The sequence below is a fragment of the Pipistrellus kuhlii genome, unplaced genomic scaffold (genome assembly GCF_014108245.1).
Source record: "Pipistrellus kuhlii isolate mPipKuh1 unplaced genomic scaffold, mPipKuh1.p scaffold_m20_p_8, whole genome shotgun sequence".
NCBI lineage: Eukaryota > Metazoa > Chordata > Mammalia > Chiroptera > Vespertilionidae > Pipistrellus > Pipistrellus kuhlii.
In genome coordinates this window covers 43,588,769-43,643,667 of record NW_023425584.1, presented here as the reverse complement: position 1 = coordinate 43,643,667, position 54,899 = coordinate 43,588,769, and the positions used below count along the sequence as shown (strand labels likewise).

Here is a 54,899-nt window from a genome sequence, read left to right as displayed (position 1 = left end):
TGTTGTTCATAATTTTTATCTTTATCTTCTTCCTCTTCTTAAATAACCCCCCTCATCAATTCATATAATTCTGGTTTGGAGGTGATGAACTCTTTTAGCTTTTTTTTATTAGTGAAGCTCTTTATCTGGCCTTTGATTCTGAGTGATAGCTTTGCTGGGTAGAGTATTTTTGGCTGTAGGTTCTTGCTATTCATCACCTTGAATATTTCTTGCCATTCCCTTCTGGCCTGCATGGTTTCTGTTGAGAAGTCAGCTGACAATCGTGTAGGTGCTCCTTTATAGGTAACTACCTGCTTTGCTCTTGCTGCTTTTAATATTCTCTCTTTGTCTTTTGCTCTTGGCATTTTAATTATGATGTGTCTTGGTGTGGTCCTCCTTAGATTCCTTTTGTTTGGGGTTCTGCAGGCTTCCTGGACTTGTAAGTCTATTTCTTTCCCCAGGTGGGGGAAGTTTTCTGTCACTATTTCTTCCAGTATTCTTTTGGTATCTTGCTCTCTCTCTTCTTCTGGAATCCCCATAATTCTGATGTTGGTTCGCTTGAAATTGTCCCAGAGGTTTCTTACACTATCTTCAACTTTCTGGATTCTCTTATCTTCTCGCTTCTGCAAAGGAGTGTCCTCTGGCTCTTTGTGTTCTAAATCTTGTCTTGATTCTTGCGATCTTCCAGTTTGTTTTTAGGACTTTGTATAATATTTTTTATTTCAGACAATGTTTTCTTCATTTCTAATTGATCTTTTATTATTTCTAGTTGCTCCCTTTTCATATCCTCATAGGTCTCATTTATTTTATCGGCCTTTTTTAGGATATTGTTGAATAACCTTATAACTGTAGTTTTGAACTCAATGTCCAGTCTTTTCTTTTCCTCCATCTCCTTCCTTTGTGTCCTTCCTCTTGTCTGCATTTTAGTTGTTTCCCTGATTTGATGGAATAGCTTTGTGTGCTAGGTGTTATGGTAGAGCCCAGTAGCACAGCTTTCCCAGTTACCTGCGGTGGACAGTCTTGGTGTAGCCCTTTGTGGACTGTGTGCAGTCTTGTTGTTAAGCCTTGCTTATTGTTGGTATCACTGGGATGCGTTGATCTCCAAGCCAATTAGCTGTGAGAATTAGCAGTGTCTCAGCTAGGAGGGCTTCTGTACTCCACTTGGATAGGGCGGGGTCTTGGGGTGGCACAGACAATCTTTGGTTCCCTGTCAGTCTCGCCTTAGAAAAGTCCTGTTCGCGGAGAGTTTTGGAAGATTGGTTGCAGGCACGTGCACCTCTTTGGTAAAGGCGCAGACAAGCTTTGGATTCCGGCCAGTCCCTCCTTAGAGAAAGCCAGCCTCTGAGAGAGCTTCTGTGCTCAGCCACAGATAGCGGAGTCTCGGGTTGGTGCAGACAAACTTTGTTTTCCCTTTGGCTCCTCCCCAAGTCCCGCAGTAATGGCCTCTGGCTTCACACACCTCGGAGAGATCTCTGCCCACTGCCTGACAGTCTGGCCTCTCCCTGTCTGGGGCCGTCTATCAGAGCAATAAGCTGATTCTATTTTCCTATCAAACAAGAAAGCCAGCCAAGCATTAGCTGTCTGCCCTCTCCTTGCGCCAGGAGTAAGCCAGTAGCGAACTCAGCCCGCCCGCCCTCTCTGCGCGGAAGTAATTCAGCAGCAATCTCGGTCTGGCCCTTCCTCTCCCAGCGCCGGGAGTAAGCCAGTGCCTTTTCACGCACACGGTTCTCCGTACCTTCAGAGTTCCTGAGGTTCAGCGTGCCTTCTCTCTCCTTCCCAGACTGCAGAGCCCCCTTTCAGCTAGCCGTCCAGCACTTCAGGGCAATGCCTCCCGTGTTTTCCAGTTCTAAATTCAAATTTGTTGTGTCTACCCCAGCGTTTTTCAATCGCTGTTCCGTGGCACACTAGTGTGCCGCGAGATGTTGCCTGGTGTGCCGCAGGTGCAGACAAGACAAGAATTTTATAATTTTTCACTATTTTGTTTACTTAATATTTCATAATAAAGTAATTATAAAATACTTTGTTTATTTGATTCCTATTCAAGAGAATTACTTTATATATAGTCAATATAGGCACAGAGTTAAATTTTTTAACATTTTCTAATGGTGGTGTGCCTCGTGATTTTTTTCATGAAACAAGTGTGCCTTTGCCCAAAAAAGGTTGAAAAACACTGGTCTACCCTATGTCGCCATCTTGGTTTTCTCTCGAAAACTATAATTCTTATAAAATAATCATTGGTACAATTATGCACAATTTTTTGAAAATTAAGTGCAATAAATAATTGTTGAAGAAAATGTAAAATATCCAAATTCACTAAAAAAGAAGCAGAAAACCCAAACAGGGCAATCTCATGGAAGAAACTGAGGCCATGCCAAGGTCATGGTCAGTTACATTCTTCCAGTGTCTGCTTCTGGCCTTTCCCTGGCCCTGGATCAAAGATGAATGACCTCAGGGCCCATGTCTGGTGCTGTTTGAAGTTGAAAGTGGAAGTCAAATTTGCTGGCCTTGACCCCAAACATTATGATGTGATAAAATGATCAAATTAGTTGCATTTTTTCACTAGAGGAAGAAGAGAGAAACAAATAATGTATACTAAATAGTACACATACTTTCTTCTTATGATCCCTAGCCTTGAAATATTATGCTGTTTTCTGTATTTACAAAATAGCACCTTCACCCTGGAAATGCTGGCTCAGGAGTGACGGATTTAGATTTGACAAGGACAGTGGGGTCACCAGAAAGACTGTTTGGTGCACATTCAGTGCATTCCGTTGGCTCAATCTGCTGCCACATGTGATGGCCTTTCTCTATATGCTCACCCATTCCAGAGCAGCATCAGCATTAGCCCAGAACTTGTGAAAAAAGCATGTTCTCAGGCCCCACATACCCAATCCATTCTGAAACTCTGGGGTGGGGCCCAGCAGTGCACACGTTGTAAGGAGCTGCTCCAGGTGATTCCGATGGACTGTAAATGACCTTATTCGTGTCCTCGGATTTAGCAGACCCCACTTCCTGTTGGTTGCATCAAAACTACTCAGAAGGGGAAAATTCCATTCCTTTGCACCCCCTCAGGCTATAAATAGTGAGCCCTGGCTCACCCACAGCTGGAGTTCCGGCCCATCCCTGCTGGAGCTCCAGGCTCGGTCACACCTGCTGCAGAATACCAACAGCAGGGAGAACCGGGCATTCACTTGGCAAAGGGAAAATTCCACCCTCTCTCAGGTCTTGCTCAATAAACTCAGAGAGGTTTTACAGTAGAAGATGAGGAAAGCAAAAGTTGCCCCCGCCTTTTTTTTTTAATGAGGAAAAATAAGTTGGGACTAATACACAGTTTATAGCCTCTAATCCTAACCAAATGTGGAATTTAAAGAAACAGCAAGAATTAAGGCAACAAAACTGGATGGGCTAGAAACCCACATCCTTTCCCTGTCTCCGTTACTTATTCACCATGGGCCTCAGAAACATTAGTTCAGCTTTTAATCTTTAATAGTCTGTGAAATATGAGCAATAATAACCGCTCATTCCTTCAACAAGGTATCAGACACTCCAGATCTCACCACCACCCTCCTGAGGAGTTACTACCCATATTACAGATGAGAAGACTGGGGCTCAGAGACATTAGTAACCGGCTCATTGGTGACAGCTTGAATCTGAACCCAGACCTACTTGACTTCAACAGCCATGTTCCTAACTGCTACATTCTGCATGCCCAGCCTCACTGTGGGACAGCCGCCTCACTCCACACTGCACTGGCATGAGGACAGCGTCTTCCCGTAGGTCGGCCTCTTCCTCCTCTTCCACATCCCAAACTCTTGACTCCGTGGGAAGCTGATTTCCTGCAACTTTTCTCTCTGGCCTGACCCCACTCCCTCCGATCGCTCTCCTTTTGGTGGGTAGTTTCTGATGGAAAGGTATAAATAGTTATTTATAACTATCCTTTTAGTTTTCCTCTTTTAAATTAAAAAAGAAGAAAAAATATATTTTTAACATTGAAGTATAATTCAGTGAAGTAAAAAATTATGTCAGAATAAAGAATATAAAAGACACAATCCTTAAAAGGACATGTACCAAACCTGGCAAAGCCAATGCCAATGCCAATGCCAAGCTATTACACACGTTGGGGACATCACAGACACCTCCACCTGCTGTGCCCTGGAAAAGCTCTCTGGAACCATCACATGCGGTGAGAGTCTCTGCTCCCCATGCAAACATCACCAGCATCAAAGCCCTGGCACCATCGGAGAAGAAAGCTGGAGGAGGGAAACGAGCCCTTAACTAAAAATTAGTCAACTCCTTTACTGCTGACCAACCTCAGACCAGCTGTCTGGGCCTCTGCTTCCCATCTTCCAGCGACTTCCAAATGCTGGTGCCAGGGAGACTGTACCCAAATCACCTGGAGAGCTTCTCGGAAGTCCAGCTCCACTCTGCAACATGGATGGAGTATCTTTCAGATGAAGCCTAGGAAGCCATATGTTCTCAAAGTTCCCTGGGTGGTCCCTACCAGCAGCCAGATTTGGGAACCATTGAACTTCTGGTAGATGATATCTAAACCTTCCAACTCTATGAACCTGTGAAATTTCCCTTAGTCCACTCAGGGCAGCCTGACAGCAGCCCCCCACAGTCCTGGTATTGCAAGTGCATCCCAGGTGTTGGGGAAAACAGGGACATCGATCTTTATTGCAAATGAGAGGTCACAAGGATGGATTTTGATGACCATTTAAAATCAAGACCTAATGAGGGGTGTGGCTGCCACCCAAGAGAAAAAGGGGGTTTGATTCTTGCCTGTCTGGATGGAAAGCAGTGAATACTTCCCTAGAAACAGACAATTTCTAGCACAATCTTGACAGGGTCCTGCTGCAAAGAATCTCTCCTTCTTTAAACAGAGTAAGTTTATTGACAAACAGACCAAGTTAAGAGTTTGATGTTTTCATACCTAAACATACGTGCAGAGCAAAATCTCTATAATGATAACATCTTTCTGGGAAGAGAGTTTAGACAGCAACATGTAAGACAGTAGTTCTTACTTTGGAGAATTTTTGAAAGAAAGAATTTCTATCACTGTTATGGGCTGAATTGTAGTTTTCCTTCACTACCGCCAAACCCACCCAAAAAAAAAAAAAAAAAAAAAGATATGTTGAAGTCTGAACCCCAGTACCTCACAATGTGATCTCGTTTGGAAATAGGATCTGTGCAGAGGCGATCAAGTTAAAATGAGGCCCTTCGTGTGGGCCCTAATCCAATGTGACTGGGCCCTTATGAGAAGGGGAGCTTTAGACAGAGACAGACACATATGGAGAAGATGCCATGTGACTGGAGTGAGGCATCTGTAAGCCAAGGAGTGCCAAAGACTGGTGACAAATACCAGAGCTAGGAAGAGACCAAGAGGGATTCCCCTGGACTTTTCAAGGGGAGCATGGGCCCTGCTGACACCTTGATTTAGGATTCAGCCCCCAGAACTGTGAGACGATACATTTCTGTGGTTTCAGCTCGCTCTGTTTGTGTGCTTTGTTAGGGCAGCCTTAGGATTTTATAAACATGTTCTCATTTAACCCTCTCAATAACCCAGTGAAGTAGAGTTATCATTCCCACTTTTATTTTATTATCCTCCCACATTTTAGGAAAACAGGCATGGCTAAGTAAGATTATGAAATTTGCTGAAGATCATGCCCAGTCAGTGTGGCTCAGTGATTGAGCTGTCAACCTATGAACCAGGAGGTCATGGTTCGATTCCCAGTCAGGGCACATGCCCAGGTTGTGGGCTCAATCCCCAGTGCAGGGGGAGAGGGAGGGCAGACGGCAGCCAATCAATGATTCTCTCATTGTTGATGTTTCTATTTATTTTTTTAAATAACTCTGTTGAAGATCAGACAGCTAGCAAGGGATGGCGCATGGATGTGATCTCAGGCTCTCTGACCCCCAGGCTTTCCTCCCATGTTACACAGCTGCTGATCCTGTAGAGGAGGCTCCATGGAAGAACTCGCCCTTGGCACGTCCTCAACCACGGAGGCCAATGTCTACGGCCTAGTGTCCGTTATTCTGTTTAATGTAAAATTACAGATCGGATCTGATAGGTACATACCAAGCTACATTAAATGTATAATGGTTTCAAAATAACTCATCTCAGGTGATTTGGACCCTGCTTCTTTTAGTATAAAGCAATTGATAGTTGGGTCTAATAGATCTATGTAGACTCTACATGTTTATAATAAAGACGATAAAAACAGTAATGTAAGAGGTGTGACTGCTTCCATTTCACAGTTGATGAAATTGAGCCGCTTCAGAGAGAGGGGACTTGCCCAGAACCAGAGTCTGAATAGTCTATCGCCTTACTCTTAGTCCAGTAGGCTCTGCCTCCTTTAGAAGCAAATATGTATGTGATGTTTTCCACATAGGGCTATTTACAAAGAGATGGCATATATTATGTGATTACTATCTTTCCAATGAGCTCCCCCCGCACCCCCCACCCCCACTGAATTACCTCAGCAGAATGATTAGGGTTGTAGCTGAAAGAGTCAAATGTCTGTAATATTTAATATATGAACTTGGTTTATATATATTTGAATCACACGTTCTATAAAATAATATCTTAATAAATATTGCTATTTTCAATCTCACCTGTGGTAAAACAAATTTACTCATTCTTCACAAACATCTTCAACATTCATGTCTCCAGCATCAGTAGGATCCTTTCTTTGGCCTAAGCACTTAAAATCCCACATAAAACACTATCATCAGAAATGTTACCTACCTCCTGTGTGTTTTTCCTCTAAACGTAGATAATTGTTGCTACAAGTATAGCTACTTGAATTGCTTTTTGGTGATCTTTCAGAGTCCATTTACAATGATAGATAACACTTAACTTGTGAGGTTCTCTTTCTAGGGATAGTAACTAACCAACTGTGTGTTGAATTTCTTTGCATCTTCCATTACCAATTCTACTAGGAGATCATCTCTGCAAGCTTTCAAAGTTAGAGTTGATTGGAGTTGTTTTCAGGTTAATGGATCTTTTCCAAATAGAACAGTCTTATTCAAAATAACAGAGAAATTTTAGAGCCCCCCAATAAGGAGACCCCTCTCTGTTTTGTGAGGCCTAACTTTCATGCCATAAAAGCTTTGGCCTCCAGGTAGCAGCACAAAGATCAGATATGGGAAGGAAAATACTTTGAGGTCACCTAGAGGTCATTTCAATGATGAAATGATGGGTTTCAATGATGAAAACAAAACTAAACCTTTTATTACTTTTTTTTTTTTTAGTTGTATTATTCTGCTTATACTCACATAACTCACGCGGAAATTCCCTGGGAACGCTCAGGAACGATCTGATTAGCACATACTTGGAACTTGGTTGTGTAGAAGAGCTCTCCCCTCCATCTAACCTCTAGAATCCAATGGGCGGAAGAGTCGCCTCAGCCCTCCCTCCTCTGAGAAAGATAGATCTGCAGGAATGTTCCCTTAGGCAGGCTCAGACCAGGCCACCGCCCAGGTGACTGGAGGAGGCGTGGCTTTTGTCTGTAGCCTCGGCCAATCAGACGCAGAGTTGAGGTGTGGCTTTACCAGCTGGGTTTCACCACCACCACCACCACTACCCCTTCTCAAAGCTTCCAGACTCTAAGCCCTATACCTGATCCTGTGCCTCATGGTTCTTTGTTGTGGGCTGCTTCTTCAAACATTCGTTTTCAAGATACACATTTAAATTGTATTTCTTATTCATTCTCCCTGTTCTGTTTTCTGGAATTTCAACTTTTTTCTCCTACTGAGCATGGTGGGTTAAATAGGCTTTTGTGGACTGGACATTGCTTGCAGTGAAAAACACATTCTGTGCTGGAAACAAACACCATACACAAAGAAACCTTGGGAACACGACCTCTTTGTAGAGCGGGGACTGCCTGTCCTGCCTCATGTCTGAGAGTCAAAGCCTGCAAGCACTCTCTTTTCAAATCTGGGCAGCCCTTTTTTTTTTTTTTTTTTTTTTTTTTTTTTTTTTTTTTTTTTTTTTTTTTTTAAGTCTCAGTCTGGGATGCAAAGCTATGAATCTGGCCTCATGTGGAGGATCCTGAAAAGCAGACCATTCTGATATTTTTCAAATCATCTTCTTTCTAACTGGGAGGGGTGGGTATAGAAATAGTTACTTGAGTCGAAACCGGTTTGGCTCAATGGATAGAGCGTCGGCTTGGGGACTGAAAGGTCCCGGGTTCGATTCCGGTCAAGGTCATGTACCTTGGCTGCGGGCATATCCCCGGTAGGGGATGTGCAAGAGGCAGCTGATCAATGACTCTCTCTCATCGATGTTTCTAATTCTCTTATCTCTCTCCCTTCCTCTCTGTACAAAATCAATAAAATATATTTTTTTAACAAAAAAACAAACAAACAAACAAAAAAAGAAATAGTTACTTGATTGCCCTTCTTCCTCTTTAGGGAAGCATTAGTCCGGAGAGGAGAGGTGGTAGTAAGTGATTAAACTGTTCCTTCTCTTGACAAAGATAATCTACTTGATTAATTAAATTCTCCAACAACGATATATTAAGCGCCTATGATGCTGGACACTGTTCTAGGTGTTCCAGCGAAAACTCTGACAATAAATAAGGACTATGGGGAGACTGACACTAGATAACAGAATTAAACAAATAACAAGAACGCGTCCAGTAGCGATGGAGGACAGAGGCTATGATGAAAACAAACCAGAAGTATAAACACAGAAGTGTGCCTGGGCAGGGACTTTTGGCTGAATGGCTAGAGAAGTCCCTAAGGAGAGACTTTTACACTAAGACCAAAACCCAGTGATGAGACCACATAGGGAAGAGGATTCAAGTTCAAGGGGAAAGTGAGTGCAAAGGGCCTGAGGTAGAATAGAACTTGATTTTATTCTAGGGACAAAAGGGCCAGACTGGCTGGAGGGTAGTAACTGAGAAGAAAGGAGGGGAGGTTAGGGTTGCTTATAGAGATGAGGAGGGACCAGATCCTGCAGGGTCCTCCCTCCTGGGTAAACCGTTTAGTTGTAATCCTAAATGCAAGGACAAGATTGGAAGGCTTTAAGCAAGGTAATGGCTTATGGGATCTGACTTGAAAATCCACTCTCTTACTCCAAAGAAGGCAAGAGTGGAAGCAAAAGTATTAATTAATACAATGATGCTTGAATTAATATGATTTGGTGGTGGCCATTGGGGCCTGTGTACTTACCCTGTGCCTGGAAGTCTTGGAAGTGCTTCGCCTGCATTATATTGATCAATTTTTACAACCACTCTATGGAGTGGGGATTATTAGAATTTCCATATTACCCCTAAAAAATAAGTAAACCCTGGGAAGTAAAGAAACTTGCCTTCAGCTGGTAGGGGTTTGTTTGTTTCTTATTATTTTCAGTCCTCACCCGAGGACATGCTGAGAGAGAGAAAGGGAGAGAGAGAGATACCGATCAGATGCTTTTTACCCCAACTGGAAATCAAACCCTCAGAAAATTAGACTAGCAAAATGGATCTGACTAGAATTAAGTGACAATAAACCAAGACAGTGACTGGATTTGTGACTGAAGAATGTGGAGCTACCCCAAACTCTCAGCAAAGTGACTTGACTGTCATAGCAGGAAGGTAGAAACAGGATGTGATGATGACTTCAAAAGTGTCAATCTGCCTGGTTGGCTATATAGGATGCCAGGTGGAGAAACCAGTTTGAAAAGACTAGAACATGTAAAAAAGAACGAAGCCCGAAGACTCAGAAGAGGACTGGGCCATCTAAGCAGAGATGGGTGGGGTGGGTGGGCAGTCTTCTTTTAGGACATTGTAATAGGAGTATTTCTCTTGTGGCCCACAAACTAGTTCATTTATTCTAACTCCAGGCTAACTAAGAAAACATCTGGATGGAATCTGTCTTCTTGAGTGCCTTTACCTACAAAGAGAGACTGTGCTTGCCATGACAACATGTATGCAAGTCATAATTCAGGGATGTTCACCAGTCTCTGGGATCTGGTTAATGTGAGTACACTTGAAGAAGGTCAAGATCTAGGCCTTGATGAATGTGGTGACATTTGTGGTAAATCAGCTGGAAATCACTTTCTGTACAGAAGTATCAAAAGAATACACAGTGTACCCACCTTCTGCAACACTGGCATTTTCATCTGACCAGTAGCAGTAATCTTAATTATAGACCAGAGAAATATTCTTTTTAAAAACAAAACAAAAAAAATTTTTAAAGAATACTTAAAAAAACCCCACCACATTTGATTTTGATGGTCGTTGTATTTTTCAACTATCTGCATCCTATTGGTTTTTCTGCAGTAATTTCTAAAGCAGTTGCCTCTTTAAAAATCATTTCCAATTGTTCTTTCTTTATTTTTTTCAAATTACATCTCCCAGCAGTTTCATCAGACCCCAGCCTAGCAAAGGTTTTTATGTCTCATAATAGCAAGACCAAAGAACCAGACACACTTCAGAGGAAGGTAAGTGCCCACGTGGACCCCGCCAGGGAGATCTGCGTCTCCCTCCCCTCCACGTCCAAAGGATCTACATTTAGTTTGCTGGGTAGACTGCAATGACATTAACATGTTGCAAGAACAAGAATGGAGAAAAAAGAAGCTTGATGTGGCATGAGGTGTTTTAATGCCATGGTAACTATGATGTCTTCTCTATTCTTTCACTCACTTCCTCAGGTCCAGCTATTCTTCCCTTTCTCTCCTGCACTTTCTGTTGTTGTAATCAAATCAGGTCACCCTGAATTTCTGAATCCTCGTCTCCGCTGCAGGCATGTCTATTTCCAGCAGAATGTGTGTTCTCCATTTCTCCCTTTGCTCTCAGACCTTTATTCGGTGCCCTTGATGTTCCGGGTTGCTCTTCACTGTGCCCCGTATGCTATAAAGGCTTTCCTTTCATCCACACCCCCCTCCCCCCCAGCCTGCTCCTCACTGCTCCTCTCTGCCCCTCCCTCCAGCTTCTGCAGTTGACACCAACACACTTAGCCACTTGATTTGTGACGCAGTGCTTCAGAATCCAAGGACCTTGGTTCTTCTGAAAGGCCCAGGTCTCTACATAAGAGAAGGGTTCCTCCCTCATGCCCAGATCTCAGTGCCATTAAGTTGAGGGGACTATGGGAGTTGACCCTGCTGGGGCTCTCCATGGTCCATTTGGCCTTTCCCCAGGAATGGTGGACAGAGCAGGTTTGCACTTAGGATGTTTGTCGCCCAATCTCCTCACTTCCAGATGGGAAAACTAAGGTCCAGAGAGCTTCATTGACCAGTTGTATGGCTCATTCTCAGAGAAACCAACACAAATAGGATGTAACACAATCAAATTGGTGAATTTGGTGGGGAGAAAATCTTGTTAAGGTATGAGCAGTGCCAAAATGAGCTTTGATGGTTATTTAAGAGTTTCTTCATTCTGTCCTTGTCCCATGCCATCATTATAAACAAACAAAGCAGACCAGAGGCATCAGCCACAGGTCCATGGGACACCTTCCAGGGGCTTGGAGACTGAGAAGACCACCTGGCTCCTCCGGCCCCTATCAGCTGGGTGGTACGAGGGGTCTGAAGTCAACAGCACTAGTGAATTCCACACAAGTTCCACCTTCACGAGGTTTCCCCCAATTTGCCAGTACACATCGTAGTGAATTGCCAGTTGTTTCCCCTAAATGTAGAAAGGTGTATAAAACCCAAGATGCCTATAAAAATATTTATTACCAAAACATTATGTCAGTCTTATAAGTAAGCCCCAGCCTTCTCTGGGGAATGACATGCAGTGGAAGAGGGACTTATGCTTCTCTATGCCCCAGAAGAGAGCAACGCATCCTAGGATGCAGAGGAGGCAAAGCACAGTGCTCAGTGTGAGGTGGAACGAGTCCCACCCGGGCCTGGCAGGGCAGCTGCTCCTCCCAGGGAGGCTGGCTCAGCTCATTGACCTGCTGAGTGCAGAGCTCGGCCCTGGCCCTGCGGCAGCTGCAGCCACCCCCTGTGATTAAGAGCTTTATTGATTTCTCTAGCCCATGGCCGCGTTGGTGGGGACAGAGTAGACAGAGGAAAATGGCGGGGAGCCAAATGGGAAGAGGGTTTATAAAATGAGCTCTCAATGAAGAAAACTGTGGGAAAGAATGCGATGGAAGCAGCTTTGGGGCCAGTAGATGTGGGAAAGTGAAACAGCTAAAAAAAAAAAAAAAAAAAACCCTCTTCCGACTTGAGCTAAAACAAAGCACGTCTGTGAGCAGGGCCCGGCGCTGTGTATAGCAAGCAATATTCCTCTCTGCGACATCACCACCGACAGTGCTTCACCTTCATTCTGCACCAGGCACTGGGCTGGGTGCTGGGGCTTTAACTAAGAATCAGCCCATCTAGAGAAAGGCATTGAAAACATACCCAGAACGATTTGCAGAAAATGCAAATGTATCTTAAGGGAGTCCTAAAAAAGTTTTGCCTTCATTTGGGGCCCAGAGTCAGCCGGATGAATGGGGCTGAAGGCGTGTGGCCTGCGTGCTGGCCGTTGCCTGCCTCATGGGCATAACCTGACGAACGCTCTCAGGGAGTTTTCAGTCCCTTCACTGGCCGACCTGGCAAGAATCCCCACCCCTGACAAGCCCAGAGGAGGCCCGCTTCAGTGACGCCGGCTGTGTGCAGGACGCCCTGTGTCTCAGGAAGCCGTAGGCAGTCTGGCTGTGCAGTGCAGGCTGGGAATCCTCTGGCACCGAGGGCATAGCTGGGCATCCTCCTCGGAACCCACAGATAGGAGCAGGACACTTGTGACATGATTCCTGCCCTCCTCTCCTCCCCCCTCCCTTCCCCCCCAATGAACTGGTGTCTCTGTGCCTCACCTGTGTGTTTTGAGGGGAGATTTCTTCCAACCTATACTGCCCCCGCCTCAGCCCCCTTTTAGTAAAGGAATACATTACTTTTGCTTCCTTTTAGCTTTCAAATAATTTCTCCGCCCCCCCAATCCTGAAAATAAACTGGAAACAGGGAAAGAAGATGCATATCTGGTGTGTGTTTGTATATCAGTGTCATATATAAGGTAGGAGATGGTATGTTTAAAAGGGGAAGTAAGAAAAACAAAACAAAACAAAACAAAAAAAACTCAGAACCAGTGAGTAACCAAGCTCAATACATGGTGCTCCTTTTAAAAATCTGAACTAAAACCCTCTTTCTGTGGTTCCTATTTGAAAACGATGGACTCTAAGGAGGTGCAACTTTCGCCAGAAGATTTCAGAGAGGTGTAGACTAAGTTAGGGGGGGAGGGAGGAAGTCTAGTCTAAGCTTGGGGACCTCCTATGGTCTAGCTCAAGCCAGAGGGAACCTCATCCCAGTCCTATAGCCCGAGTCTCTACTCCTGGGAGGAATTCGGGCTGGCACCAAGAACCCGTCTCCTAACTCCCTGTCTTTCTAAAAACGATCAAAAGAGATTGAAATTCCTGGCAGTGTATGGAACAAATGTCCCTAACATTGTTCTCTTTTTCACAGAGGAAAACTGAATTTAAGGAGAAACTCACAGGACTCGATAAAAACACCTGGCCTTTAAGCACAAAGCCCAAAAGCCAGGCGTGGCCTCCCTTCCCTCTGCTGGAAGGACTTTGAAGTCTTCTGTTCAGAAAACAAAATGGAACAACTTTCCCTGCGCTCTCCCGCCCCTCCGATGAGCAGTCGCTTTTCTTGGCAGGTGCCCAGAGCAGCACCGGGCCACTCCGCGGCACACTGTGTGCATTTGCATCCATTTAAGCAGCTATTGACGGCCGCCCTTCGTGCCACCTGTAAGAGACAACGCCACAGGGAACGTCCGGTCCGGGACCCGGGTGCCCCGTGACCTTCTCCACTGCAAGAGCCCGAATCTGTGGCATGGTTGCCACTTGGGGAACAGGATGACAGCTGGAGACGTCTCCAGTCCGGGGCGGGAGGCGCAGGAGGGAGAGGCGTGCGGGACGGGGGTCCTTCCTCACCAGGTCCGTTCCCAGGACCACATGGCGAGCAGGAAGCAGTGGGTCTCCCGGGCGGCCGGCTTCCTGCCCGGTACAGAGCCATCGGCCGCCTGACATAGAGCCATCGGCCGCCTGCTTCTGCCGGCTTTCCGGATCACCAAGACGCCCGGCGGCACGCCGGGGTGGGCGCCGCAGCCCGGAGGCAGGAGGGATGGGGCTGGCTGCCGCCTCCTGGACCCGGGGAGCCCGCGCCCTGGTGCGATGCGGCGGCGGCGCCGGAGCACCTGCGCTCCCGCGCGTGCTGCACTCGCGCGGCTCCGGGTGGCAAACGGGGTGAAGCGGGGACGTGGGCGAGAGGAAGCCGAGGCGCCGGAGCGTCGGAAACGCCGCCGGAGCGTCCCTCGCTCTTTGCAGTCTGTCGGGGGCGGGGGCTGCCGGCGGCAGGAGCAGCGCGGCGAACTTCCAAGGGTCCCCGCGCAGCTGGAGGTCGCGGGTGCGGAGCCCGGGAGGGAGAGACCCCTCGACGCCCGGGACCCCAGGACCGCGCGGCGCGCCCGGAGCGCACGGAGCCGCGGAGACGCCGATGGGCCGGGGGGCTGCCCGGCCAGGGCGCCGAGAGCGCGCGGCCCCGGAGTGCCCTCCGCTCTAAGGAGCCTCACTCCTGGGAAGGGACAGGGAGCTGTCAATCAGCGCGGGAGGGAGCGCCCCGGCGCCGGGTGATGTCAGCGGATCAGCTGCTCGCGAACAAAGACGGGTTATCGCCGGAGAAAGTTGCGGCGGCGGAGGAGGCCACGGCGGCACCCCGGAGCCTCGGAGGCGAGGGCCCAGCGGGCGAAGGGAGGAGGGACGGCTGCGGCAGCGGCAGCTGAAGGCCAAGGAATCGAAAGGGCTGTAGAGGGGGAGGCAGTGCGAGTCAGCCCGACTGCTCCTCCTCTTCCTCCTCCTTCTCCTCCTCCTCCTCCAAACTCGCAGGGTTCAGCCCCAGCGCTCGCCCAGCCGCCCGAGCACCCGGAGGGACCGGAGGGACCGGAGGCAGCCGCGCGGCCCCGAGCTGGGCAGCGTCCCCAGCCGCCATGGATAGCGACGACGAGATGGTGGAGGAGGCAGTGGAAGGTACAAGCATCTCTCTCTCCGGGAATCGGGGGAGGGAACGCGGAAGGAGCGGCGGGTGACCCGCGTGACCGCCGCTGTCCCCTCCGCGGGCGGACAGCCACCGCCGGGAGCGCGCCCTGCGCGGCGGGGCGCAGGCCGGGAACCAGCGCGGCCGGCCGGGCCGGGCTCCCGGGAGAGCACGGCAGCTCCAGCCCGCAGCCCGCAGCCCACAGCCCAGCCTCGGAGTTGCGAGCGGTGCCCCACACTCCGGCCTTAGCAACCTTTCAGGGATGGGAGGTGGGGGTGCGCATGGCGACAGCCCCCTGAGACCCGCGGTGTCCGCAGAGCCATGCCCCGGCTCGGTGTGGCCACCCCGAGCCCCTCTCCAGCCGCCAGCAGCCTTCCCTTCCGCTCGCCGCGGGGACCGGGTGGGTTGGCGGCGCAGCGCACGGGGCCGAGCCAGGCACGTGGCAGCCGCGGCCCGGGCGGCCGTTCCTCTGAAAAGATGGAATCGTCGCCAGGCCGGGGACCACGCTCCCGACCCGGAGGCGGCGGCCCTCCCCTCGCTGTCCCCGGGCGAACTCGGCCGCACCGCGCCCTCCCCCTCCCGCTGCCGAGCGGCCGCCGCGCGCCCGGCCCCGGATCGCCGGTGACACTGAACTTTCTGAGTCCGCGCGGCGGCTGCGGGTGATCTCACCGCCTGGGTGTCGGGTTTCTCCGCCCTTTCTCCGCTGGCCCCGCCCCGACTCTCCTCGCCACTTTGTTTTGCCGAGTTTCTCCACCTCTTTTTTTTTTTTTCCCCCTTTGACTAGGTCTAAAAAGCGAGGTGGGGATGTTATACAATCTCGTTGTTTGTATCATGAGATGTTAGGATTTTGTAACCGTGAATACTAGGAGATACTCTTTGGCGTGTTTATTTATTTGATTCTACCCAGCCAGTACGTCGTGATGTGTTGTCATGCCGTATGGTATAATTCCAGGATATGTGTGTGTGTGTTTTTTCTTTCATACATATGCAGTAGACGTATTTGTAAAACTTTAGAACCCAGAATATTTTAAAGTAAGCTTCTAAGTACATAATTTTTAGTTTTTGGTTGGATTGGGTTTCTATCTCATTTGTTTAAACAAATCCTCACAAATGGAAAAGAAAAACAAAGTGGCAATACTGTGCATAAAGACACATAGTTATTGCTGCACTGGAGGCCCGATGCACAAAATCGTGCAAGGGATTCGGCCCTGGCAGCCCCAGCTCATCTGGAAGGACCCCAGGAAGGATGTGGGGAAGGTCCTTTGCTGTCTGGTTAATTAGCATATTAAGCTTTTATTATTATAGATAGTGAGAATTCCATTTTTTTTTGGGGGGGGGTTGTTTTCATAAGACACAATTGACTCCTTTTGCAGTGCTCCAGAGGTCTTGGGTTGAGATTTGAATAATATTTCTGAAATTTCTAAAAGGTATCCATTATAATGTAACTACTGTGTTTCCCTGAAAATAAGACATCCTCAGAAAATAAGACCTACTTACAGGTTTCCTTCTGAGTGAAATATAAGGCATCCCCCGAAAATAAGGCCTCCCCTAGGCTAAACATGAGAGATTTGGTCTACTGATTCTGAAAGAAATGGAGTCACAAGAAATTCACCAGGAAATTCAGGAATTGGATTGTTATGATGATGTTCTAGAAGATGATGACATGATTGTCATTGAATAAATGAGTAAATTCTTGATACTGTAGGATTCACAGTTTGTCTGGTTTGTGTTAACAACTACCGTACTACCGTACTGTATAAATTTCCTTTATTTTCATTTAACAATAAATGTGTACCGTATTCTTCTTCATGGAAAAATAAGACATCCCCTGAAAATAAGACCTAGCGCATCTTTGGGAGCAAAAATTAATATAAGACACTGTCTTATTTTCGGGGAAACAGGGTGTTAAGACATATTTCTTTTTTTAAAAGACATATTTCTTTACCAGCTTCAAAAGGGTGTTTATTGTTTTAATTTCACAATATTGTGAACCTTATCTCTTTATCTCTCTGATAAGCAAAGTCTGTGTTGGGCCTCAATGGGGCCCAAACACATTGAGTCCATCCATTGGGAGCCTTTTTACAACTTAAGTTATTGATTTCTTGTGCCTTCCTGTTATGAAAGATAAACAGGGAAAAAATGCTCTTCTCTTATTGTCAGGGCTTACTCTCATTCTTTAAAGTTTACTTTTACTTGTGCTTGTGAAATTTTAATGCAAACCCTTGGTCATGGGCTGCTCTCCCCAAGTTAAGCAACTCTCCTTTAAAGCTGTCTGGAAATCTAAGTCCATGGTCCCCAGGCTCCTTGTGAACAAGCAACTTCAGAAATATAGCAGTGTTAAAAAGAAAAAAGAAATATAGCGGTGTTGTTTTTGAGCTTGTGCAATTCATAGGAACAGAGAATGTTCTTTATCTAAACGAGGAAGGTTCTGTTTAATAGGGTGACCAGACACATTATTCTCCAAAATCAGGAAATGCTTGAGAATGAGAGGGGTTTAACACTTGTGCTGGTAAAACCAAACCAAACTCACAGCTACAGAGAACAGATCAGTGGTTACGGGAGGGTGAGGAGGTGGGGGCCGGGGAAAGGAATGGAGCAGGTCAATTGTATGGTGACCAGTAGCAATGAGGCTTTGGGGGTGATCACTCTGTAGTGAATACAGATGAATGATCATGTTGATCCCTGAAACCTGTATATGTATATACTTAGGCTGGGATAACGTGAACATTTGGGTCAGTCCAGGGCACATGATCACTCAGTTGTGCCTAACACTAAACAGAGTAACACAGAATCTGTAAAAGTCCTTAGAGGCATCTAAGGCCCAAACTCGCACAGCGTCCAGAGCAGGCGTCCTCAAACTTTTTAAAGTGGGGGCCAGATCACGGTCCCTCAGAGAGCTGGAGGGCCGGACTATATGAACTACTAATTCCTACTGTAACACCTCGGCTGCGCTCACTGCCCAAAAAACCTGGCGGGCCGGATCAGACTCCTCTGCGGGCCGCATGTGGCCCGCGGGCCGTAGTTTGAAGACCCCTGGTCCAGAGTGTACGGGTGCACACACAGGGCATTGCACCAGCAGGCTTTTCTCCAGCCAAGCATGGCTTTCTTAGTGGCATCTGTTATGGTCTTTACTTCACATCTTGCACATGCAGGGGGAACTGGCATAAAGCTAGTCTGAATATCTTGGTATTCAAGTACCAACTAACCTACCTCTCCATCAACAAAGCTCTGTTCTCAGTAGTTTCATTGTCTTAGCTATCATTATTATTATAATTACCATCATCATTATTGTTGCTATAATTGTTTAGTTCTTACTCTGTGCAGGTTCTGTGCTGAATGTTTCATACACACACACACACACACACACACACACACATTCAGTCTTATGAGGTGGGTACTAAGATTATCTGAATTTTACAGAGGAGGAAACTGAGGCATAGAGAAGTTAAGAATTAATCCAAGGCCACCCAGGAGGGTGCAACACAGGCTTGGACTTCCAGAACTCCTCTTCACTGTACCTGACTTTCTTGCTAAATTTGTCATATTTTTTGCTTTTGATGAGTCATCAAATGTATGAAATACTTGGGAATCGGGCCTAGAAGCAACAGTTAAATATTATGTCAGTATCACTCTTTGTCAGTAGTAACTCTTCAGGCTGCTTCTGATAGGGTTTAGTGACATTCAGGGGGAAAATGTATTCAGGGAAGGAAAATTTAACTTAACTCTGTAACAGACATCCTTTTTCTTCCTCTGAAGAAATTTCTTCTGGGGAGCAAATTGGTCTGTTTGTTCAGGACTTGACATGTCTTTTGTCACATCAAACACAGGTCGGTTCTCTGAAGTTCTGAGCTCCCAGGGGTGAATTCCCAAGGGGACCTGGGTGGTGGAGTGTCTCTGTGGGTCTGTGCACCAGCCCTGCTGTCTCTGCAGGGAAGGCAGCTGGCCCTGGGCCTCGGAGGCCAGACCCCCGAGCTCCTGCTGTGGATCTGTAAAATCTTGTGGAGACTCACTGGTTCAGCGAGAAGTGATATAATCTCAAATAAATATATCTAAACAGATGAATGACGGTGGTTGAGAGGAAGTAAGTATTACATCTGGCTCCGGGAAGGAGATGGAGGAGAAAGAGCCCCCAGAGAGGTAGTTGTGTGGGTGAGTTCAGTTGAGCAGAGACTTTGTGAGTAGACACAGAGGGGGGGGAGTATGCAGACACCTCCAGAGACATACCAGTTGGTTCTGCTGTAACAGAGGGCCCGGGACAAAAGCAAAGGGTAAAACAGGAAAGGCGCTGAGTCACCGGCCACGGGCGTGGACTGAGCTGGAAACCATGTGAAGCCATGGGAAGCCGTGGGAATCACCTACAGGGCTCTTTGCAATTATCCCAGTGTGAACTTCTGAGGGCAAGAAAGAATGGAAAGGCCTGGAAACATACAGAAGACAAAAGGGGGAAAACAGAATCTCCAGAACTAAGGAGCCAGAAGGAAAACAAGCATCTCAGTATTGCACTGCCTTAAGCCCCTCAAAACATCAAGAATATTTTAACGGTCCCCCTAACATCGCCTGCCTGTCTCTCATGCTCATGCTCTAGGCTTAGGAAAAATGTGGGGTCCGTGTACCAGCCCTCTCCCTGTGGCCATGCTATAATGTTATGACTAACAGTTGAGCTCTGGTAAAGAATTACTCTCAAAAATCAAATTATGTTTCAACAGCCAGGGTAAATGCATCATCATGAGGGCATGTTCTTTGCACTGACTAGAATAAGCTTGCCTTTTATTATTATTTTTTGTGTGTCAGCAGTTCTAGTCTACAAAACCAACAATGCATGAAAGAATTTCTTGTTCTTAGGGAAACACACACACACTCTCACACACACACCATTCTCAGATCTGTGAGTGAGCCTGAGGCGGGAAGCAGCCCAGTGTCTGATGCCGAGGGAGTCTGCCTTGCCCAGATGATGGACCATCACAGCACAGAACACAGACAGGCCTGGCTCTTGTCAGGATAAGGAGAAAGCTCAGAGGTAACTCACAGGGTGGGGGGGGGAGGGGGAATCTCACCTTCTATCCATTCAGTAGAGAGTGATCCCTAGAACAAAGTAAAAAAGTAGATGTGAGACTTAGCATTTCCCCCCTTTCTCTCACTTCTATAAATATTTTAAGTCGCGCCGCAGACAGGAGCTGGGACAGCACTGTCAGCATGGAGCAGTCATCCCAGGGACGCTCCCGTGCTGTCTGGCCTGCTGTGCAGCCTCTGCTTAGTGGGCACCGGCCTGGAAGGCTGTTGGTTGGCTTGTCGCATTTCAGAAATCAGCCTCCCTCAGAGCAAAGAGGACTAGTGTTTCTCTCTGAGGGAGGGAACACTTGGAAGGGGTAGGAACGCTGTTGCAAGTCCTGGTGGCCCTACAAGGACTATCTTCACAACAAACGCCCTTCCCCTGCTGGACCTGGGACCTGGGGCCTGGGCATACCTACCTGTTTAGAGGTGCCTGGTTCCACCATCGGCAGGGAAGCAGGGCAGTGGGGAGGGAGGGTTCTGCTACCGTGGTTTCCCTTATCCAGAGAGAAAGGGAATGGAAAGACTTGGAGAGAGAAAGGGAATGGAAAGACTTGGGGAAGGGGCATTCAGAGCTATCCATGTGCTTCCTGGGCAAGCCACATGGCATTGGCTTTCTCAACTACACGATGGGCACTTGGGAAATTGCCGTGAGGTTCAATTCACTTCAGGTAACAGGAAAGCACGTAACCCAATGCCAAATGCAGAGTGAGGAACACAGACTTTTTCCTTCTTTGTGCATCAGTTTTCTCTCCATTAAATTGATTATTACCAACAAGACAGCTATCACCTGCTCTATTGTCCAGACGGCATCCGAACAAGACTCTTTCCAGACGTTCCGCTAGCACTGACGTGGGAAGGAGAGGTGAGGAGCAGCAACCCAGTCCCTTCCTTTCTTTGGAAAGTCTCTTTGCTGCTCTTGGTGTTTTATAGATTAAGTTCTACGGCGAGGATAACAGTTTCTGGCTATTAAACATCCACGATGGAAGTCTTAAATGTTGACAACCCTTCATATCTAGCTCCTGTTCATTGATCCTGCTCATGATCCTCCACATCTCCTCCTTCTGGGAGAAAACAACAAACAGGCCAACCAGGGGTCCTGCAATGGGCTGACAGGGAGTTTCAGGACTTGATCACAACAAGCAACCTAACCCTTTAGAATGGTAGGGAAGTGTCAGGTGTCCAAGCACCTCCTTCTGATGCCACTGGAGAAATGACCATCATTCAGCAGCTCCTCTCTCCCTAGCAAGGTCCCTGGACCCCTCTTCACTGACCTGTCGAAAGAGGCATTGAAACAAGTAGCCCTCCTGGAGCGAGGCTGATCCTTTTACTTCCATCCCCATTGGGATCAGTACTGACCCTCAAGTACTTTTAGTGTGTTACATGACACTTTCCATCTTCTCTGCTATCTAAAGTCCACTGCTGATGGTGCATCTACAGTGTTTTATTCAGAAACTAAAGGCTTGGTACACGAAATTTGTGCGGGGGGGCGGGGGGGGCCGGGGGAGGCGGCTCAGCCCAGCCTGCACCCTCTCCAATCCAGGACCCCCTCAGGGGATGTCCAACTGCCGATTTAGGCCCAATCCCCAGGGCCTAAACCGGCAGTTGGGGACATCCCTCTCACAATCCTGGACCACTGGCTCCTAACTGCTTACCTGCCTGCCTGCCTGATCGCCCCTAACTGCCCCCACTGCTCGCCTAGTCACCCTCAACTGCCCCCCCCCATTGGCCTGGTTGCCCCCAACTCCCCTCCCCCCCTGCCAACTTGGTCGCCCCATGCAGCTTACTTGTTCAGTTGTTTGGTCCCTCCCTAATCCCCCTGCTATCCTGGTCACCCCACGCAGCCTGTTCAGTTGTCTGTTCGGTTGTTTCAGTTGCAATGGTCAGTTAGGCTTTTATATATATAGATAGGACAGGCTATTGTGACTGAGGGAAGGAGGAAATGAATTTACATTGGGAGTTTTGTTCCCTTTGATGTTCATGGTTATCATAATATTTCTCTTGATCTAAAGTAGAATAACAAAGATTAACTTTTGAAAGTCTGAAATATGTGAACTGTTTCTTTGGAGAAAGTATTCCAAAAAATTAGTAAATACTTCAATACAAAACTAAAATGAGTGTTCATACCTACATCAAAAATAAATTGCTGAATTCATAGGAATGTGAATAGCTAAATTGAATTTGATCCCAACATTATTTCATAAAAGTAAGTGTTTAGCTGTACCTGTTTTTTAATGAAAATTTTTAAAGCAGATTTAATTTATATTGATGAGAGAAATGTCATCAGTAGATATTTAGAAGATAATTTTCCAAAATGTTTTACATGGCTCAGGTGTCATTGAATTATGTCACATACAGTTGGGTTTTGAACAAAATAAAGCAATTATGGTTTATTTCCCTCCTGACCATTAATTTCCTGGCCCTTGATAGGAAAAAAACAACAACAAAAACCTGTATGAGTGGAAAGGAACTACATAACTGTGATTTATTTAAGTAGCCACATTTTATTGCAATATATTTTCAGTAACATTCTATGCAGAGTAAGATGTAGAAATAAAATAGTATATTTGTCCATTGTTACTTTATGCTTACATAAGAATACAATAAAAATAAAGAGCTTTTTGCTTTTTTATAAGGGTGTTTACTTACCATCTCTTCTAAGCAATGATGTTTTTTTATCGCTTTAGAAGAAATCATTTTAGGAGACTAAAGTGTTCTTTGTGGTGATATGGTTTGTGCTTTCTTTTATGCCTGTGAGCCATCTGGAAGCCACATTTGAGTGTTTAATGTCCATGCACTGCCCACAGTTTTGAATGCTTTTGTATCTCTTCATCCATGACCCCAGGTCATTCACTCACGAAAAAGCCACTAGGTTAATTACTGCCTTGGTTTGCACCCACCTCGGCAAAACCAGCTCACAAGAATGACTGGGAAGACTCTCATAAGTGAGGGGACTCCCGGATTCTGTGAAATATGTAGATAATCATAAAATCCTAAACACTGACTACAAACATGAATGTTAGAATATAGCAGTCTGTGACCCACGCAGAACCAGCATTTTAGAGATCACAGTATCAGAACTGCTGGGGATGTTCCTGATCGCTGCTGAAATGGCCATGTGGCTGCTCCTCGCTGCATTTAAACATAAGCCCTCTGGACACAGTTATAGAGGAGATATGGCAAGGTCATTACTAAACATTCAAGGCTGGAAGATTTTGTAAAATGTAGCAGTAAGTTCAAGGTTAAGCTTAAGTTCAAGCTTAGAAGGACTCCGTTCCCATGTTTAGCACAGTGAGGCATAAAAACATCCGGGCAGTTTTAGAGTCATAGCCACGTCCCTTGTTCGAATGTAATGAACCACAGTGGGGTTTTCCCAGGTCCCCTCGGCTAGCAGCCCTCCACTTCATACTCTATTACACATAAAACCGTACTGAATACTACAATAGTTCTAGCATTAGAAGACTCATTGCAAGGACAGGGTACCTGGCAATAGACTATCAAATGGTGTCATCTCAACTACATGTTGGCGAAGCATCAGTTTGGGGGCCTTCATTCCTAATTTGAGAACTACCGGGTGGGGAAGTACTTGGTGAACGGAACAGGCGCTGCAGACTCTGTGACTGGTAAGAACGCCCAGTCCCCGCGAAAAGACAAGCTTATTTTCGGTTCACATCTGAATGAGTCCAAGTCCCTCCATTGTAGACCCGCCGTTCATAAAGGGCACAGAACAGTCGGGTCGATATGGCTGATGCAGGCGAGGCGAGCAGCCTTTGCTCTCTCCCCTGGAGCAGGGAAGGGACCCTTTGGCTGCTCAGGGGTCTTGCTGGCCGCTTCTGTGCTCCGATGTATCAATGGGGGCACATGCAGATGGTAAGGTTGGCCTTTGATTCCTTTCCTCCAGGGCACCTGGATGACGATGGATTGCCGCACGGGTTCTGCACGGTCACCTACTCCTCCACAGACAGATTTGAGGGGAACTTCGTCCACGGAGAAAAGAATGGACGCGGGAAATTCTTCTTCTTTGACGGCAGGTAGCGCTCACGGTTTTGTTTTATTTCATTTGGGGGAGGGCACCAAATCACTTCTTTGAAAGGGTGATTCACATGAAACAACTTCAGTGGATGTTTGGGTAACAGCTTCGAGACAAGGTAATAGTGAGCCCAACATGCATGCAGGCCCTGCTGTGGGGACCAGGGAAGTCACCCGTGGTTATGGAGAAGCCAGCGAGCGTAAGGCTTAGCTGTCATCACTGCCTCCTAGGGTGTGGTGTGCTTGTCCAAGGGATGCTCTGCAGTGCCGGTTCGAGGGCCCACATCTTAAACAAGTTGGTTAGGTGGTCACCCATTTCTTTGATAGATTTCACCTGCTCGTTCGGGTAATGAGTCTCAAGGACGTGACACCGTGGGCTCATTTGTGTCAGGGGCCGGTTGGTGCAGTTGCAGCAGTGACTGACACGCCTTTTTCCAAGTGTTCCGCACACTCCGTGCCTTAGCCGGCTCTCCCAGACCTCAGGGTCCGGTTTCTTGCTATCCTGAGGGAAGATTCAGCCACCTCGTTGGTTCTGCAGCTTCGTCCATTTCTCAGGCTGCTCCTTCCCCTCCTGGGATCGCTCAGGGAAATGGAGAGGTAGACATAGGAGGTGTACAGCTCGGGCCTCACAGTGCTGGGAAGCTTGTGTTGAGATAGCTGGTCTTTATGTGAGGTGCCCGGATGCTGACGTCAGCACCCGTGTTCTCTGTGTTCTGCCTGTAGTTAAAGGGCTCTCACTGCAGCCGTCTGTTCACTGTGCTCTCCCCTCCTGCGTGCGGGCGCTGTGGGGCAGGAGCGGCTCGCCCTCGGGTGAGGGCTGCAGTGACTGTGGGCCTTTCCTCTTTCAAGAGGAGGTGGGGTTGCTGGGGCTCAGCTTTGCAGCGGTGACTTTTAAGCCATGTCAGCTTAGAAACAACGAGTGGCCACGTGGCTTTGCCGAGCACTCAGAGGAACGAGAGGCACAAAGGGCTGGGTCTTGCAGAAATGGGTTTTGCTAACACCGTCGTGGGGTTCCACCGGACATGGCCCCACTCCCTCGGCGCCTGGCACTGGTGACAGCCTGCAGCTCCTCGCCCTTGGAGTTCCTCAGGAAGGGAGATGTCCAGGCTGGCCACTGAAGGGCGAGCACAGGGACCGGCTTGTGACCCAGAATCCCTTTTCCATAGATGGAGCAGGTGGCTTTTGAAGATATTAACAGTTCCTCGGGCTGTCAATTATCTGAATTAAGGAGGGTGAGAAAAGCAATAAAAACCCATCTTAGAGCTCTTGTGACATGTTACTTTATTTATTTTAAATATGTTTTACTGATTTTTTACAGAGAGTAAGGGAGAGGGATAGAGAGCTAGAAACATCGATGAGAGACAAACATCAATCAGCTGCCTCCTGCACACCTCTTACCAGGGACGTGCCCGCAGCCAATATACGTGCCCTTGACCAGAATCGAACCTGGCATACACACACGCGCGCGCGCACACACACACACACACACACACACACACACACACACACCCCTCTCCCTCCCTCCTCCCCCCAGCGAACCCAACGCTCTATCCACTGAGCCAAACCGGTTTCTGCATGACATATTAATTTAATTAGTCATTCCAAACTTCTCTTTCCCATTACCCCAGACCCCACCCCACCTTATTTATTTATTTGTTTATTTATTTATTTATTTATTTATTTATTTATTTATTTTAGCAGAGCTTTGCTTACAGACTACCATGTTAAATGGGTGGAGAGTTTGCTCGCTTGCTTTTCCTCTGCTTTGAGTCCCTGGTGGCTACGTGAGCCCTTGGTGGACTCTTTTAAGACTTGGAATCAGTGCTTTCTTCTCCCAGGACCCCGCCCCCCGCCAGAGGGACACCTTTCCTGTTCCTCCTTTTCCTATTTCCATAGCCGTGCACTCACTGCTGCCTTCTGGAAAGTATCTCTTTACCTCCTGCTGCAGTTGTTGTTTGATCCATTTCACAAATGTAAGTTATAGAAATGTCCTGCTTCGCCCACAGGACAGCAGTTTCTTTTAGGGCAGAATCTTGTCTGTTTCCTCTTCTGGGCTTCAAAGCACTTTCCCTTAATTTAATACTTAAAAAAATTCTTGCTGAATGAGCGTGGGAGCTGAGTGAAAGTAAAAGTTACCCAGAACACACACACACTCACTCACACACTCACTCATGCTTTAAATCTGGTAGTTTGATAAGCAGAGTTGACTGACTCCAGGAAAACACAGTCCATCAGGTTTGGTTGGTTGTTCATGATAGCTTGGTTGGATTTAGGGTTGGTTACTGGGTTGTTTCACAGACTAGGCTGAGCTTCCAAACCAGTGTGCCCACAATGAGCCGCATGTTAGTTAGTTCCAAAGTATTAGTCTCTCTATCGATACTTTGGGACCCTGAGTGGGGCCCGAGACTCCCTGAGCACCTCCCTTCCTCTGTCACAAAAGTCACCACTGTTGGCAGAAATTTCAAGCTAGTCACTTTTTTTTTTTTTTTAATCACAAAGTATAGAGACAGATTTAGATGGTAACTTTCTAATGTTACGTAAAACCTGAACTCAGGTGTGTGATTTTTTTTTTTTAAACCAACTTATTGAGGTATGATTCACATGCAGAAAACTGTATGTATTTAATGTCTACAACTTGGTGAGTTTGAAGTTAAACATATGTCCATGAAACCATCCCCATAATCGGTGCCATTAGCTGGATGTGGCTCTGGCTTGTGTAATATTAGGGAATCGTGTGTTGTTTTCAGCCTGACTTCGAGACGGAGATGAGTTAATTCATTCCATCTTATTATTGTTATGTTATTGTTGCTTCCCCTTCCCTGCCAATTAGATTTCCAAGTATTATTTCTTGTTCCTGACGTTACTGTCCTGTGCCCATCCTGTTCTGAAGTTGATTTGCTGCATTAATGTCTCTGGCTAAGAGGACTCCTTGTAGTTTATCAATTGGCCAGGTAACCCGGTCGAGGCTGCCCACCCGCTGAGCCACCGGGAAAGGCTGATGGGTTCCAGGGGACAGATCCATGCAGGACTTCTTGTGTTGGCTTTTGAGAAAGTGCTTGGTCACATTGCAGAGAAACTGGAGTAGGAACGGACTGCTGAAGTCATGTCCTCCAGCCTCCCACACAAGGAAGAAAAAGTCCTTCGTTCCTGACAGTCATCCAGCTTTTGTTGGCACCAGACGCAACAAATACATTCATCTGTGTCCTAATAAACAGTCTGATGAAGGCAAACATTTTTGTGACACACGAGGAGAAAGTGGGTGGAGAAGATGGGTAACTTTGAATACCTGTCACTCACTCGCTTGCCTTGCTAACAATCTGTGCAGTTGGTTTTATAATATGATTTCACCTATGGAGAACCTAAGGCATGTAGTAGGTAGCTAACTTGCCCAAGGTCCCCATTAGGAAGGGTTGGAGGTGCCAGTCAATCCAAGGTGAGCTCTGGTGCAGAGCCACCTCCTTCTCATTACATCAGCACCCTCCTCTAACCAGAGCAAGGACACTCCTCTGATCCTGATGGCCTCTCTTCCACGCTTCAACATTACTGGAGGTCGCTCATCAGCTATAATTTTTCAAAGGATCCTGGGGTGAAGTCAGTGACGTTCCTGCAGGTCGGAGCCTAGCAATTGGATGGGAGGTTACTCTGAGGAGCAGCTCAGAGGAGCCCTGTTCTAGCGAGCTGGCCTCTTCCTCGTTGATAGAATGGGGATAGTGACACCTACTGCTCAGAGCTGTTGTGAAGACTGGAGAGAAAACCTGCCAGGACTTAGTAGATGGGAGGGCAGCGGGTAGGCACTCACCGGAAAGTATGGGTTTCTTGTTTCTGTTGCCGTGTATCTGCATGTTCCCAGCTTTGTGGAGATCCAATGGACACAACACATGTAAGTTTAAGGTGTACAGTGTGATGATTTGATACACCCATATATTGAGAAACTAGAGGCGCGGTGCACAAAATTGGGGTGTGGGGGTGGTCCCTCAGCTTAGCCAATGCCTTCTCACAATCCAGGACTCCTCGGGATTTCCGATTGCTGATTTACATGCCTAAACCGGCAGTCGGACATACCTCTCCCAATCCGGGAAGCTGCAGGCACCAGTGACCATACTTTTCATACAGGTGAAAGGCATCTTGCTGTTGTAAGGGCAGCTACATTTTTTTGCCCTGATTATAAAAAGTAGTACATAACATGATCCTTCTGAGGTACTATTACCATTTTCCTCTTCTTATGGGTGGAAAAACTGAAGTAGAGAGAAGTTAAATAATTGGCTTCGTCACACAGTTGTAAGTGTCAGAATCAGGCCTGACCACAAAATGTGCAAGCCAGAGTCCATGCATGTCATCGCTGCATCATCCTGTTTTTTCAGTGTTAGAGTAGCCTTGCCAATTTTAATTTTTAAATCTAAGATACCGTTCCCAATATTTAGGGTAGGGTCCCTGGCCTGGCCAGTGATCAGGGCTGAACTGTGCATAATGCCCCCAAGGCATTTTATATTTTATCCTTATTGTTGTTACTGTTATTAATAGCCGGTAGCAATGACTAGCAGAGTTTTCTTACGATTTGTTTTTCGAGAGCAAAACTGAATCGTCTCTCGAATATTTCAATGTCATCTTGAGCCTTTTTTAAGAATCAGATCCTACAGCCAAGACCGGTTTGGCTCAATGGATAGAGCGTCGGCTTGGGGACTGAAGGGTCCCGGGTTCGATTCCGGTCAAGGGCATGTACCTTGGTTGCGGGCATATCCCCAGTAGGGGGTGTGCAAGAGGCAGCTGATCGATGACTCTCTCTCATCGATGTTTCTAACTCTCTATCTCTCTCCCTTCCTCTCTGTACAAAATCAATAAAAATATATTTTAAAAAAATAAAAAAAATAAAACTATCTGTATATTAAAAAAAAAAAAAAAAAAGAATCAGATCCTACAGACTCATAGATCTTCCATTGAAGGCCATCGGCACAATACACGAGGGGAGCATGGTGGCGCTCCCTTCAGCTGTTGCTCACTCCCTGGAGGAGGCTGGGGCTTCTGGTCAACAGGGTCCCTGCAGATGGTCAGGGTTTGTGGGTTTGTTGTTGACCTTCTTCTTCTTCACTTAGTTTTAAATATTCTAAGAGATCATATACATTGGCATATAAAACAATTCCTAAGACAATGCTTTTTAGAAGAATCACAGTTTAATTTGGTTATGGCTGGGAAATGAAAGTGGAATTATGATTCAATTTAAATTTCCCTCTTGGTTCTCATATGGCTATGCTGCCTGGGGAAGGAAGGGAGCTCACTGGGGGAAGAGAACAGGGGTAATGTCTCATGTGGTAGAAAAACCAGTTAGACCACAAAACCATAAAGGATAGGCCAACACTGTTATGTGATCTACAACCACGTTTGTGTATTCAGATATTAAAGAGGATTTTAAAATGAATGCAGTAATATTTGACTGAAATGCAAATGTGTCCGTTTAGGTAAAAGGGAATGTGACCACACTTTTTTTTTTCTGACTGTGTCCTCCGGGATTTTAAGAGTTTGGTCACATAGGTTTTACGGGGAGAAGCAAGGAAAGCACGGTTTGGAAGCAAAGATGCCAGTACACAAACTAGAGTGAGCAAGGGTTCGAGAGCAGGCGTCAGCACACTTTTCCTGTACAGGGCGAGACCGTCCATATCTTAGGTTTCTTGGGCCACCAACAGTCTCTGTTGCAACTCTTCGGCTCTGCTGTTGCAACACGAAAGCAGCCGCAGAGGATCTGGGAAGGAATGTGCGTGGCTGTGTTCCAGCAGAACTGTATTTACAAAAACAGGCAGCCGGCCGTGGCTTGCCAATCTCCTCTGGAGGAGGAAAGAACTGGAAGGAAAGGTTAGCGCCTTCAGCACCCGGCTGAGAGGCTTCTCTTTTATTTCCTACGTAAGGGAGGGTTTCAGAGCCCTGTCGTTTTCATGCTCTGGAGTGCCTGGCGCAGAAACGTGCCCCTTTTGTCTTCAGATGCCATCCAAGCCGCCATAAATATTTGCCAAGGAAGTGAAGCTGTCTCCTCGGGCAGGTGCTGAAACTCGTGCGGTTTGGTGTTGCTCTCTCCACTGACTCGGAATCGGCATGTGGGCTGCTTATGTCACTTGGGCTGGGAGGAAATAGCAGAACATTTTTAAGAATCTGGTCAATCTGGTTGCCAGGTTTAGCCATAAAAATCCAGGGTAGCCAGTGAAAGTGGCATTTCAGATAAACAACATATCGGAGTGTTGCCATGTCCCATTCAATATTTGGGACATACTACGTTTACTAAAAATGTACTTGTTGTTTATCTAAAATTCAAACATAACTGAGCATCCTAAAATTTACTCCAGCAAGTCTAAGGATGAAGATCAAGGATGAAAGAGTTTTCTGCAATATTTATTGCATCATTATGTCAGTTGATTAATTATCCTTCACCAAGGTTGTATGGGTTTTTTTAAATTGTGGGGAGTCTAATGACAGTCAAATCTCATTAATTCCAACTTTGCTGATTTAGAATTTTTGATGGCTTACACAAGGGTTCTGCTAAAGTGCACCCATTTGTCATTCATAGTACAAACAAACCCGAGAGAGAACTATTTATCTCCTTGGGAGACTACAGATAGTGAAATTGCAATGTAATCAGAGGCCATTGTTATTTGGACTGTACTTTTCATTTAATAATTACAGATCATTCTGTCATCTATTACAGCAAGGCAGGACTTTACCAGGCACGTCAGGTGCAGCTGCCCCAGTCCCCACGGCCCCTTGCATCCACCTGTCATGGGTACACAGTCCTTTGGGCTCTCTTGATTCTACAGTCTAACCTCACATACCATTCGCTACTTAGAAAGCACCCTATAAATGGTGGTTGGTTGTATTCATGAGTGAATGCTAATGACAACATGTTACAATAATCAAACTGTCTGTGTTGCTAAATATCTTACAGTTTAAATTTTAAAAATGATTTGAGTTGGTCTCCCCCCTTATTCCGAAGTTCAGATCACAAAGGGATTCTTGGTAAAGTTAGTTTCATTACACACTGGCCTGTGGTAGACTAGCACTGAGAACATACTATTGAAATTCTGAAATTGTCTTATGAGGAGAGAGAGAGAGAGAGAGAGAGAGAGAGAGAGAGAGAGAGAGAGAGCACTTGCAAAGCCATCCTGAGCACCCTTCTGAGCATTCTTCTACTCTCAGACTATGGGTCTCAAACATGAACAGGCTGCTAATGATTTTGGCAAGCTTTAGCCTGCCATTTTCCTTAGTTGCCCCCATTTTCAGTGATCATGAACACACACACACACACACACACACACACACGCATGCATGCACGCACAAATACATTTCTGTATATCTTCCAAAGAGATGAAAGGGAAATGCAACTTCTCATAAAAAGAGAGAGAGGGGGGAGGGGATTCTTTGGATTGGCAGTCGCTGACAAATAATACATTAATAATTTAAAACAAACATGTAGACATTAACACATTCTAAACCACATCTGTAATATTAGAGACCACTACATACAAGCCAACTGCAAGACCCTTGAGTCTACCACTCCTGAGAGAAGTGAGGCCTGAGTGGCTTACACGTGGGCCAGAATGGCTATGGCCAGGCAACTATTGGCATCTGGTCTTGGAGACATACTCGGAGGAGGCCTGTTCTCAGGCTCCACCTGTGGCTTCTTTCTTGTCCATCTCCTCCAGCAGAGAAAAGGGAGTGATAGGAACCAGGAGGCCGGCAATGCAGTCTCCCTCTCTGTTGCTAGACCTTCGCAGTATCTTCCCTAGCAGTACAGCAGCCTTCTGGAGGTTGTGCCGAGTACAGGTCCGTGGTTCTCAGAAGTGATCCTTTCTTTTTGTCCTGAGCAGACACAGAGCATGATCCTTTCTTTTTGGAGAGTTGAGTCACGGCCTGACGATCCCTTTTGTTCTTCTTCTCTCACAGCACCCTGGAGGGGTATTACGTGGACGATGCCCTGCAGGGCCAGGGCATTTACACCTACGAGGACGGGGGAGTTCTCCAGGGCACCTATGTGGACGGAGAGCTCAATGGTCTGGCCCAGGAGTACGACACAGACGGGAGGCTGATCTTCAAGGGACAGTATAAGGATAACATTCGGCACGGCGTGTGCTGGATATATTACCCAGTAAGCCCTGCGACTGCTCATTTTGCTGGAAAGTAGCATGCTTTAAGACAAAGCTTTGTCTCTTCACAATGAAGAGTCAAATGCATTCTCTTCGTCAGAAAATGTGGAGCTGTGAAACTTGAGAACGAAGCCAGGAGTGTGGGAGCTATGTCCTCTCATTGTCACTCCCTCCGACTGAGGTTGTTGGCCCTTCCATCTACTAGGAATTCCTTTTCAGCATTGTTTTTGGAAAAGAGTGATTAATCATGACTAAAGCAAGTTGAGACAAATTGGTTGCGTTATGTTATGAATAAAGATGAAACTATTATTTCTTAAAATATTTCTTTGATATAGTATAGAAAGAGATGGTGGAATATTTCGCTGTTGCATTTAATTTTATTCCATTGCTCAGATGTCAGAACTAAGCCAGCCATTCCTCATCTTTTTGGAGTTTACTAACGCAAAAAGATGTGGCAAATCTCTGGTTGGGAATGAATACTCTTATCTGTTGTTTGCATTTCAAATATCCCATCTGTTGTTGTTGAATTTCCAGAAAATTGTTCAGAAAATAGACCTTAGAAAATATTTTACCTAATGTTTTATTTTGTCCAGAGCTTCAGTCAAAATACATTTTTTTCTTACTCTGAACTCTATCTTCTTATGATTAAAAAGTATTCATACAAGTTGTCTGTTACATGTATAAGAAGAAAAGTAGTCCCAGTAAAGCTACTTACAGATTTTTGTTCTTAAAATAGAAGTTATGTTCTAGAAACGGGGCATAAGGATAGAACATGAAAAAAAAACTATAATTACTGAAGCCTTTACACACTATCTTGGTGGGACCTGCAATAGGTCAGAAGTCCTTTAGCTCCTGCCTGGAAGCGGCAGGAAGAGGGTCGGGTAGAGAGACACACTGTCCCGCTTCAGAAGTAGTTAGAGGGGGTATCTTGCTGCCGATGTGACAAGGATTTTTGAAGCCGGAAAAGTGGGCCTCCCTTCCCTGTGTGTGAATGGGTACCAGGAAGACGCAAACTATGGATTAGCAGGTTCTCCTGCTCCCTGTCGTTTTACTTGTGACTGTGATCAGTTAAGTCCCTGGGGACATCCAAATTGCACTAAGTGAATAGGCCTACCTTACTCCACGCAGTTGCATTTTGAAACCTAAGGGTGCAGCTACGTTTTAGCCTTATCCTCTTATTAAATGCCAAGAGAAGACTCTGCCTTTGCAAGGAAGCTCTGGAGAGTGACGAGCTTGCAAACGAACTTTTGGTTGACAACACTTTCTCTCTCTCTGGTGTCGGTTGGCAGTGGAGGGTGCTAATCCCATCCTTGGGCTCTAAGAAATAGGTGTAAGTGGCAGGGATGTGGGCTTTGTTATGGCAGCGTGGGATTGGCGATGAGGTATGGGCTTCTGCCTTACCCTCTGAACTGGGCACGTGGATCAGCCGCAGACAGAGCAGCTAGGAAGCTGTAGGTTTCCCTTGGGGAGCGGGGCCTGCCTGGGGCACTTTGCCCAGGGGAGGAGGGCTTGCTGCTGTTAACCCCTCACCCAGCAGTGATGTGGGTGTCCAAGGGTGTCAGAGGGGAGGGGTTGAGCAACCCTCCCTGCCACAGCAGAGGAGAAAGTTCTGGTGACACAGAGTCCAAGCAGGAGCAAGGGGAGGAGAAAACAATGATTCTCCCTGCAGTATTTATAAGCTCACGCTAAGGACAGTTTCTTTCTTTCAAAATTTTACCTTGGAACAGTAATGCAGGGTTTTTAATTAAAAATTCATAACCCCTTTAGGAAATAAAAATTGCTGCTTTATCATTCCAGGGGAAAAATCACTTGCCTCCAAAACCAGATGCTTAAAGCATTTAAGAGGGGGGAAAAAAATAGTGAGACCCTCGCAAGACAGAATAAATAGCAATGTTGGCTTTTATTCATTTCGGCCCATTGGAAGCACAAACACCCTAACCCCCGTCAGCTCAGTCATCGCTGAAAGCCTGAAGACAGGTTTTGCCAGAAGTACCATTCTCGTTATGCTGGGTTGTTAAGAAGTGACTCAGGAGGAGAAAGAGCAATGCTATATCCCTGATGCACCTTCTATCCGGGACAAACGCTTCCAAGCACTGTTCTCTGTATGGAAGTGCTGGGTTCGTTTTTTTTAAAATTCATAACCTTTTTTCTCCAAAGAGCAATTAGACGTCAGGGAACCGTACACCATGTACCCGCCACTACTTCCTCCCTCTGGCTCTCAGGAAGAGCAGCATGGGGGTCACGCAGAAGTCACCCTACATCACTGAGCCCTGGAACCTCCGCCTTGGGGACATCACCCATATTCTGGCATTACTGTTGTTATATCAAACCCACCAAGGTCTTAGATTTTCAAAGTCACACCATCAGGACCTTCTGAGTGGCCAAAACATAAATTAAATAAAAATCTCTTGCACCTTTCGATTATTTTTTTAGATTTTTGGGGGCATCCCAGTTCAACTCTAAAAGTATTTATGGATCGCCTACTGTGTCCCTGGCACTTCCCAGGATGTAGAATTCTGACAGCCTCTGCCCTAAAACATTTAATGACCCTTAAGAAGGGAGTAAGTGGCAGTTAAAGAGGACACGCAGCTGGCTGCTCTCGGAGAAGGAGGCCCACGGGAGCCGTAAATAGAGAAGAATGGGGGGAAGACAGTGATGGGGAAGCGAGTGCAATTCCGTTGATCTTTTTTCACTGTTTCTTCTAACTCCAAAAGTTATCCAGAAGTCCCTTGTCTCTTAGAAAATGCAGCCAGCTCTTCACTCATGCACACTAAATTAATTCTTAAGTACATTTGAACTAAAGATGTTCTTAATTGACCAGAAATATCTGAGACTCAACACTGAGGAGATGGTATGGACAGTAGGTAAGACTCACCACATCTGATCATGGCCCCAAGCAGCACAGAGTTCTATGTCCTTTTATTGCTTGTCACTAATATTGCAAACAGGACATATTTGGTTCTTAGACCAAGATGGAGTATCCGTAACTTGTCCCGGATCATCAGGTGCCTCAGCCTCTGCCGCTCTGACTCGGATTTGTGCTGTTTGTCCTCTGGGGCTGGATGTGTTTCTCACTCCCGTGAAGAGCTCTGAGTCCTCAGTCTGCTAGGGTCCATATTCGCGCTCTTCACCGTGGGAGTGCCCAAGAGAAATTTCCTGAAATGCGTGTCACCTGCATCAATACTCTATGTAATTTTTCTGGATTTTGGTTTCTCCCGTCAGGATGGAGGCAGCCTGGTAGGGGAGGTAAACGAAGACGGGGAGATGACTGGAGAGAAGATAGCCTATGTGTACCCGGACGAGAGGACCGCTCTGTACGGGAAGTTCGTTGATGGGGAGATGCTGGAAGGAAAACTGGCTACCCTGGTGTCTACGGAGGACGGCAGGCCGCACTTTGACCTCATGCCTGGAAGTAAGTTGAATGGGCCCCACGTGGGCTGCTCTACTGCCAGAGCAGGTGGTTCGGGCGGGTTTGAGAGAAGTTTGTTTCTTTGTCTGGTCCCCTCAAACGGTGTATCTCCAATCCACGTTAAGTTATAAGAAGAAAAAAGCAGACAAGATAATAAATGTGGGCATTAGTAGGCCTCAGTAATTGTTAGGTATTTATGATCTGAAGAGACTCTCTGTCTAAAGGAAGGTTGTCAAACATAGAAATTCTAGCATTTTGCATTGAGGTCCAACTTGGGTTGTCTTAAATGTATCCTTTTTTAATCTTTGATTTTATTTTAAGTTAAAAATTAAGGCCATCTGAATGCAATTGGGGGAGGGAGGCGTCTGGATTGGGTCTTGGTACAGAAAAAGGACATTAGTGGAAAAACTGGTCAAATATGAATAAAGCCTGGAGTTTAGTTAATAATAATGTAGCTATGTTGGAGTTTTAATGTGGACAAATTTGTGCAGGGTAACATTAAAAAAAAAAAAAAAAAAAAAAAAAACAAAAAACACTAACATCAGGCCAAAACTGGTTTGGCTCAGGGGATAGAGCATTAGCCTGCGGACTGGGGGGGTCCCGGGTTCGATTCTGGTCAAGGGCATGTGCCTTGGTTACGGGCACATCGCAGGTGGGGGGTGTGCAGGAGGCAGCTGATCAATGTTTCTCTCTCATCGATGTTTCTGACTTTCTATCCCTCTTTCTTCCTCTCTGTAAATAAAAATTTAAAAAATAATTAACATTAAGAGAAACAGTGAAGGGCATTGGGAACTCGCTGTGCTATATCTGCAACTTTTCTGTACATTTAAATCATTCCAAAATCAAAAACACTTTTAAGTGAAACAGAAGTCTTTAGACTTTAGATTCTAATATCTGCTCTTCACATATGTTCTGAAAGGAGACAGCATCCTAATGTTTAAAAATGAGGAGACTTGGGCAAGAGGATCTCACCCAATTGGTGATGCAAATTTTAAAACCTCAGAAGTGGAAGCATTTTTAGTGGCAAGATCCTTGAACTTAAGAGTCACTTTATTTGCCAAGAGGGTAAAGGGGGTCAATTATATGGTGATAGAAGGAGACTAGACTTTGGTTCATGAGTGTAGTCCTGCAACTTACATAAAGTTATTGAACAATGTTATCCCAATAAATTTAATTTAAAATTTTTATAAAATAATAAATAATGACAATGGGGAAATGTCATCTAATTTGAGTCTTAGCTCCAACATTTACTGTATTATATTCTTGGGGAAGTTATTTGCATTTGTCTTTTCAGAACCTGATTCTTCATTATAAAATGCAGATCTTGGCACCTACCATAACACATCATAATGAAAGGTCTTGTTATTACATTCTTCTTGGTATTAGTAAGAAACAGATTTTGGGAAGCAAGAGTGATCATTCTCAGGGGAATGATGGTTTTTCTTAGAACTCGTGGTTGCAAGTAACAAACACCCTCTTCAAACTAACTTAAGGCCAAAAAAAGGAGGAGGGGTGGGAGAAGGAAGGAAAGAAAGGGGGGACAGAAAGGGAGGTGGGGGGAGGAGGAAGAGGGAGGGGAGGAGCGTAGTGTTTGCTGGCAAGGTCTGCAGGCCTCAGCTCTTTAAAGGACTGTTGAACAGTTTGGGTATCAGGAGGGTCAGGATCAGGGCTGCTTTGCACAGGTCTCTGATGTTGTGTTCTGCCACTGTGTTTCTCTTCACTGCCTCATTCAGCTACCTTTGCTGAACTGCTGACTAGCCCATAGGTCTTGGATCTTGTCTTACAGGGTCTAGTGGCCACCTGGCCCAGCAGTTGGGGGAGGACAAGTTAAATGGGATGCACATCTCTCACCTGAAACTTCTGGTCTGCCTCCCCGCTGACCTCACTGCCATCCCTTTCCTCTTTAGGTTTCTGTAACCACTGACTGCTTCTGGGGCTCCACGAGGTTCTTGCTGATTTCCTCATTATGCCCCTGCCTGGAACTTCTCTCTCCATCTCTTCTCCTCTGCACGTAGGAATCCCTGTCCCTGGCTATTTCCTGTTCGAGCTTTAAGTCTTGGCTCATTTCTTAGAATTAATGTTTGTCAAGTGAATGAATGGCTTAGTCAGAGGTCCTAGTGTGAACTATGGAGGAAAGTAGGAACAGTAAAGGATGCCTTTGTCTGCCTGGAGCATCAACCTGCCTAGGGGAGCGGAGGAAGGGATGGCCAGGGTTGGAAAAGGTGGCATCCTGTCCTTGAAGCGGGAAGAGATGTTACTCCGGTCTGTATCAGCACAGCCCCTAACACTGTGTTTCATATGTGGTTGCGCTTGGTCCGATTGTGATGAAAGTGTTAGTCCAAGGAAAGGAAATGGAAATTCATGGGAGGATATTTGCACATGGAACACATATGCCACAGAAAAGTGGTTGGGTTTTTTGTTGTTTTTTATTTTTATTTTTTTTAATATATTTTATTGATTTTTTTACAGAGAGGAAGAGAGAGAGGGAGAGAGAGCTAGAAACGTTGATGAGAGAGAAACATCCACCAGCTGCCTTCTGCACACCCCCCACTGAGGAATGTGCCCGCAACCAATGTACATGCCCTTGACCAGAATCGAACCTGGGACCTTTCAGTCCAAAGACTGATGCTCTATCTACTGAGCCAAACCGGTTTCAGGTTGTTGTTGTTTTTTTAAAACTAACTTCCTTTAACGGAGTATGTGCTGGTCCGTTACCAGCACGCTCACAGATGTGTGCTCTCAGATACCTGCCTCAACCTTCCCCTGCCCTGCTTTTCCCACAGGGGTCTGCCCCTCGCAGGCTGCATTTCCCAGGCCCCTGTGCCTCTGGCTTCTGTCTGGGTTTGGCTGCAGAGTCATCGGCTGGGGACACAAGAGGGAAGGGAGCAGGAGGAAGCCCCCTCTTTCCAGCAGAGCCTCCAGCAGTGTCCTGCCTCCTGGCTCCATCTCTCACCAGGAAGGTCCCCAGGGTTCTAGCTTCCTTGGGTTCTAGCTCCAGAAGCCCCAGCTCTAGAGCTCCAGGAAGCCCAGCTCTGCGCTCGCTCCTCTGCCTTAGTGTTGTGGCTTCCTGCTCTCGGCAGTTTCTGAGCTCCACACTGCCCTGTCGGGCTTCTCGGCTCTTCCATCCTCCGTGTAACCATTTCCCTGAATTCATCCCTTTCTTCGAAATATGCAAGCAGTCTGCTTCCTGGTTAGACATTGACTGACTGGATTGTTTTCTAACTTTTAGCTTGAGACGTTAATTTGGGTTTTGATTGTATTTAACACACACACACACACACAGAAAGCGGACCTGATGACCACAGGGAACTACTAAAGAACTGTCTAATGGAATTATTTGTGATGCCTTAGTGCCTAACATAATTGACTTTGCAGGAGCAAGGCCTCTTGTTCCAAAACTTGTTTCCTTCCTCATTAGCCTTTGGAGCATCATCTGTCTTCGCTGGGCTCCGGGAGGATCCTCTGAGGCTAATCCTTCGCAGGGAGCCAATGTTAATTCTAGGACCATAGTTTCTGGGATAAATTACTAATTGGCTTCTGAACCACTTTAATAGAAGTAGGATGACTTTGTAAATTCTTCTTAATTCTGCTCTTAATTCTGTTGAAGCCAAATGTTTATTTTTAGTGAAGGAGGCAATTGCCAGGGCTGGGCGGCTGGATTCTACAGACTGTCTAGTATGAAGCAAACCACAGGAAATTTTTAAAGCCATTATCCAATCTGATCTGACCAGAGAGTTCTCAAAATTTCACAACAAAGCATTTTCTTTATTAAGATATTTTCATTACACAAGTACTTTTTAAACTATTTTAATAAAGAAATTTCAAAAGAAAAAATAGCATTTAAGAGATACCTGTGATGGCTATTTATCCACATCTGAAACTAAAACTTAAGAGCAAATCTTAAAAACTGTCCACTTATGTTGAAGAATGTCATTCTAGTTGGTATAACTTGAATAGCATTTTTTGTTATCTAATTCATTCCAGTCCCATGGATAGAGAGAAATGTTTTCCATGCTTTCCCCTGACTGTACCTGGCCTGAGATTTTTGTTTGCATTTTAGGTTCCGTGTACCACTTCGACAAGTCGACTTCAACTTGCATTTCTACTAATGCTCTTCTTCCAGACCCGTATGAATCAGAGAGGTAATTTTCTCCTTGTGGTTTTAATGGCCCTGTCTGTGGGAGGTGAAATAGCCCTAGTGATGGGAACCCATGATCCTCTGTGGCTCTCTGCTCAGGCCGAGTTCCTGACCAGAAAAATAAAATAAAAAGTTCATATGTTCTGAGGAAGAGTGTTTTATTCTCATTCGGAATCTGTCCCTGTAAGAGATGTCTCTGCCCATAAAGCCCAGAACAGCCCCGGTGTCTGTCCTGGAATGAAGCCTCTCCATAGAGAGGCGCTTGGGCCCCATAGCCAGCCCTGCTCTGCCCAGGTGTCCCCTTTCTCCCGGCTCTGGTGTCACCGTTTGTGCTGCAGCCTCATGCTGGCCCCTCAGAGAGCATTTCACACTCTTTAAAGCTTAGCTTGGCCCAGGACCAGGTGCCTTCTTTTCTACTCAGCCCAGCTGAGAGGGTGTGGAACACAACACAATTTATTCACTTAGGGAGGACAGGAGCAAAACCAAGAAAATGTAAGAAGCATAAAAGCATTCCAGCCTATAAATTACAGGTGTCTAGTCTATAAGCCCACTCGCAGAGTGTGAAGTCCTGCTCCATTTCCTGTCTTGTCTAAACTCAGTTTCTAATTCTTGGTATGGCTTCCGGTGCCCCGCTTGGGGTGTGTACTCCCTAAGCAACTGGCCGGTTGATGAGTAAGAGCGCCCTCTGCAGGTGGTTCTCTCTTGGCCTCCCTTTTTGTAAACCTGGCTTACAAAGCATGTTTCCATTCCGTTTCTATCTATTCTGTTCCCATCTCTCAGATATAGGCCTTTTCCCTGGTTTAACTGACAGGGCTGACCCCACAATGCCATAATGAATGAATGATCTCTTTCTTGACATGAGGCTCTGGCCCATTTACAAAGGGAAGGGTTTAGGGGGTGGGCAATGGTATATGTACAAAGATAATAATTTAATTTAAAAAAAATTTAAAAAAACAAAAACAAAGGGAAGGGTTTGGTCTCTTGTTAGTTTGGAAATACAACAGTATATTACCGTATGTATCAGTCTATTGTATTACTGTCATTGTGATGATGCCGCCTACTGATATCCTCAAAACTATCAATGGTTTATGGATGTAAACCTTCTATTTTGCACTCATGGATCTGGAGGTTGGCTGAGCTTCAGCCACTCTTGACTGGGTTCAGCTCATCTCAGACGGACTAGGCTGGACTCCAGGCTTCCAACTGGGCTCAGGTCTGTTTCACGTGTCTGCATTCCAAGACTCAGGCTGGAGGAGCCGCAGCCCCCTGGCCATCTTCTCCCTGAGAAGACAATGGAAACTCCCGAAGAGGCTGGCAGGAACTTGCCCTGTTCCCTCACACCTGAGGCCTGGCGTGCAGTCACTTCCGCCCACGTTCCTGCAGAAAGCAGGTCACGGCCGAGCCGTGGGTAGATTTTATTAACTGTTTGTCATGCTTCCATATAAAACATTCATCCAGGGACTTAATTAAAAGTCTTTCCCTCCTATTTAGCTCTGACAAACTTGGGTATAGCTTTAATTAGCCTAGAAAAATGTTTTGTTTTGTGTGGGGGGGTTTTTTTGTCCAGGGAGAGAGTGAAAATTGACCTTAACTATTAATAAAAACATTTTTTTAATTTTTAAACTTATATCAAGCACTGAGTTGTTTTATGAATATATCACAACAACCCTCTTATCAGAGAGCAAATTTTAAGCACCATTCTTAAGAGATGATACATAAGTACCAGTTCTTCAGTTTCCAAAGCCAGAATATTGTGGTTTAACTTTTCCTTTCTTCCTTCCTCATTGGATTATTATGAATTGATGTCCTGGATTCAGTAGCCATATGATATTCTGGTGGCTGATGTAAGGAGTCCATCAAAGACATATCAAACTTAAAGAATCATTATTTGCCTCTTTTTTGCTCTTTAGGGTTTATGTTGCCGAATCTCTCATTTCCAGCGCTGGAGAAGGACTGTTTTCAAAGGTCGCAGTGGGACCTAACACTGTTATGTCTTTTTATAATGGAGTCCGCATTACACACCAGGAGGTGAGTGAGGTACAAGTGCAAAATCAACTTGATTGGTTCAAATGCTTTGTTTTGAACACCGTTAATTTTTTCATTAATTCCTTTAACTGTAGTCTTCACTAGAAATACAAAGGAACAAACAGGCCTTTTTGTAAAATTGATTAGATATTATCTTAATAGCAATCTTTGGACTGCTGTAGCAAAAATACAGTAGACTGGGTGGCTTATCAACAACATACATTTATTTCTCAAGAGTTCTGGAGGCTCCAGAGTCCAAGATCAAGGTGTGAGCCCATCTCTGTGGCGAGCCGGCACAACCATGGCCTACTCAGCCCCAGGGCCTGCCAGCTCAGCCAGGTTCAGTGAGCCTGAGTCGGGGCAGTGAAGGATCAAGAAAAGACAGACAAGAGAAGGAAAGCTGGGTTCTTGGTGAGATGCTGTCCTCTCTTCCAGAGGCCTCTCTGATGAAGAACTAGCAACAGCACCACAGACTATAAGCCGTGTCTTTATTTTATAACCAGATTCCACAAAGCAAAATAAGGGCGTGGTCAGGATGTTTACAACATTCTCGTGGATTTCGATCCTATTCAACTACATACACCTGAATGCTATCAAGCCCACATCACTCAGACACATGGGGCCACAAGTTTGGACCGTAGGTTCAAGCTTACAACAACAGCTGTTGGCTATCATTGTGCTGGGAGGGCTCTGCCCTCCAATCTGGGACTTGCACGTGGCCATGAGAGGACTGTGCCCTCTCATCAGTCCGAGGCTTGAATCTGTCCAAACACTGTGGCCGCTCTCCACACACTTCCTGGTTCCTAGAAGGCCCTTTTTTTCTGTAACCTCACATGGCAGGAAGGATGATGGAGCTCTCTGAGGTCTTGTATAAGGACCCCAATCCCATTCATGAAGGCTCAGCCTGCCCTCATGACCTAATTACCTCCTAATACCATCACGCTGGGGATTAGGCTTCATTGAATTTGGGGGGACAACACAAACTTTCAGACACAGCAGATATTTTCTTCCTTATATTGAGCCTTAAAGTTATTTTTTTTTTAATTCCACAACTATTTTATAGAAAGTGGAATGCGTCAATAAGATAGTAATTGCTTCGACCTGGACTATATATACCCAGTCTCTGAAAAGTTGCGGTCCGCTTGGACTCTGTCAGAATCTAATTTCTGACCTTGGGCAGGGTGCTTGTAAGAGGACCCTCTACTTCTGTTTGTGCAGAAGCCGTACAGTCGCCTACATCTAGCCAGGAAGGGCCCTACTGCCCCCGCCCCAAAAAAATTTTAAAAATAAAAAGTTAAAAAGTTGAATCACCTCCTTTAAGACACAATCTTTGATATATTTCCCAGATTTCATATTGCTTGTTCTTATTTCTTCCCTTTACAATTAACTTCCTTAAGTATCTCCCTAAAGACAAAAGGTGTAATGCTCTTAGCACAGCCGGCACTCTACACCCTGACTCGTATTAAGCGTATGGGCCTTAAGCTCTTATGGAGGAGAGGTGCCGCTTTGAAAGAAGGCTTCAAGTGGCTCCGACTCTGCTTTGTTTGGGCTACTTAAAAAAACACATGGATGTGTAAAAAACGTGAGTTAGATGCTCGTGGGCTTCTGAGGTAATAATAGGTTTCAGCATGACGTGAAAAAATAAACAACCTTGGAACACCTGGTCATATTCGTGTGTCTTTGTAAGGGACTTTCCATCCTTCTTTTCATAGAAGATTAGGAAAAAGGATAAGTAATATGCTTTTTCCTTATCTTCCCCGGTGATAGCCGGTGATAGCCACCTATGCCTTCTGCACTATCAGCAGCAGAGCAATGCCTTAGGCCAGGGGTCGGCAAACATACAGCACTTTGGCCCCTTGAGTGTACTAACGCCACTTCTTCAAAATAGACTCGCCCAGGCCAAAAACTGCGCATGGACCACGAAGTTTCAATCCCACTGTCCGTGCGCGCCCGCACGACGTGGTATTTTGTGGAAGAGCCACACTCCATGGGCCAAAGAGCCACATGTGGCTCACGAGCCGCGGTTTGCCGACCACTGCCTTAGGCTCTTTTCAGGTCCCTGGCACTCCAACCAGGAAGTTTCACGGCAAGGGAGTCCCTATCTCTGACCTCCTCGGAACGTTGGGGAGAAAGTCCTCTCTAAGGCTCGCTCACGTGGTGTTTGCAGGTCGACAGCAGGGACTGGGCCCTCAATGGGAACACCCTCTCCCTCGATGAAGAGACGGTCATCGACGTGCCTGAGCCCTACAACCACGTGTCCAAGTACTGTGCCTCCCTGGGACACAAGGCAAACCACTCCTTCACGCCAAACTGCATCTACGACATGTGAGTATGACACCCGGCTGCTGGTGCTCTGGGCCTCGGGCCTTGAGACAGGGAGGGGGAAGCATGTCAAAGGTGTGCCCAGCCCCAGAGCAGACTGCGCCCTCAGGATACCCGAGGGTTCCCTGCCCAGGGCCTCACGGTTCCTACTTGAAACTCAAAATCTAGACAACGTTGCCCTTTGGCCTGGGCTGGCAAAGAAATGGAAAGTGCTTTGAAGAGGAGGAAGGCTACCGAAATACTGTATTTATTATAGTAGTTGCTGTTTCACGGTTGCTTTTCTGCCCTTCATTGTCTCATTCTGGAAAATTGGGGAGAGTGTATTTTTGAATAGTAAAAAATTGAAATTACTCTGCATAATGGAGAGTAGGGAATGCTTTCATGATGTGAAAGGAAAAAGAAGAGACTCACTCCTAAGCATAGGGCCCACATGAGGTCTAAGTGTAAAAGACCTATAAAATCAGAGTCCCTATTAATTGACAATAAAGAAGAATGAAATATTAACAAATGCTATGACATGGACAAGCCTTGAAAACATTATGCCAAGTGCAAGAAGCCAGTCACGAAAGACCATTTACGGCCAAATTCCTAGAGACCAGATGCAAGTCAGTGGTTGCCCAGAGCTGGGGGCAGTGGGGAGCATTGAGGGGTTGATGCCTACTGAAAATGGGGGAGCTTTTTAAAAATTTGATAGTGGGGATGGGTGCTCCACTAAAAACCACTGCACTGTATACTGTCAATGGGAGAACTTTATGATGTGTGAATTATATCTCAACAAAGCCATTGTTTTTAAATCAGATAATCCTACCTTCCTCTTGGGGGTTGACTCTCTTCTTCCACGGGCTCAGTGAGCCCCTTCCTGGAAACCTCTGTGGGCGGGAGCTTGCTGTTCTCCACAAGGTGGCTGTCCGGACAGACAGATATTCTGAAGTTAGTTTTGGGGCTCTCGGAGTGAATTTCATTTTATTTTTTGAGCCCAAGTACCGTAGGTTTCCCTGTAACATCCAGCTATTGGCCCTTACCGGCTCCCTTCCTCTCTGGTGCACCATATCCATTGCTCCTCCACATGGTAGCCCTGCAAATATCTCAGCAGTTTTATGTTCCCCCTGAATGTTCTCTTCCCGGAGTCAAGGATCTCAGACTGTTCCTTAACGGGAACAGTTGGGATTCTCTGTACCGCGGTCCCTGCTGTCCTTGGCTCCGCGTGAGAATGGCAGCTCTTCCCGGGAGCCAGGGCGCCCTCCGCGCCGCCTTCCCGCTCCGCTGTGGCTTGCAGGCAGTCCCTCGGCCCTCCAGCTGGTTAACATTAGCGGGGTCAGATCACGCGCACTTAACCTGCAGGAAAACTGCCAGGATTTGACCGTCCCTTCTTGCATCCCTGAGACGGCTTCAACATCGTCTGGCTGGGGCTTGCTTTCCTTGGCAGTCAGCAACAAGCACTGGAGCTACAGCTTCTTCCTAAAGGGCAGAGAGAAACGGCGACGTGTGTGTCATGTGAAATGAAACTGACACTCGTATTAACGCCAAGGCTCCCTCGGCCAATGTGAATGAGGCCAAAGCATGGTTCCAAGCTGCACACGGCTTAACAACAACCCCTTAAAGCAGTGGTAACAACGATAATAAATGCTACTTAGACTCCTGTTTTAAAACAAATCAGTTCTGTGATTTCACTGCAAAGACCTTTTTTTTTTTTTTTTTTTTTTTTTTTACCAAAAAGAAGAGGGAACAGGAGACAAGAGAAGGAGCCATTTGTACAAAAATCAAGTCCCTGTATTCTTCAGGGTTATTTTTTTCAAGCCCGATGTGACCAATTAGTTATTTGGGGCAATGGGGAGACTCCCTGAAGAACAATCAAATATAAAAGTCCAATACCAATCCATGGCATTCATTTGTTTCTAAACTCGGTGGCATTGGTATGCACCCTCGACACAAACAAAACGACGCCTCTGTAAGCTATTTTACCGGTCGTCGGGTACAGAATGCCCAAGGGACAGTCAAGAACTACTTTTCTGGCTGTAAGTACAGGTGACATGTCGGGAAGGCGCCAAGCGGCCTTGTGCAGCTAACGTTGACCGCCACTTTCTCTAGGTCAGCGGGTCCCCCCAGGAACTGGGTGGGGCAACTCCAGGCACCGTCCCTGATCCCGGACGGGAGCCTCAGGCCTCTGGGTCAGCAGAGTTGAGAGTTCTTGTCCGTTGTGTTTTAGTACCACCCTGAAGAGCCAGCAGCTGAAGCTGAGTTCTTTCTTAACTAGAACTCCATTTCAGGAGTATTATTCTTTTAATATTTTAATTTGAGACAGAGTTGTGATTTTAATAAGGAGTTCCTGAATCCCTTGTCCAGAAGTCTGCTCTGTGAGGGAGCACAAGCTGAGAATTCTGTGCTTGTGCACACACTTATACACATCACATGCTCTCACATATGCACAGATTCTTACACACGTGCACAGGCTCTCACACGTACACACTCACATGTGCATGGGCTCACCATAGTAACTAATATTAGTTGAGTCCTCACTTTGTGCCAGGCACTGTGAGGTGCTTTAAATGTGACCCTATTTTGTCACAACAACCACTTACGTCGGATAAGGATTACTGCACGTGAGGTAAGTGAGATTCAGAGATAGAGCGGAACTATCCAAGAGGAGGCATGATCACTTGTGGAACCAGGACTCACATGCCTTTCGGAAAACATGACCCCGGAGTTGGGTAAAAGTAGGGGACCCCCCGAATGAGGTTGACATTGGTCCTTTTAACCACACACACGATGTCCTTAAGCTACAGCCACACTCCATTCCCATGTGCCCATCTGACTTTAGGCCTGGGAAATTCCCCTTCGATGTCTCCATGCCCTTTGCTCAAAATGCGACCATAAATGCATGAGATATTGACTAGGTGCATATCAAAACACAGCTCAGCCGAAACCAGTTTGGCTCAATGGATAGAGCGTCGGCTTGGGGACTGAAAGGTCCCGGGTTCGATTCCGGTCAAGGGCATGTACCTTGGTTGCGGGCATATACCCAGTAGGGGGTGTGCAAGAGGCAGCTGATCGATGACTCTCTCATCGATGTTTCTGACTCTCTATCTCCCTTCCTCTCTGTACAAAATCAATAAAATATTAAAAAAAAAAAAAAAAAAAAAAACCACACAGCTCAGTTCCTTCTGGCTATGCCTCACACACACCCATTTTGGGTTTCGGCAGCTGTGAGGGGAGTCCATTGCCTAGTTATTTCCTGTCCTGAAGAGAGCTGCAGGGGAGCTCGGGGGGTGGGGGGGACACCCTTGGCAAAGGAACTTGATAGGGCGAGTCCTGCTGCTGTTTCTGCGAGACCCCGTCCGTCTGGGGTGAGAGGCCGCCCCTTGCAGCAGGCTCTCCGGGGAGCTGTGACACCGGAGGGCAGGGAGGCTTGCTTTCCCGCTCAGAGAAACCTTCATCTACACGTTTGCTAGAAAAGAATACGTCCTCTGTCTGTAGAGGGTAGAGTACAGAGCTTTTCGCTTTGGGACATCCACAGGGCTCATATCTCCCAATGCCCTGGTCCAGCCGCCTCTGCCCTCCGCCAGGTACAGCCAGGCAATCCGATGGCACAGGCCAGCTGAGCTGAAACGCGGGCAGGCTGGGCTGGGTTCCATTCCTCATTAAGGACAGGCTTTTGTTGTTGACCGTGATTGCTGGTTGATACCCTGTTTCCCCGAAAATAAGACAGTGTCTTAATTTTTTCTCCCTAAGTTGCGCTAGGTCTTATTTTCAGGGAATGTCTTATCTTTCCATGCGCTAGGTCTTGTTTTCAGAGGATGTCTTATTTTCGGGGAAACACAGTAAGTACAGATGCCAAACATGCTCAAAAAGGAGGATAGAGCAGTGCTTCGGAGACTTCCACGGTGGCTGGCAATCATGTGGAAACTTCTTGGATGCCTCCGTGCATGCCTTTGTTCAAAAATGAGACAGTAAATGCATGAGACATCAGATGCAGGTGCCGACCCCGCAGGCCTCCCTGGGGCTGAGGTTCCCCTGTTAGCGCCTCCGGGGGGATCTGGGGACCCCACGTTGAGGACCTCCATGTGGTGTCCGGGGCAGTGGGGGGCGGGGAGCACGTGGGAGATTCCACATCTGCCCCCACCCCTCCCCCCCTGGCTCCCAACCTTCCCCGGGAATGACTGTGCACGTCTGTCTTGGCGCCTAGGTTTGTCCACCCCCGCTTCGGGCCCATCAAGTGCATCCGCACGCTGCGCGCCGTGGAGGCCGACGAGGAGCTCACCGTGGCCTACGGCTACGACCACAGCCCCCCGGGGAAGAGCGGGCCCGAAGCCCCCGAGTGGTACCAGGTGGAGCTGAAGGCCTTCCAGGCGGCCCAGCAGAAGTGAGGGCCCAGGCCCGGGGCCCCGGCGGGCGGGCCGGGAACGCGGATCTATGCACCAGGTTCATCCAACCACGGGACAACCAGGGACGGCTCGTGCTGTGACGTCACACATCCTCTGGCTCCGCGGCCCGCCGCCGCCACCCTCGCGCACACTGACTAGGTTTGACTGTATTACTCTCGCCAGATTTAAAATTAGCTAGCCCTGCCGCAGCGCCCTGCCCAGAGGCATCGTGGAGGGAGCGCTTGACATAGACAGCAGGAGGCTCTTGGGTGGTTCGAGTCTAAATCTGGACCACACTGTGAGATGCCAAACGATTCGACTGAAAAAGGGAAAGGGGGGTTTTTTGTGTCCTTTTTAGCCAGTGGTTTTTCCATGATGTTTTTTTTTCCCCCCCCTCCCCGCGATGGCCAATGTAACGTGTGCTGTCATCGCGCCTGCCCATGGGCCATATGGAGGATAGAGAATTACTACGTTTCTATTCTCTACGTGTAGGATAATTTGCCTTTTAACCTTTGATCTGTATCTTGCAATAGAATGGCTTTGTTTTTCCCCCTTAGCGAACAGAAGCCCAGCTTTGGGTCATTTCGCCCCTCAGTCCTGTTCCCTTAGATACCTTCCACAGGGGGAGAACTCCCACGTGGATTCTTGTGTCAGTGCCAGTGTGTAGGTCTCTCTGGCTCTTTCTAGATCATCGTTTCATGATTATGTCCTAATATTCAAGAACCGGCTCAGAGAGCCGGGGCATTATTATAGAATTTATTATTCTCGCATGTAAACAAAGATAACCTTTGCATTAAGATGTGGGAGGAAAGAGTTTACTTTTTTGTTCGCATTAAGTTATGGAAGAGTTGTAATATATACACACATATATATTTTTTTTAAGAAAGAAGAGAGGGGAAAGTAGTATTTCTAAGCAGTAGCTGTGGCAATTTTTGCAATATCTTCAGTAGCGTTAGTGATTCCTTTCTCTGGGCACACACATTAAATGTACATAACGCAGAGCAGGCTGGCTTGTGACACGGTGCACTGAATTCAGGAGCCAAACGGCAGGCTTGAATTTCTGACACAGAATTCACAAGTTGTCCTGGTTTTGTTTGTTTTTTTTAACCGCTACTGTTAAGAGAGACATACTGATCACTAGGTACAAATCAACCCTTAGTGCTAAAACTCTTCATCGTTGTGGTTTCAAAGCACTTAACCCGCTTCAGAGCATTGTGAATTAAGAACAACACCTGCATAGTTTTAAAGCAACAATATCAATAGCATTTCAGCCTTTTTGCAAGCCATGTGTAATCACGACTGCAGGAATGAGGAGAGGGAAAAAAACACCTGTCTTTAGTTTAGCTAATTAGGTATATAACATAACCGGGATCGCTCTGACGGAATTCGGAGAGTTTGGGGTTTTTGTGTCAGCGAGGTCTTCCCTAGGCGCCCCCACAGGGTGGCTGGGAGGTCTGCCTGGGAGGCCTGCCGAGCAGCAGCGACTCGATGGGCAGTTGTCACCTGACCATTTGGGTCCCGAAAGCTGAAAGTAGCTGGTAGTGAGCTCTGGCTGAGGAGAGCGGGTTTGCTGGGAGGAAGACAAGAGCGAAGAAACCAGCAGAAGACAGTCTGATAGTCCTTATCCGCTACGCACAGCTCTCTCTGGAAGAATTACACAGATGTGCCTGACCCAGGCTCTCACAGCTTTCCGTGCAGGCAGCCCCCAGGGGCACGGGCCTCAGCCCTCCAGATGGTGACAAAAGCCTCCTGTGTGCCTCCTGCGCTGGGCGGCACGGTCTCAGGGAGATGGGCTGATGGTCCACAGGAGAGAGGCTTCAGGGCTGCCAGAGAGATGCCTCACCAAGGACCGAAGAGAGCTTTCAGGTTCAAAGGCACCAGGATAGGATCGCTCCTATCCTGTAGAAAGAGGCGGCTCTGTCCACGGTGACAGGCAGGCAGCCTTGGGACTTGCGTTCTGATAGGTGCTTTCCTTCCCACGGGTCCCCCGAGAGGGGTGTTGGTGGGAGAGAGGCGGCCTTCAGGAATCCCAGTGTGCTGTGCAGTGGAGTCAGGTCAGGGAGGGAGGCCAGGGAGAGGATGGCTGGGTCGCACCCGGAGGCAGCCACACTCTGAAGGATTTCATTCCTAAGACTGCAAGAGGGTGTAATTTCTGTCCTCGTGGGCTACCCTGATTACCCCAGGCAAACGGGATTTTTCTCCTTTTTATTTTTTTATGAAGAGCTGTAAGTAATGACTAACCGACCAGTTCATTAGCTATTGGACGGTAACACTCTGCATCTAAAGCCAGCGGGGAACAAACCCAGCAGGGCCTCTCTCCCTCTTCCTCCCCCACCGCCCCTCGCTGTCTGCTGGCTCTTCTCCTTCCTCTTTCTCCCTCTGTGGCCAGGCCTGGGTGTCTGTGCGCCCCTACACCCCCAACCCGCCTCCCGCTCTCTGCCTCCCTCTCCTCTGTGCTCGCAGCTCCTCCCTCAGGTCTCTCTGGCTCTGAGCACCCTCTGTTCCAACCGGCCCCTGCCCCCGTCTGGTTCTCCATCTCTGAAATCCTTCAGAGTGCGGACCTCTCTTCATTGGCTCTGTGTCCCCTCTGGCTCTGTCGCTCACCTGCCCCACACGCACACACCCTTCTCCCCCAGATGTGAGGCTTTGTCACAGGGTGGGGGTTGAGGGGGCTGGGGTTCACTGAGACCTGGAGGGAGGAAAAGAAGTCAAGGGAGCTGACAGTCCCTAAGGAAGTAACCGGTGGGTTAGGGAGGGTTGTTCCCGGTTGGAGCGAGTCTGAGGGGAAAGCCTGCCAAACCCTTACATCCTGCGGAAGGAAATGTGTCAGGGAGCTGGCAGTGTCCTCAGCGTCACAATCACAGCAGGAATGGGGAAGCGTCCATGGCGAGGGGAATAAAGAAGTCACTTTTTGCTCCCCGGAACCCGGCGGGTGTCTGTGGCTGTGCAGCCCGCCAGGCCACGAGGGGATTCGCTCAGAGCCTCTCAGTCCGGCCCCTGCATGACCAGAACTTTCCTTAGCAGCTTTTCTGTGGTGAAACGTTATCTTGTGTTACTTAGGAATAGGAACTGATCCGTGGGAGCATGTCCCCAAACGGACATTGGGACCGACCGACCGACAGAAACAACTGTAAGAACTGAGTTTCCGGTGCAAAGAAATGACAAGCAGCCGGCCCAGAATGCTTGCGTTCTGTAGGGCCTGTTCCTATGTCCACAGCTTCCCCCCTGGTCTGCCTGAGCAGCTGAGAAGGAATCCCTTACCCAGGGCCTCTGGGAATCTGCCGGGGGCTGCGGTCAAGCTTCTCCGCCCTCTGGAGGTTCTTCATGCTCCTCCAGATTTCCTTCCCACCAACCCGCTGAGAAGGCCCAGGTGGAGGCCATGGGCTGTGACTATTACAATGGCAGGAGCTGTGGACAGTGGACTCTAGGGTTATCTTCCCAAGTGAGACAGAGGTGGCACTTTAGGAACTTCCTTTAACAGAGAAAAGTTTAAGTCACTCAACTGCAAAGTGCATTTACGATCTTCCAAGAAGGTAAAGTTTTGGTTTGCTTTGTTTTAAAGCAGTTGCCTCGTGTTTCTGTCTTAAGGGCAGTCAGTGATTTAAAATCGGACATTTTTCCTTTAAGAAAAAATGAGCAAAGCGATGTTGCAAGACCGATGATTGTGATGTTTCTTTGCCACAGATCAAAGGTTCACAAAAATCCGTTAAATCTACGTCTCCTGGTGGAGGCACCTTGGTAGATTGGGGATTTGTTTGTTTGTTTTTCTTTGATCTTTCCCGTTAGGGATGGGGGCCTCGGTGTACCTTCTTCAGTTTAAAGATTCTAAATTGTAATCGTTCTGTTTTGGCAAACGTGTGCATAACAGATTCAGAGCAATGAAGCGATTTCAAGCCATACAACCACCAGGGTGGGAAACCCTTTTCACAAATTTTAATGTGTTTGTATGTAAATAGATGTTTGTATGAACTATTTTCATGGTAGAATGAATATATTTAAATGAAGCTGAATTACTCCAGTGCTGTTTAAACAAATTACAAAATTAATTTTTTTGGTGAGATTTACCTGAGTCTATTGAGATACAATGCAGATCAATTTTGATTTTTTTTTTTTTTTTTAAATCAAAAGCCTACGGCTAACTCTGACCCGAGGCAGCTTCCCTGCGTGGTTGCACCTGACGCGGAGAGAGCTTGTAGGCTTCCCCAGTGCCTCCGCCGCTTCCTGGTGTAAGTTAGGTGCTCGTGGAGGTGTGTCCGCCCCCCAGCGACCTCACCCCTGGCCCCTGGGGCCTGCGGGGGAGTTCCAGGCATTAGAGACACTGGTGCATTTTATCCAGAGCACAATTTTTTTGCAGGGCAGCAGAATCCGAAGCCAGACGTGGCCGCGTGCACCTCCGAGCGGGGTTTTCCGGCCGCCATCCACCGCCACCCTTACTGCCTAAGTCACACACGTCAGGGAGGCTGCCCTCAGTGGAGTTGGGGCTCAGACCCCGGGGTGGGACTTCACGGCTTTGCGAGCAGCGCCGGCCCCCCCTGACCTCCACCTCGCAGAGAGGAAGGAGGCGGGCGCGGCCGGGCAAGGGGCCCCTTTCTCAGCACAGAACATTTCCTGTCTCAGCTCTGGGAGACTGACTATGCACGTTCGCACCCGACTTCCAGCCAGAGAGAGACGCCCTCGGGTAACACCAACCCCTGCTTCCTCCGTCTGTGAATCCGAGACCAAGACCAGTCACACCCTTGGGTATACCCCCCAGCCCTTCGGATGCTTATGTCACTAAAACACTCCTTTATAATGATTTTCAACTTGAGTGGGGGTTTTCTTTTTCCCCCCTGCTTTGGTCCTGGATATAATGGCATGATCCGTTTTATGAAAAAAAAAAAAAAAATGTCACTGTGCATATTAGCAATATGTCCACACACGCCACTGGCGTGGTTACGTTTTGGGTCACTGTAATTAATCTCGATTCATGGACTAGGAAATACAGGGACTACGTGATGCCCGCGTATCACCGAAGAACTTAGGTTCCTGGTTCTGCGCTCCCTGCTTCGGAAGTTTATCCTCCTGGTTCTTCTACCTTCTCTCTTTATTCCGAGATGCGTTTATGAGGTTGTGAGCTATGTTTACGGATTGGAAGCCAGGGGTACGCTTTCAGCATTTGTTGCAGCCAAGAGTTAGCCCCACCACAGTTAATGAGCATCTTTGACTGGTCTTCTGTGGAATTTGAACTAAATCTATGAGCCTTATTCAATATCTATAATTCTATGGTTTTTTAAAATTATGAGGAATTAATGAAAGATGTTTACATGCATAATGTTTGCCCTTACCGTGTGATGAGTGAGTTTTTTGTAGTGTGTCTGGGTGCATGTGCAAGAGAGTAGGAAAAATGTTTCTGAAACAAAACTTGACAAATATTTGTAATGAAAAGTAAACCTAAAGATTGCTATATTATTGCGCTATAGAAACAATGCAAGTATTAAACAAAATATACAATCACTGTCATACTGTATTCCTTCGGTCGTCAAGGGCAAAAAGGGAATGGCGGTTTTCCTATCACCCATCCAACAACATATTTCGATTACTAAGCAAACTTTACATTTTAAGTTGTTTAAAAATAGCATTAACCAGTTCCCGTTTTCAAAGCATTGTGGCAGGACTGCGGCGGAGAATGGAAAGATTAGGAGTGTTTGTGGTATATTTGTCCTAACTCCACGTACACACATAAATCCAGAAAACTTAGCAAAATCCCCCCAAGCATCTCTGATTGATGACGTAAGTGTTAAGGGTATTGAATGTAAATGAGGTAATCAGGTAACCCAGTGTTTCCCAAACTTCTCTCATGGTGAGAATCACCTGGTGGAGTTGTTAAACTACAGATTCCTGAATCCCAACTAAGAAAAGCTAAGCTAGAATTTTTGGGAACATATAGGTAAAATTGTATACTTAACTAGTGCTCTAAGACAGCTCCACCAGGTGATTCTCATCATGAGACAAGTTTGGGAAACACTGATAACCGACCTGGCCGATGGGAATACAAAACAAATAACGCCTGCCCTCCCTGGTCCCCCTTCTCTGCAGCTGGGGAAGCTAGCGGGTCACGCCAGGCTGCCAGGCCATGTGCCACACACTGTCCATGGCTCGTTAGCGAACCCTCTCCGTGGCCTCCCTCAGATGCCCGGCTTTGGGGTTCCCGCAAGTGTATCTGACCGGGTGCACACAGAGCATTCTCCAAATAGTTCCTGTGAGAATGACGCTCTCGTTTTTTTAAATCATGTTCTTGGTTTGCTCATTCGCTCAAGACACATTTCTCAAGCTTGACCACCTAGCAGTCCCTGTTTCAGGCCATTAACAAATGAGTGCACAAAAGCAGAGTCCCAGCCAGCCCGGAAGGGACGAATGCGACAGGGAAGTGTGTGGAACAGGAAGGGGGAGTGGGGGAGGGGCTGTAGGGGTGAGATTGGGGACCTCA

General features: G+C 46.9%; 1 protein-coding gene and 1 long non-coding RNA gene across 3 annotated transcripts; one reads left to right on the top strand and one right to left on the bottom strand.

Annotated features, from left to right (window-relative positions):
* The first annotated feature begins 14,494 nt into the window (after positions 1-14,494).
* On the top strand, positions 14,495-53,926 carry SETD7 (SET domain containing 7, histone lysine methyltransferase). 2 transcript variants are annotated; one of them, XM_036424834.2, is made up of 8 exons: positions 14,495-14,970; positions 23,928-24,057; positions 31,979-32,180; positions 35,401-35,590; positions 39,648-39,729; positions 41,636-41,753; positions 43,918-44,075; positions 48,256-53,926. In XM_036424834.2, the coding sequence occupies exons 1-8, from the start codon at positions 14,931-14,933 to the stop codon at positions 48,434-48,436; spliced, it is 1,101 nt and encodes a 366-aa protein (XP_036280727.1). In that variant the 5' UTR covers positions 14,495-14,930; the 3' UTR covers positions 48,437-53,926. The 2 variants fall into 2 exon arrangements, with proteins under 2 accessions (XP_036280727.1, XP_036280726.1); XM_036424833.2 differs by lacking the exon at positions 14,495-14,970 and adding an exon at positions 22,001-23,001.
* Positions 44,859-45,205, bottom strand: LOC123651754. Its single transcript, XR_006740641.1, has 2 exons — positions 45,095-45,205; positions 44,859-44,976 (listed from the first exon to the last, which is right to left on the bottom strand). It is a non-coding gene; the product is annotated as an uncharacterized LOC123651754 (long non-coding RNA).
* Positions 53,927-54,899: the final 973 nt, after the last annotated feature.

What these genes read in the sequence shown, in the direction of transcription:
- SETD7 (XM_036424833.2), top strand. Translation starts at nt 22,950, where the DNA reads ATGACTGGGAAGACTCTCATAAGTGAGGGGACTCCCGGATTCTGTGAA. An exon ending in GACCCGTATGAATCAGAGAG is followed by an intron (nt 39,730 to 41,635) that starts GTAATTTTCTCC and finishes TTTGCTCTTTAG; the next exon opens with GGTTTATGTTGCCGAATCTC. An exon ending in CCAAACTGCATCTACGACAT is followed by an intron (nt 44,076 to 48,255) that starts GTGAGTATGACA and finishes CTTGGCGCCTAG; the next exon opens with GTTTGTCCACCCCCGCTTCG.